This window comes from Dendronephthya gigantea, unplaced genomic scaffold (assembly GCF_004324835.1).
Source record: "Dendronephthya gigantea isolate DGI-Jeju-01 unplaced genomic scaffold, DenGig_1.0 000007F, whole genome shotgun sequence".
Classification (NCBI taxonomy): domain Eukaryota; kingdom Metazoa; phylum Cnidaria; class Anthozoa; order Malacalcyonacea; family Nephtheidae; genus Dendronephthya; species Dendronephthya gigantea.
Window position 1 is genome coordinate 3,453,181 of NW_021163017.1, and position 72,089 is coordinate 3,525,269.

The 72,089-nt window shown below is 36.1% G+C and overlaps 5 protein-coding genes and 1 pseudogene across 7 annotated transcripts; 3 read left to right on the forward strand and 3 right to left on the reverse strand.

Moving 5' to 3' along the window:
* Window positions 1–1,273: 1,273 nt before the first annotated feature.
* On the forward strand, window positions 1,274–9,839 carry LOC114517165. The gene is made up of 5 exons (XM_028536822.1): window positions 1,274–1,362; window positions 5,016–5,074; window positions 6,147–6,368; window positions 9,208–9,366; window positions 9,524–9,839. Exons 2-5 carry the CDS (start codon window positions 5,024–5,026, stop codon window positions 9,641–9,643), a joined length of 552 nt encoding a protein of 183 aa, XP_028392623.1. The 5' UTR covers window positions 1,274–1,362; window positions 5,016–5,023; the 3' UTR covers window positions 9,644–9,839.
* A 542-nt stretch (window positions 9,840–10,381) lies between these two features.
* On the reverse strand, window positions 10,382–24,649 carry LOC114517120 (cytosolic non-specific dipeptidase-like). Its single transcript, XM_028536769.1, has 17 exons — window positions 24,489–24,649; window positions 24,309–24,327; window positions 21,434–21,538; window positions 20,548–20,688; window positions 19,973–20,014; window positions 19,614–19,694; window positions 19,264–19,338; window positions 16,834–16,914; window positions 15,669–15,742; window positions 15,511–15,585; window positions 14,277–14,421; window positions 13,654–13,753; window positions 13,099–13,151; window positions 12,554–12,672; window positions 11,852–11,940; window positions 10,715–10,881; window positions 10,382–10,576 (listed from the first exon to the last, which is right to left on the reverse strand). The coding sequence occupies exons 1-17, from the start codon at window positions 24,518–24,520 to the stop codon at window positions 10,517–10,519; spliced, it is 1,458 nt and encodes a 485-aa protein (XP_028392570.1). The 5' UTR covers window positions 24,521–24,649; the 3' UTR covers window positions 10,382–10,516.
* Window positions 24,650–27,047: 2,398 nt separating this feature from the next.
* Window positions 27,048–30,564, reverse strand: LOC114517122. Its single transcript, XM_028536770.1, has 5 exons — window positions 29,474–30,564; window positions 28,899–29,092; window positions 28,516–28,620; window positions 28,154–28,362; window positions 27,048–27,976 (listed from the first exon to the last, which is right to left on the reverse strand). Exons 1-4 carry the CDS (start codon window positions 29,664–29,666, stop codon window positions 28,243–28,245), a joined length of 612 nt encoding a protein of 203 aa, XP_028392571.1. The 5' UTR covers window positions 29,667–30,564; the 3' UTR covers window positions 27,048–27,976; window positions 28,154–28,242.
* Window positions 30,565–35,172: 4,608 nt separating this feature from the next.
* LOC114517123 lies at window positions 35,173–40,521 on the forward strand. Of its 3 annotated transcripts, XM_028536773.1 has the most exons (8): window positions 35,383–35,449; window positions 36,667–36,799; window positions 37,396–37,469; window positions 37,830–37,887; window positions 37,976–38,058; window positions 38,501–38,615; window positions 38,986–39,064; window positions 39,917–40,519. In XM_028536773.1, exons 3-8 carry the CDS (start codon window positions 37,408–37,410, stop codon window positions 40,018–40,020), a joined length of 501 nt encoding a protein of 166 aa, XP_028392574.1. In that variant the 5' UTR covers window positions 35,383–35,449; window positions 36,667–36,799; window positions 37,396–37,407; the 3' UTR covers window positions 40,021–40,519. The 3 variants fall into 3 exon arrangements, with proteins under 3 accessions (XP_028392572.1, XP_028392574.1, XP_028392573.1); XM_028536771.1 differs by lacking the exon at window positions 36,667–36,799 and having other exon boundaries at window positions 35,173–35,449; window positions 39,917–40,517; XM_028536772.1 differs by lacking the exons at window positions 35,383–35,449; window positions 36,667–36,799 and adding an exon at window positions 35,456–36,301 and having other exon boundaries at window positions 39,917–40,521.
* A 9,789-nt stretch (window positions 40,522–50,310) lies between these two features.
* LOC114517397 lies at window positions 50,311–51,835 on the reverse strand. The gene is made up of 2 exons (XM_028537096.1): window positions 51,705–51,835; window positions 50,311–50,688 (listed from the first exon to the last, which is right to left on the reverse strand). Exons 1-2 carry the CDS (start codon window positions 51,769–51,771, stop codon window positions 50,381–50,383), a joined length of 375 nt encoding a protein of 124 aa, XP_028392897.1. The 5' UTR covers window positions 51,772–51,835; the 3' UTR covers window positions 50,311–50,380.
* Window positions 51,836–61,075: 9,240 nt separating this feature from the next.
* On the forward strand, window positions 61,076–61,866 carry LOC114517233 (annotated as a pseudogene).
* Window positions 61,867–72,089: the final 10,223 nt, after the last annotated feature.

The window sequence follows — 72,089 nt, forward strand, 5'->3', positions numbered from 1 at the left end:
CCTAGTTACTTCACTCCTAAGCCGCTAGTAACGTCTTTTTAAGACCCCGGAAAACTGACAACTTGGGACACAACTTAACTTAAGTTGCACGGAGCCAGTCTAGACACCTGAGTCTGTGGTTTATTTTGGCGGGAAAATGCTAAAATTAAAAAGCCTGGTTTTAAGAGCGATTATTTTGAAGTTTTAAATTGTCTTGCTACATTTGGTTTATTTCTATGCTGAAGAGAATTGTGTTCAGGCTCGTAATTGCTGTTTTTAATATTGAATTCGAATTTGAGAGGAAAAAGTAAAAGTTTATACAGTAATAATGCAACCTGAACACAGCACCTAAGCTTACGTAAACAATGACCTTGCTGGCTTGCTCAAGAATATGAGGCAACTAAAAATGGACAAAATGTTTGACTGGACTTCCACCTTTTACATAATATGAACTACTTGTAAAACACTTAGAAAGTGAAGATACTGGTTGTACATGTTCTCACAAAAAACAAGGATACCAAATGTTTAAAAAAAATATGTGCACTATGTTTAAGTTAAAGCAAATATAAGCAAAGGTCAAATTTCTTGCTTTTTGGTAAAAGGCTTTGTAAATGCATGGGCGGCATTGAAAACGAGTCGTATTCAATGCCTATCAACATTTCCATCTCAAATAAGCGAGGTGTCATTTTAGCCATATCTTCATTATATTTGGTTTGTAGTTTTGTTTTCATCTTGAGGATTTGAAATTTTCTTGTTTTATTGTACAACTACTTTCTCATGCTCCAAAATGCCAACTTCGGTTGAAGCAAATATCATTTTCAGTTTGTGCATTTTCCTCAATTTCTATTGTGTTTTGAATTGCAACTTCATTTTGAACAAATGTTCTTAGAGTAGGTGGTTTTCTTGATTTAATATTCTCTTGAGTGGTGTAAATAGTTGGAATGTTATTTCAATATGTCTTTAAATTTAAACATGTCTTTTAATTATGCAAGGAACATACTCTATGCATGGCTAGAACCGAAATCTTTCACACATTTTGTCTTTAATATTCGTAACCACTTGCATTTTAAATCCTGCTTTTTTGGAATCTTATGGAACGACAATTTGGGGTTTCTTCTATTATACTTGCAATTTCTGGCACACAACAGTACCTTTTCCACATTCTAGGTTTTCCTTCAAGTACTTATGTCATTGATTACCCATTCGTTACAAAAGCTCTCTCACGCGAGGGAAACCCGCTGAAGTCTCGCGAGGTCGTTGTAAAGTACAAACCTGGTACAAACCACATGCAAGTGATGCAACGCGTAACTTAATCAGTACCTCTCACAGCAGCATTCTAAGGTGCATTGAAAACAGACAAGCATTGGATATTACGGATCAGAGGTGGGTGAACATCGCGCGCGCTTTCCTTTAAACCTTAAAAACGGCCAGACCGCGACCTCTTGAATTTAACGCAGTGCAGACAGATTACTCGTAAACGGAGGGTTTCAAAAACTCTGCATATCGTAATTTACATCTGTCTAGAACAAAAAAATGTACTGTATTCTATTTCAATTTAAAATATGACCACTTTTGACCATTTTAGCCGCTTTTAAAGGAATTCAAAGCGCTATTTGCATAATTTGTCTTGTTTATAAGCAGCCATGCATGCACCGGGCAGTATATATGTAGTTTTAGCTAATATATATAGTTTTGCAACACTGCAGTATAAAGTCAGTCCAATCCTCTCGCTATGAATTCCGTTCTCAGACTTCGGTGCAAATCATGACAGAAAGTTAACTTGAATACGACGTCCCAAAAACTCTCTAAGATGATAGAAGCAATAAAAAGCCTGTGCTGGTAAACTGTAAACAATAATTTAAACAATACTAAAATGGATTCTCGGCCAACAATTTGTAAAAATGTATAACGGAACTCATTCCTATTCCTGAGATCAATATGTTGCAAAATATAAGATATAGCCTAACTTAAGAGAACAAAAAGAGTTATATTTTGATTGAAAATGATTTCAGAACGTCCCATAATGATTACTGCATAGTTTTATATATTTTTTAATCGTATGAATTTAATCAGGTATAAGACGTTGGAAGCACTGCAACTGCCATTGCCAATGGATTTATGTTTTCAAATTGACAACTCAAATTGGGAACTAACAATTCCGAGGAGACCGATTTGAAGTTGACACTGATACGTCGGTCGATATTGCAAATCAATAAATAAGATTAGGCAAGCGCTTTTACATTCAGTTGAAAAAACATATTCATACGATCGCGTCAGTTTATAGTGGTTTGCAGGTGGTTGTTAGACAATTCAGTTTATATACTAATATATGGCATGGATTTAAAATAAATCTTATGAATATGATATATATTGAAACTTGCCAATTTCATAAACACGGAATGAAAAGAAACAAACCAAATTATGGAATTAACTTTTATTCAAGTTTCGTATTCAAGTTTTGTCGGCTTTTGTTCAAAAAAAGAGAAGAAAAACAAGACTGATGAAAGCCGGCCTGTACGACGACATCTTCAGTTTCCACATGCTCCAATGCGACAGAAACATTTCAAAATTGCATGTCGGCTAAAATAATAGGAAATATGCAACCAGGTTTCAAAATTGTTATATTCAGTTACAATTAGCACGGTTTTTGCGTCGTTTTTTTAAAAAAAAAGGCGTCTGTTCTGGCGTTAACTCCGGCGTGCCGCGCACGTGCCAGTCCTCAATATAGAGAGCTTCTGAACATAAACAAAACAGTTCATACTCATTTAGATGCCCTGCCAACCTAAATGTAATTCGATCGTGAAATCAGAAGCACAGGGTACTTTAAAAAGTATAGAAGTTCAATTGTTCAAAAATGTAAATAAACCGCATAATACGTTCGCTTTGCCTTTGGAATTCGCGCTTAAATAGTTATATTAAATCTTCAATCCTGTGCAAACTGCGACGTGTCACACATCTTGTTAAACGGCGAAATAGCTAGCATGCGATATTATTAAAATAGGACCAGAATCTACATGTATTAAATATATTCCTACCCCAATTCAATCTAAACTTAATCGAACACTATCTAAAGAACGGTTTATTTGTTCCAGTCTGGAACACACTTGAAACACACTTAAAACACACTTGCGACGACGAAAAAAAACAAACAAAAAAAAACCGAGGCGAATTTCAATTCCGTCGCTGACCCGGAGTAACAAAACGCTTGGTTGAGCGTTTAGTCGCTAGGGCTATTTAAGTAAAGCCTATACAGTATGTTTTTTTTAATTATAATTGTATACACAAATAAAATAGGAAAGTCGATAGCCGGCCAGAAAGTCGGTAGCCGGTTTACAGCGATTTATTGCCGTTAAACTTTGTGAAATTAAAAAACCAGGGGCCGGTTGTACGAAAGGTGGATAAGTCGCTATCCAACGGATAAGTCGCTATCCAACGGATAACTTTTATCCAGCGTGAAATTTGCGTTGCACGAAGCTTGGATAAATTTATCCAACGGATAAAAACCCCTATCCGTTGGATAAAGTTATCCAAGGTCCGGAGGTAGTTTAAATCCACTATCCAGTGGATAAACTCGAAGATACAAGATAAAACTGTAAACATTTACGATGAAAAAGGACAAAAAAGCAAGTTTCCTATTACTGTGTTTCAACAAATGTACATGATTGTACTCACTATTAAAACTGTTTTCGAAGTGAAATCCAGCCATTGTTATATTTGTCGCAGCAGCATTTCATTTTGTTTACACATTCCGTTCCGAGCGGCGTTTTTCTGGACATCCTCACAATGATATTAAACAGGCGGTAAATTTATTATATACTTCTAACCAGTTTATAAAAGCGAATATGCAAAGAAAATTAAACCTATTCCATGGAAACTTGCTAATATCTAAGCAATTTCAATCACGTAATAGACAAGTAAAGACAACAAGGCTACGAATTTTGTTCTTCGCTATGATTAGCCAATCAAAACTTTAAAATAGTGTTCCTAAATTTATTATGGAACCGAAGGGCAAAGCCTCGCAAGGTCAAGGAATAAAATTGCAATGTGTTGAATAAAATCGCTAGTATGTGAAGTGCAAATCACTTAATCAGTAACTAATCGACAATTCAGAATGATTCAATGTTATAAATGCTTAGCAACAGCTGACGTTGTGGTACGAAATTTCAGGATAATCCTGTTTTCTCCGGGTAATTTTTAACTTATCCATTGGATAGCTATCCACTCCACTATCCACGCTTCGTGCAACACGATTTTATCCAATGGATAACTATCCACTGGATAGCATATTTATCCGTTGGATAGGACTTATCCGTTGGATAAGTTATCCACCTTTCGTACAACCGGCCCCTGAACTTTTGTCCTTTATTTCAAGCTTTCAGCCTTTCAATTTTACTCGCAATCTCACATAAGATGACTTTCGGTTTATAAAGTCTGGTTCATGGGAAACCTCTTTAAGCTCATCAAAAAAAAAAAAAATTATGTACAAAATCAATGAAATTAACAATAAATACGCTTCTCAGAGTAAGCGGGCATCTGGAATCCAACGACTAATAGTAATGACGTATTTTTTGACAAAAAGATGACGTAGGTCTTTTTTTACTGAAAATTCGCCATGAAGCAAAAACCTACAGTCGCTGGCGACACAGAGTGATATGACTACGACTAATAACGTGTATATATAAGGTGTGCATGTTCTGATTAGTCGAAGACAGTGTGTTTGGTCAAGCCATATGCATCTAACACGGAAATTTTAAAATTCGCTTTTGGAAATCACACTTGGAGCATGCACTACCTTAATTTTAGTTGTTATTTTATTAAAAACAATTACTTAGTGTTTGGCCTGAACCAAACACTTGGGAATGGTGCTTGAGTTAGAAAAAGCTCGCAAAATCGCTCGCCTTCAAATCGTGTTTCGCGCGCTTTTCTGAACTCTTGCAACATTCCCGCGTGCATGGATTAGGCCATCCAAAAACGCAGCAACCTCCGTCGCTGGACACTTAATTATTAAGTAATTGTTTAGTATATGATTTATTTAGGTTCTAAGATGTTTCATTTGAAGCGGATTTCTTTAATGGCATTGGCAATCGCGCAGATGGTAAGCTAACATTTCTATATATATATATATATATATATATATATATATATATATATATATATATATATATATATATATATATATATATATATATATACATATATATATATATATATATATATATCAAAATTTAGAAAAGTTGTTATAGCAAATCAAGAGTGCACAAGCCGAAGCGTGCTTTATTTAAATTTACCGAGATAGTATGAGGAGCTACAAGCAGGACAACATATCACTATTGCTTACCATGATCAATTCCACTTTAGCTACATACAATAATATTCCTTCCCCTCACCAATTTCTCATTCCAGGCTTGGGACTGGACATATGACTGAATTGCTTTTTAAATTTTTTAAATTTGCTCTCACTGTAAGTCTCGCATAAGGGATGGGAAGGATGCCAATCCGGCAAATCCCTATTTGCGGAATTTCTGGGATTTCAACGATAGGGCAACTGTTTCAGTTAAAATTAGTATTTCTGCAACCGGCAAAATATGAAAATACATTACTCAATTTCTTGACAGTGTTCTCCTAAAAGAACTTACAAAGCCGCGTTCAATGGACCGCTTGCATAATACAGAGACCAACTTATGATCCATAGGTAACAAAATGACAGAAAAAAGAACAAACTGAAAAATGTCTCGTATACGGCAAATTATAGTATACGGCAAATATAGCCATGCGAAGTAGGCAACTTTTGTATACTTTTGCATTTCGAGCGAGTGTGTAACTATAATTTAATAACCTATACAAAATATACAAAATTTGCCAACTACACGTACTTCATATATAATTATACAATATATCGCAGGCAAACCCTACAATTTTTCTAAGCAATTTTACCGGCTAAGTCTAGTATGCTCTTGTCAGAAATTCATTTTTTGTTACCAAAGCAAAAATTGGTCTATTATGCAAATGTCTATTATGTGAAAATTTTTCCTAAAAATTTTTAATACAGTCATTAGCAGTTAATGTAGCATTAATAGTTAATATATAGGTTTGTAGAGATATTATAGTTGCCTAATTTTCGAAATATATGCTCAGCAATTTCATTATGTATATAACTCAATATCCAGATCGCACTTTCAATTGCCATTGGATCAGTTGGATATTTCATGGATGAAATGAAAAAGCTTGCTGCTGATGGGTTAACTTCTTATCATCGTTTGGTCGACATGGGAATTTATGGTAGACATGAATTTTTCTTGACTGCAGCGGCAATTGGACTACTATGTAGCACAATATCGTTTATTATTACAATTTTAAACCGTCAGGAAAATCCGAAATTCGCCGCACAGGTAAAGTGCTTTCAATAAATATAAGTTATTTACCAACTGCATGGGTGGTTCGTTCTGAAAAAATATTTTTCAGTAAGGAACGAACTAAACGGTAAGTAACGTGATCGGACTAAACAGAATTTATGCTTGAATTTTGCTTTTATATTCGTTTTACTCGCGTTTGAAATGACCATGTCATGCACGACCAATCTTCCTTATTTGGCGCTACATGCATAAATCCCTCGGGTCCGAGCGAGAATTTACTAGCGAGATGTTACCTGTTTGATATTGCTCGTCGATGAGGGAGAATGCTTCCGCCATTGAGAAGTGATCCGAGGGAATTTAAGTGACGCCAAACTTGAAGAAGATTGCTCATAACATGTTCATTTCATGATTCATTGTCATCACTTAAAATTTCGCATTAAAATTTCGCGCGGTCGGTACGGTCTCATGCGGACCGCTCTCGTAGCCAATCAGATTTCAGAAAAGCGTAAAATCCGATGATTTCCGACCGCTAGAAAAAAACCATTAAGGTATCCATAGAGTGTGAAAAGATCAATTGTTTGAGAGTTGTATGGGGTTGGGTTAAAATGCGGATACGGATGTGGAACGATCGACGGAACGAATGGGGGGGTTATAAAATGCAGAACGGATATAGGGTTAAAATGAGGAAAGGATATGGGATAAAATGCGGAACGGATACGGGGATAAAACGTCTCTTTTTACATTGAACATCTACACACAAACAACAGAATAGTTCTAATGAGTATTGAAATGAGAAGTATAGCATATCTTTCCGCAAATGCACAAAAAGAATTCCCGCTACTCCCGGCGCTAGGGGACTACTGCTTCCGCTCTATATACTTGGCAGAATAGTGATACTCGGGGAATTTGTACTATCGCATTGGGTTATTTTTGCCGAAATTATTCGCCCGACACACAATATTTTTATGCTCGTACGGTTTTGAAAATTTTTGGAAAATCTGCATTTCGAAAATGAAACTAATATATGTAGTTTTTTCTCATTCAATTGTATTATTTTGTACGTCATAAAAACACGTCGTGGCTGCTTTACACGAAGAGCTCGGGCTGTTGAAAATGTTGGCATTTCACAGTATTTGAAGACTTGAATTTACCGCGAGCTTTTCGTTTAGAGATTTTTTAACAAAGATGAGATTGGACGCGGAGGGTTTTACTTCGTTTGGCTTCCGTTTTTACAGCGGAATTGGTGCAAAGTGGAGAAAAGGTGGCTGTGAAAATATTTTTCAGAAGTGATCAAATCGTTGCGAAAATCTTACCAAAAGAGGCAAAACTTTTAAACAGTTTTTGACATCCTAACATCGTAGGATTTAAGGTACATTATTTAAGGATATAATTACGCATTACTTCTAGAGTTTGTCCAGTTGCAAACCTGCAGATTTAGGTAGCCTATTTACACACAATTCCAGAAAATTGTGGAGGAATATGTACTATTAAGAGCACATACCCCCCAGGAAATCATGCAATGCATGACGAAGAACATAGTATAGAAGGTACCTGTCTCCACAAAGCCGCACAACATGAACACAAAAACATTTAAAGACCGATACAGGAATCATATTAAATCTTTTAGACACAAAAAGTACTCAAATGACCCTCAACGTCCGAAAACAACAACCAATATTTCAGCCTAACATAGTGTATTGTAAAACGCGCAGGAACGATCAAAAAGATGTAATTTATATGTTTGGGAGAAAAACTAATCGGAATATGTGTTTACATCTTTCATGCAAAGCCAATCAGAATGCCTAATATTTCATGTAAAATGGTAATATTTTCATACAGTAGCAGTGATTAAATAACCTTATCACTTGTACAGGTCTTGTTGACGCAAAAGATGCAAATTAGGCGAGGTTATCATTATCTCCCACACGGATGTCCATGCACCTGCATGCTTTAAATATAGAGGAAAAGATTCGGAAATCATGATCATATGATTTAATATTATGTCAGGTTTTTGTATGCTTTTTAAGAAAACTTTTACAGAAAATATCATTACTCTATGGCGATTCATTTCTCGGTTATTTTGCAGTCCGATATGATTATTAAGACGACGCTGAAGCTCGTTCGACGACACGCTGGCTTAGGAAATCCACCAGCAGTTTATTATAATAACGTCCCTGAGGGCCTCAATCAGGTTCTCTTTGGACATGTAATCAAATCGAGTTTGTGTTGAATGATTGTTTTGGTTACTTTTAGGTTTCTAGATTTAACTAACTGAAATAATGTTTAACCTTCCAGCGCTCTTTGCAACATCTATTATCTTCAATTTGAAAGCTATATTTTGATTATGTCTTGAATATTTATTTATTCATTTATTTATTTATTTATTAACTTTGCCAAGTAATATGCAACATTTACCAGTATATTTACAACAATATATAATATGGAAAATTGGCAGGGTGCACACTACAGTTTTCACCAATTACAGCGGCCCCATAAACTATACTAATACTATACAACAAACACAAATCTAAAAACAACACGATATTTGACAGGACAGATTACGAGACTTGTTACAAGACAAACATATAGATTTCCATGTCCTTGGGTCATCAACGTCAAAAACGTCTTCTAGTGCTAACTTGTAATATTTAAAAAGTCCGTTTTTGAATGCGCAAATTCGTTATAGAGAGAACGATTAAGATTTGCTTAAAAATGATTCGCTGTGGTTAAACTTGACACTCGATGAGGAATATCAGAATATGATACCACGTTACCTGCAGAGTGGATCTCCTGTACAGGGATCTCCGAAATTAATCAAATAAAAACATAATGCAATTTTTTCAAAAATTTTTTTCTTCTAAATATTTCTGTGTAGATGGTCACACTTCGCGCCCTTTGTTCCATATTAATTTTGATCTCTGCATCACTCCTTACGAAAACAGAGAAAACGTACGCCAAACAAAAAGTAGGTGGATGCAAGTCCCTCAAAGCCAGCCCCAGTGACGCTCGATGTGGTCAGCTGACAGTTGGTGTGGTAAGTATCAAACCGAGAGTGGAATTCACTGAACTCTGCGTTGTTGTTGTATACATAGAGTTCACTGGGTGAAAAATGATATTATGTCAAGTTCGTTTTCCAATCAGTTCAAAATGCGATTATTCAAAAAGAACATTGGTCTTTTTCTTTTTTTTAGGTATTTGCCTTTTTCTCTATGGTGCTGTTTATTCTTGACGCGTTAATTTATATCTCCAATTTGTTAGAGTATCCAAGAATGGGTTTTTCTAACATGGATAACAATAATGCAGAAACTTGAGAACATCAAACCCTCACGGCACAGTAAAAAAACTAAACTTTTGTTTTCTCCTACTTTTAGTAAACATGACAACATGCAATTAAAGTAAATACAACTTATAACTTCAAAATAATTAGTAATCAGTAATAATAATCAGTAATAATTAAAAATCAGAATTCTATACTTTCCATTTATCTCCATCGGAAATACAATTAATAATTACGGGGTTAATTATCCCATGAACAATGTGCTGTTACCTTACGTATCTGTTTTCATTTTGTTCTATAACCAGAGCGGAACTTCGTTTTTGCATTTGGGTGGCAGAGGTGTAGTTAGAATTTTTTTTTTGGGGGGGAGCCTATTCATATATTCGTCTTATGCCCGGACTCGTTTCTTTTGCATGCTATCCTATGATATATGTATATCAATATATAAATACACCCCCTTCCCTATGAATAATAGACCAATTGTGATTAATAGGTAACACGGAGGGAAAAAATCACCAGAGCTAAAAAAACATACTGAAATTAGTATAATTGCCAAGGATTTTTTGGAAATTCCCTATTTGTCGCAAGTGGTCGTCTAATATGGTCCATTATTTAAGTGGTCTAGATGCGACCCCGTTGTAGGCTTGTTTTAAAAAGCTGTAGTGAAGTGAGCTCGCGCTTTTGCGTTTTGCCAATATAAATATTTGTGGCTTCGGCATGAGGGAAAACTTTCCATAAGGTTAACCGTACAAAACAATCCGGAAGACACATGAAATTTGCGAAACCAAATATTATTGTGACAGTTGATTACATGTTTATTGGTACCAAAAACGATGAAACATATTACTAATATTCTAAACTACTGGCCAAGTATATAGAAAAGTTCTCATGCTCGAAATTGTCGTCTTCAACGTGGACGGCTAGTCAGAATCGCCAGCTCCTTCAGGTAAGCGGCAAACAGCTTCATCTGAAATACAAACAAATTAAAATATTATTACAGCAACCGCCATTTTGGATATGCTTATTTTCGATCTAAAGTTTGGGTGTTCTATCTCAATTATGGAATATTATATACAACGTTGGTTGGAATATGTTATTTTGTTACCCCATTTTGGAAATTGGGGATATCCAATTTTTCATTTTGAGAATGAGCGCCGTCGTCGGATCGTCCCATTGGCACCAGGACGCAATCTTTGCCCGTGGTATCAGACAGTGTCAACACAACAGGGATACTGCCACCTTCGCGAGTGAAGTCTGGATCCTCGCCGTAAACTGGGATAAAAATAAGTTAGTTTGTTCTTACTCGTACAGAGTAAATATTCTAAATTGTAAATAGACTAATTGTAACAATTTAACAAGAACCCTTGCGAATCGTTTACATTACACTCAATTTATTGGCACCGCAGGCTTGAAATGGGTACCCGTACTAATTCCAGCAGCGCTTGGCTTCGTAGCACGAACACGAATAAAACTGTGCACGCGGATACCAATGTTAGCCGTGCTGTGCTAAATAAATTGAGTGTTGCGTATACAGGGCTTAAATTAATGGTTTATTGCAGGGTCTTTTTCAAGGCACCCTAAACACCAACCCTAACTTCTATACTCCTTACCTCTGCTACATGCATCCAAGTCTACCCCACCCAATCTAAACCCAACTTCCCCCAACTTTAACCCTAATCCCTAAATGTGGGGAAATCTAGAAATAATCTAATCAACGATGCCATATAGCCTCCTCCGAAGGCATCTCTCATGTATTTATATTAGGCATTTATATTTGGCTAGGGCTAGATGCCATAAGTAAAATAATAATTTGATTTCATCCTGTGCAAAGCGAATTCATGATCATTCAAGCACATTGAAGGAAAATAGCAGGAAACGTTAACAATTCCAGGAAATTTTTTCTACATTTCTCAGAAAGTTATTTGCAAGAATTTGCAATCATATATCTAAGTCGCTTTATTTTAAGATGCCCTATCCAGCTGTGGTGCTGGTTTTGTTCTTCTGAATGAAAATAAAAAAAAATAGACTAGTCTAGAGTTGAGCTGTTAGAGAAATAGAATTTCTGATCACAAATGTAAACGTTATGCCTATAATGGATACAAAAGATATGAATTTTAACACGACCAAGGACGTGTACAAGTGCTCATGTAACATGCAAAATTTGTACGAAAATCTCTTAAATCAAATTTTAAATTTGCATGTAACGGTAGTTAACGGTGGAACAACAGAAGAATTATCATACCATCTTTGGTTGCCTTTTTCCCAGCTTCAAAAACAACATTATCAAAATTACCGCGCCAAGGACGAGCAAAACCTTCAGAATGCCTCGCACTAAAATAATATCAGAATCTTTAAGGCTCGTTTAACTTGCGATTTTTGCCGCGATTTTCCTCTTTTGATAAATGTGAATGAGTAATTAGTTACGAATGCTCTGATGTGCAAGAGGTCTTATTTGAACATCAGTAATTAATTAACTCGTTTACATCTACCAAAAGGAGAAAATCGCGCATTAAACCGCAGCAAAAATTGGAAGTGAAAGAAGTCCAGACCTTTAGAAGTCCAGACCGCATTCGGTTTGTGAGTGCATAAAAACACAATTATTTGTTTTTAGAAAAAAAGTAACGATCTCATACATGCAAATATATATAGGTAAACCTTAACCTACGAATGCGTGCCAAAAATAGCAGTACATTACTAGGGACAAAGAATTTCATATTTTTCCCTAGCGCAAATTATGAAATTTGATGCCCCCTCGTGTTGATCACGCGAAATCATGGAGATAATTAGGGAAAAATATGAAATTTGATGCCCGTTGCTGTGCCTTCCCTAGCAACGCGACTCTGGAAATCACAGGAAAGAAGTAGCAGTGTTTAAGTAAAATAGTTTGCCTAATATGGCGTTACATAAGTTTATCATAATGTTTGGATTAACAATCAAAGCTTACTTAAGTATATTTGGACTTCCTCGTTCACAATGCACCTTCTCAAGATGAGCAATTACATAGTCTCCAATCGTTGACGGATCTTGGTCGGGCACAAGACGTATTGAGAACTTTCCGGTCACCTTGTTGAAATAAAAATATATTATTACATTTATGGTCATTTATCGGAGGCATCAGTTATCTAAGACATCTTTTTCAGCTTACCACACTAATAATATTTGGCACAATAATGTAGCAACCATTTAAGTTTGTGTTCGGATATTGGAGTAATTATATGCATAACAAGGCACAACTAAATCACATTTTATATGCTTACTTATTAACCTACGAGCAGTCTACTTCCTTGACTGTGGAGAAGTGTCATTTTGAAGTATGTAATTTTAGAGGACATATAGTCACATATTCGTGTATAAATATTGATGTGATTTGTGTTTAATCGAAGATAATAAATTAGTTGAGGTTAGAGTTAGTTGAAGAGCGAGTGCTTCATTACACAACCAATATTTCGCTGACATTAACGGTAACGTTTCCAATATCCATTTCATTACCTCCCCTGGAATAACGGTTTTATCACCAGGACCAGAAAAGGCACCTTCAAAACCTAATTTGAAAAGCAAGGAAGTGTTACGGTACGGAGTGGGATGTTTACACATAATATTGTGCAAAGATTCGGTTTAGTTAACACTATGGTTATTAGAGAGGTTTAGATCCATTGATAAACCATTTGGGTTAGATAAAATGTCCATTATCAAGAATATAGAAATCAGCAGGGCGGTTGTACGAAGGCTGGATAGCGCTATCCACCGGATAGTGATTTTCTCAACCGTTCTAAACATGCTTGAAAAGCAACAATTAAAATTTCAGCTTTGGAACGAAATTTATTAAAACGAATCGTCAATTTAGGAATACCACTATTCGGTGGATAGCACCATCCAGCCTTCGTACAACCGGCCCCAGCCACCTACACGATGTTTGATTGGTTCCCCAAAACTACCGGGCCAATTAAAATTTTGTGTGAAATCGGGTTTTCCGCGTTTTACGTCATTATTATTAAAAAGGTCTAATCTTGCCAACTACAACAAAATTAATACTATGAAACGTACCATGAATGGATAACGAGGGGTATCTCCATCTTCTCATTAATGTAGTTTTGTCACTGTCAGTTGTCAAACCATGGGCACCAATCTCTTGTTGATAGGTTGCCTGAATGCATACAATAAACCTATCACGTATTGGACAATTTTTTTAGAAAAAGAATCCTGAACATGTATATTCTAACTTAGTTTGAAAGATCATATCAATTTTAGTAATAAAGGTTTATTAAATGTTCATTAATCCATGGTGTGATGGCAGTTTATGCACATGAGCCCGGTGACACGAGAATTTACGAAGCGTGAAATGATTTTGATGTATTGAAATGAAGAAATAACATGATCTTGGTAATCACACAGTCATCCTAACAATAGCATGTGCTTGTTTGCATGGTTTCATAAAGACGTATTTGAATACCTCAAAATCTCACGCTTCGTCATTTCTCGATTGGAATTTTTCTAGAATACTGCATATCCGATTAGCAAGGGTCTATTATTGCTCTACGCAATTAGTAAACATCGTCATTGAATAGGGCGCTTCTCAAAAGAGAATATCAAAGCATTGGATTCGTTATTCTGAATAGTTCGAAACTTGTTTTCGTCTCGTTTGTATTGACAAAGAATGTGAGACAAACCATATCGAAATCTAAACCCTCGTAAAGAGCTTCTTCTTCGGGTGTCAACTCCGCAACAGAATCGTTCACGCCTGGAATGAGGATATTTCCTTTTTCGTCAATCAAGGTTGAAAACAAAGCAATCAGATCGGACATTGCCTCATATCTATAACGGTCAAAACGTAATGTTTACCGTAAATGAGTTAAAAAATAAAAATCCACCTAACTTTAGGACTGCAAACTATCGACCATTGATATTATAAATATTTTTGCAGAAGTGAATATAACAAATCCTACATTTGACGTATTATGCTGTTATATTACACCTCAAATTCAAATTGTCCAATGAGAAAACTAGATTCTGATTCTAGATCATAAAATTTTTCACCGTATCGCTGTTACGTCATCCGTATTCGTTGCAGCGGCAGATTTTTTGATATTCACCGGTGAATATCTATCACTCATATTCACCGGTAATATCAATTCGCGGGAAAACGCGTGGCTGCCACGCGAGCCTCCGTGTATAAGGAAAATGCCGGGAATAGTGTTGTTGTTTGATTGAAATAAAAAATTAACGATTCTAACGAGAAAATTAATCGTATTCTTGACGAAAGACATACAGAAAGCACAAAAAAGTTGACTAATGTTAAAATACGTTTTACAGTGATTTTTTACGGCTTCTTTGGGTATTTTTACTGATTTATATTATAAAATACTTTTCTGCATGAACCTTTGTACTGTATGCTTGGCTATTCTACAAGCTCAGTTAGCTCACAATGTTTTTTCGGTATAATATATAATTTATAGACCCTTCGCTCGGGGGATTCGGCAAAATATAATTATATGAATGATAAATATAACAAAACCGAAATTGGAAAATGGCAAATATAAATATAAATATAAATGGATAGGCTCGAAAAAGACTGGAAACGTTTTTCGACGTGAATACAACAATATATTTCACAACCACAGAATTTTTTTTTTCAAAATCCATACCATGGAAATATACCCATACTGTTTTCATACTATATTCGTAGTATGGAAATGGCATTTAGAATACAATTATAGCATCCATACTATATATTTCCATATGGTTTTGACCAAAATTTCCAGTGAACTTCGCATGTTCAAACGTTCATATATGAAAATGTTGATCTACTTTTGGCTTTTCTACACAGGTTTCGTACAACCGCCCCCATGTTTATTCAGTTTACTATTTTCGTACTATGACACCAGATTATAAAAGTTGACTTACACAGGTCCCCCGTGTGATCCAGAATGTAAATCTTTGTCAGAACAATTCACAGTGACGTGAAAATATATGATACCCCTAAAACGAAGCGCATGAATATCACATGAATAAAGTATACGTGTTTTACAGCAACAAAGCTAGCACAGTATAGATATCCGCACCTTAGTCCATAAGTAAGACATGGTTTCTTTGTACCAAGCCAATAATTGTCTGAGATAGTGATGAAGTCCACGCTCTTAATGAAATATAAAATGCGAGGTTTAGTATCCTAGTCGTATTTTTTTTAATTTAGCCAATAGTTGCAAATACATTCAAATAAACCTTTCTAGCAATCTTCGGAGATTTGATATATTGTCATCCAGGGGCCGGTTGTATCAAGCCTGTTAAGCTTTAACGGTAGTTAAGTTCAAAATAGAAAGCAAGTCCATCGTTTTATTCAAAAAGCAAACTAAATGTTTTTACCTTAATACAAAGATACTGTTTACAACTACATATTCACTACATAACATTCAAGTTGACTCATTCAAAAGAGACTTATCCACCGTTTAAGGTAAACGGTCTTGATACAACCGGCCCCAGGTACATTCATGTCGTACTAAAATCATTGTTCATGCGTAGAGGTCTTTCTTACGGACAAAAAGAAATAACAAGGCAAAGTTTCTTGACCAGTTATACTACCCTTGAGTATTTTAACAAAAATTTACGTTAGTTGCAAAATTAATTATCAATTCGTCTACCAGATGCCTATGCAATAATGGACCTTTTGCAAAATAGACCAACTTACGATTTAGTTAACAAGAAGGAAATAAATTACCACAGCTAAAAAGCGCATACCGAAATTAGTATAATTGCCAAGTTTGGCCGCAAAATGTCAAGTATTACAGAAAATATAGCCACGCAAAGTAGCTAATTTTGTATACTTTTTTACTACGTCCGGAAGCGTTTAACTAATTTAGTTACATACTTCCGGCCGTAGTATAAAAAAAGCATACAAAACTGCCAACTTCGCAAGGCTATATTTTCCATACTTTACAATATTTTGCAGCCAAACTTGGTAATTTTACTAAATTTAGTTTGCACTTTTCGGAAATTTCCTTTTTGCTGCCTAATTCAAAAGTTGGTCTATTATGCAAAAGGTCCATTACCGAAGCGGATTTTTCAAAATGGCAGCGAGTTGCCTTTGTCAAAGACAAAGTGATCACAGATGAAGAATTTCAGTAATTTCAAAATATTTTCTGCACAGAAAACAATTTTCGAGATATTTGATAGTGTGAAGAATGTGCTGTCTGAATAAAAACATAGAACGACAAGATTTTAAAACCAAACCTTAAAAAATCCATCTTTCTCAGATTCAATAAGATTGTCCAAACCTACGCTTCCACTTTCTTCCATGCCTTCGAAAACAAACTAAAAAAATGAGAAAAATACTAAATGGGTAGAAGCCACCGAGAGGATTATAGAGCAGGTTCCAAGGAAGCATAACACGAATAATAAACATGCAGTGCCTTAAAAAAAGCGAAATCACGACTTTGTCTTTGAACTGCTGTAATTCATTTATTTAACGATTTATTTTTTAGAGCAAGAAAGAGGAGTTATTGAGCTTTCTAACTTTATCTTCATGGAAGAACCATTATGGGCAGCCCAATGGCAAATGGTTTTATTTCGAAGTATGGCTTCATGGCTTCAAACGTGCGACAGAGTAAGCGTTCCAGTCTTATTTTAGTTCACTGCATATTTTCGACCATCTTATCGGCGTTCAGCGGCTCGTTTGACATCCAGCTTCTTGTGCTTAACATCAGCTGCGGGTGAGGACTGTTTTCTGGCATAAGACACGTTACATTAACAAAAAGTGTAATAACAGTGCGTTTTAATATGCGCACCCATGTATTTGTGATGCACACCCAGGTATTTTTTGTTTGCACGCCTTATAAGCGTACTTTCCAAGCGTACTCCATCGAAACTTAACGGCACTGCACAAATATTTTGTTTACGCGATCAAAACTAAACGACTGAAAACATATTCTGTAACCTTGATCAAAGCTAAACGACTGCACGCCTATGCTGCGCGATCAAAATTAAACGTCTGAACGCAAATTCTGTGTCTCGATAAAAACTAAACGACAGCGCGCATCTGCTTTCATTTATAAACTTTCTCCGCTTAAAGCACTACAAAAACATGCACTGAGTCTCCTTTAGCTCGAGTAAACGCTTAGCGAGCGCCTTGTTTGTATAATTTTCTGCTTTGTATGCCGTTTTGCAAAGGCATAAACTAACTGTGAAAGGCTATTATACCTTCGCTTTAACTTCAAAAGGTGTTTTTGAGAGTGTAATTTGAATTTTGATAAGACAAATATCACTACACACGATAAAACGTTTAGGGTTTACTGTAATCCCAGAATAAAATAACGTTTGAGTTTTTTTCTTTGTCTCTGAAGATTTTATACTGTTTTCATCGTTTGAAGCTTCAATTTTAAACCATTATTTAATTGCTGCCATACCATAATGCAGCCAAAATTTAACGGCCAATGCTTAAACTAACTTTATGATTGTTTTTGTACTGAATGATGGAAACATTAGTTATTAGCTAATTACAGACTCGATAAAACATAATATTGACTGATTTGAGTTTCCAGTCATTTCATAATATAAGTTTAGGTCAGGTTAGCATGTATAGTATAGAAAATATTATACTATATAATACCTACAGTACATTGCCTGAATTTTAACAGACACGCAAGTCACCCTTTGTAAGTAACAGGAATTAAGTGCATTAGTATGTAAATAATATGCAATTCCATTAAATATTTTTGCATTTTTACTGCGTCATTGGGCAGCCTAAGAAATAACCGAATAATTGTGTACAAAAAGTTGACAGTCGAAACCCACATTTTCCCGACAATGGGAATTGAACAGACATTGTCAATCTTATTGGCGCAAACACGCATCAAAAGCTCATATTAGGTTCATACACGTCCTAGAAACGTGTCAATGTCAATGTCTCCCTAGAAACGTCATCGCGTAACCGTTAAAATTAACGTGAAAACTATTCACATTTAACGGTCTACCTGATTCCGCAGTATAAAATTCAAATTTGCTTCGTGTTGCCTTCAATTAGACAAGTTTGATTTCGATCACTAATATCGTTTTAAATATACCTGATCATTTCTTGTTGTTATAAACTGAAGAAAGGATGCTAAATAACTGCTCTTTCATACCGCATACGGAATAAAATAAATTCCAAATATCCCTCCTAAAGCTCTGTTTATTTCATTTATATTTTTCAACACCCTGCATGTAGAGCACATTATTCCCTTCGTCTCGCCTTCCTCGAGCAACGAGAAACTGAGCATTGGTTTTCCGCATGAATTCAAAAGCATGGGGCCTTTTCCATACACGCAGTAAACGTGAATATTTATATAATAACGTAAAGAATTCAAGCAATTTCATTGGTCGAGAGCCATGATCTATAAGAGGACAGACGCACGGAATGACGTCACAGCAATTTTCTTTTTACCGGTTTAATTTTGGATTTTTTTCAGTTTTATTATAAAAAACAAATAGATTACAATGAACCGTTGTCTGTTCAGTTATAGATACACGGTATGACGCCATATGTGATTAGAACAAAAGAGTGACCACTCGCCCCGGCGGCTCTTGGCCACTTTTTTTGTTCTTATCACATATGACGTCATACCGTGTATTTATAACTGAACAGACAACGGTTCATTGTAATCTATTTGTTAAATAGAAACTGACCTTCAGATTAAGAGGAATTGTTGTGTTAGTATTCTGAAAGGCCTCAATGGTGTTCAACCACCCTAAGACAGGACCCTAAAAATTAAAAAAATATATCAAAAATGCATGAAAATGTTATATTGGCACATGTAATATGACGTTTTACCAATGTAGTCTTACGTCATGGGCGGAAGGGTGACGATGGGGTGGGTGTACAATTCGGTACGATTCGTACGCGTGATTCGGCTTCGCGAATTCTTTGAAAATTTTTTTGAAGGTATTCTTTGAAGGTAATTTTGTAAGCGAGGGAAGGGGATAATTAAGGGCTGAACTAGTTCAACACATGTCAGACGAGAAGAGATTCACAGTACCTTGTCATCAGTGGTTCCACGACCGTACATAGCATCAGCAACAGTTTTCATTTCGAATGGCCAAGTATCCCAGCCATCAGACTACAAAAACCATAAACAATCATTATCGGTGAGTCTCGTACCAGGTGTGAAGTGAAGAAATGAAATGTTAATGACGTCATGAGGCGCCCGACACAAGTTATCATGCATGGAGTCATTTGTCCCGTTCTTCCTACAACTAGTACAAATGTTATTTTGTCGATAATCTGGTTGATTCTTTTACTCAGATCAGCTGGAATATATAAATATACGGTGCCGTTCTACCGAACGTGATTCGATATTAAATATTTTCATAGTTATCAATGGTGTAAAATACGAACTTTTTCTGCCGGTTGAACATCAAGATGACCATATATGCATAGCTACACAAAGAAAATCATATCAGTGATATTAAACAAGACATATGGCCATTCTGGCGTCATGGCAGACAGCATTACAAGTTTATGCCAGAATAAGAATACATCTGCCGTCAAAACTAAACACAATTCAAACGAACTAAACGTTCTCCCCAAAAATGACACTATATTAGGCTAAAGAAATTATCTCAATGTTCTTAAACTTGCTTCTAATTACAGAAAAAGAAACTCAACAAAATTCATTTCGAAACTGTTACTACTCTTTGCTATGTCAGTTGAAGACAAGACTTTTTACTATTTTACATCTCTTACAGGTAGAAAGTTGAAAAAAAAAAATGCACCGTGTGCTCTTAGTATTTCCAGGATTTTTTAATACGTGTGTTTGTGAGCAAAGTTTAGGTCAAACGTCGGATCCGAAAACATTAAAAACACTAGTTAATGCATCAGGTATTTCGGCTTATTATCTATTGTTTTCGATTAATTCGGCGCAAGAGATATTCGATGTTTGATCAAGGACTAATGCACGTTACATTACTCACAGTTTTTTTGTTGGGATCATTGCCAAGTGAAGCGAGTATTACAGGTGGCAGTTTGACTGCTGGTTCAGGAGGATCAGGAGGATAAAGAGGATCGTCACCAAGGTCTCTCAATTCAACTGTCATGTTCAAATCTCGCATCCTCTGAAAAAGAAATGATAAACGATAACAACCGACCGGATACGGGCTTTACAGCCCTCACGGTGCGTGAATCTCGAACGAACCGAATCTGCAAGCATGCATGTTTAGTTTTAATCTCATGCCATTTCAGGAAAACGTTTTCAGAAACTTACTACCTTTGTGGTACAGTTTCTTGTGCAAAAAACGAATATTTTAGTCGCAAAACATATATTGGCCGGTAAGCTTTTTTTGAGCCCCCCCCCAAAAAAAAAAATCAGGCAAAGTTCAGCCGAAAATTCGGGGAAACTGAAAAAGAGTGACATAGCCAGAATTTTTGAAGCCAAATTTTGTAATAAATATCACATATTTGTACTCTATTTGGTCACTTTTGTTACACTTTCTTGAAAATACATCCGGCGCTTTCCTATGGAATCAGTTTTCTTGCCAAAGGTCACTTACATTCTTTCTGGTAATCGTTGTTAAACCAAATAAAATGAAGTTTATTGTTAAAAATTTGGTAAAAGTTGAAATGCGGGCATAATGTATAAATAAAAAATTCGGGCGATTTTTTTAGCCTGTGGTCACGCATGATAATTAAGAGGCTGGATACACGGTACATTTTGAACTTTCGTCTTGAAAGTAACTAAGCCATTGATTGAAGAATTAAGAAGTCCCCGAAGCCTAAATATCCTGAGACTTGCATTGAAGATGATCAGGGCTTGAGCATTGACTACAGCTACGAAATAACAATATGGTAAACAAATCCTACCGATGCAACAAAGTTGACCATCTCAACAACGAAGGGACGATCGTCCTTGCTTGAAGAGACACTCTTAATGGCCACAGCGGTTCCCAAACCATCTATGAAGGTGCCCTGCAAATTTTACATGAATGATTAAAAGAAGCCGCAGTTCAGAAATACTGATTTAATCACGATAATTAATGTATGCTAATATTTAACTAATTCTCACTGTTTTAATGAAAATTTACAATCGGATAGAAAAACGACCATGGATGGGCATGGTTGGTTTATACAGTTACTGTAGACAAGGGCAATCTATTCTATTCATCTTAGAATAACTAGTTACTAACTGAGCGTGAGGTCTATACGGTAAAATATCATGTATATGATATCAAATATCATGAATTTTACCGTATAGACCGAACAGCCGAAGTTAGTAAGTTATTCATTATATGGCATAATTCATGCATATATTGTAATTAATCATATATTGTAATGATTAATTTTTTCATCACATCCGGGCAAACGCAACAGTATACATTTTTTGCCGTCAGTTTTGCTTTGTTTTTCAAGCCACTTCAGTGGTTGCTTGGCGACTGGCTGGCGAAAGACTGAAAGAGCCGGAAAGAATGCTGCAGCGCAATTGTATAAATAAATAAACCAAATACTGCATGCCATATAATAAACCCCTTATTAACTGAATACGTTCGGTCCGTATTGGAAAATATCAGACCTCGGTCTTTTATGTACGGACCTCGCTATCGCTTGGTCCGTACTGTCAAGACCTCGGTCTGATATTTTTCTAGTACGGACCTCAAATTCGGTTAATAGGTGGTATGAATTGCGTATTGCCCGTGGCCGTGCGCAACCGATACAAGAAAATGCGGACCTGTCAGCAGCCAATCACATTGCAGAATTAGCCACAACAAACGCTTGCCATATAAAAAATTGACAATATCATCGCTGATTTATTAGTATCGCATTATTAATCGCAATGGTCATGTACTCATGTTGCAAGGACAAGGATAACAATAATGAATAAAGACGTTATACATATAAAGAATGAATTACGGCTAAAAGATTGATTAAAGACTGCCCATGCAGTTTATATGAAACTTTTGTCCGAGAAAATTTGCCAAAGATTTGCTCGTGCAGGGTGGGCTCAAACTAAATAACTTCAATGGAAACAAGCACTTGAAAGTCCTGGTTTTAGAAGTTTCACTGTCAAATGTCGTTGGCGTTTTTTACATGTGCGTGTACACACGCGGAAAATCATAGAATCCGTGGATGAAACTTTAAGAGGGTCACATGCATAGGATTATATTTTGCAGTTTCTACGACTACGACCTAACGTTTCGTTTGTTCTAGGATTTGACAATTCATTTGTCAATATTTACACATTAATTCCATTTATTTTCTCACGCGCGAAAACAAGTTTCACCTAGCTGGCTATCATATGATAATTTGTGTGATGCGAAAACTCAACTATAAGTCTATATCGATCTTATTCAATGTTAAAGAACTTCAAACCATCTTCTAAACAGAGCAAACAATAGAGAACAAGGATTGACGTAAACGGAAAACCACATACAAGGAAATTTACATTTGCTAAATTGATGACCATCAATCATCATGTATGCATGATTGAATTGCAATAATATGAGATCACATATTAATATTTTCACATGACTTTAAGCTAATTCTGGAATGGACTCCCCTGCTGTTTGTTTACCAGCAAGGGTAAACCATACCTCTCATATTCCATTTATGTTATTATTGCATGGTGATAATTACACCTAAAAGTTTAAGTTTAGAATGATATATTCAATAATTAATACATCTCACCTTTGCTTATTTTGGACACCAATTACTAAAGCATTAACAAAACTCATGAATGACAAACATGATATGGATATGGATAAGCATGTTAACTTGTTAAACAGGTTCAACTAGTTAGTAAGAATGGGATGTATACTTCAAATTTGATTATACATGAACAGCAATTCATATATTTGTTTTGAGGCATAGCAAATGGAAATGGTAATGTTTGTAGTTTACACACATTCACCATGTTTTAAAATATCTGAACATTTGCTTGCATTTAACTACTTTACATGAAGTGCGTGATTTAACATCAAGTAGTCAAATAAAATGAATTACGACAGCTAACATTTGAATTCATAATTAGCAATTATAAACCGCCTTTAAAGTATAATTAGATTGTTACGTTTGAGTTCTATAATATTCTTTACATATTTATAAAATAAAAAAATTGTGCTGCAGTATTTCCATGTTTGTGCACATCAATATTTTGAATTTGAATTACTTTTCAAAAGAACTGTACATGCAGTCACACCCGACACACAATTAACTATCACATCTGCTAACTTTGATGTGCAGAACAGTCTGTTTCTAGGGATATGAACACCCAAATTTTACCTCAACCAAGTGCAACCCATGTTAACAACCTAATACTTATTTGTCTCATATTTCTGAAATGCAAAGCCAGCAAAATTTGGTATAAACTTGTTATTGTATTACATTATTACTTACAATCAAACCAGTTTAAAACCAGTTGGCAACAGGTTTGCCCTTGACTAGCTTCAGAAATGCATAAACATCATGGGGTTATTTCAATTAAATAACTGGGTGGAGGCAAATTCCATGTATTTCTCTGTGTGCACAACTTTAATTACACGGATTTTTAAGGAAAACGGTTCGTTTAATCGGTGCAGTCTTTATATATAGTCTCAAGAGTAGCTTGCTGGGATTAATTTGTTGGTATAAGTGTAATTGTTATACATATGTGATACTAAATCATATTCCTCTACTTAAACACTAGCTAATAGAATTTATATCTGAACTTCAATCAACAAAACCCAATACTTAGCTCGTTACATACCATGTTGGAATCGATATACCTACAAATTATGGAAAAATGTATAATTGTTACAATAACGCCTGGCAATCAAATAATATCCAGTCTCACATGACTGGATTTTGCATGTTAGTATGAACAGACATATAATACTAAACAGAATCAAATTTGGATGAAGTAGAAACGTTGCAACTTTGCACTTACTGGTTTACGGCCGTAAGCGAAATCCCAGACATTTTCAATCGAATGAATTCAAACCGAAGAGTACTGAATAACGAATTCTTTTTCTCCGAAGTGTGCAAGTTTGTCAGCTCACTTTATCCCAGAATACAGATGGCAGAGTTTATAAAGCTAGCGTGTACAGTGTCGAGTGGTCGAGTATCAAATCAACCAATCAGAACAGCCCTCAATAGTTTCCGGAAGTGCATAAACTGATAAACATGATCAAGTAGCCAGCACTGGTGGCCAATGACGAATTACCTGGAAACGAACAAAAGAGCAACGCTCTGTGGACACGAGAATGACGTAGAGAATGACGCAATGACGCATATAGTGTACACACGCACACGCTGATGCCATCGGAGATACACTGACAAACACTGACACATTTGACTTGTATAAGACGGTGAAGTTTGTGACAGCGGGAACGCGTTGCGTTGCAGCGTGTTGGTGAGTTCTTTTAGATCGTTATTGAGGCCAACTTCGGTGTTATTGATTTTATTGCTTTATGCTATGACATCATATTTATGAATGACGTTGTCTGAAACATAAACAAACCACAGTTCCGGTGTCACGGTCTCAGAGCTCCCCCAGTCTGAGTGCTCCCCTTGTAACAAGTGCGCATGTGCAGTGTAGGGGGACAACTGAGCACGTAGCAGAGCGGGCTCAGTTCTCCCCCAGTCTCAACGATCCTCCGAGGACATTTGCGTAAAATATTAAACTTTGGGTACATGGGACGAAAAGCAAAGAAAAAATGCTTTTGACAAGGTAGTCCTGTTAAAATGTGATCTCTGTAAGTGATTTCATGTAACTGTTGGACAATATTCTGTATTGTATGATGGAATCAGCACAAAATGTCGCTAGAATATAGATTTGAATGTCATGATGATGATCGGAATCGGACGGGCTACAAGCGTACATCACATTTATATCATCATAATCATTCATACATTTTAGCTGCAATTTATTCAGTTTGCCATTTTGATTAACAATTACAATGTCATAATATTAGTAAGCACTAGATATAATCTCAATTATGATATAAATACAACCATAAGACCTATTATACTGGTCTCAGTCATCCCCTTTATACACTACCAGTCTATAAGTCATCCCATTTACATTATCGGTCTTAGTCATCGATTTACATCATCAGTCTCAGTTATCCTCTTTACACTATCAGTCTCAGTCATCCCCTTTACACTATCAGTCTCAGTCATCCCCTTTACACTATCAGTCTCAGTCATCCCCTTTACACTATCAGTCTCAGTCATCCCATTTACACTATCAGTCTCAGTCATCCCCTTCAATCATCAGTCTCAGTTATCCCCTTTACACTATCAGTCTCAGTCATCCCCTTTACACTATCAGTCTCAGTCATCCCCTTTACACTATCAGTCTCAGTCATCCCATTTACACTATCAGTCTCAGTCATCCCCTTCAATCATCAGTCTCAGTTATCCCCTTTACACTATCAGTCTCAGTCATCCCCTTCAATCATCAGTCTCAGTTATCCCCTTTACACTATCAGTCTCAGTCATCCCCTTCAATCATCAGTCTCAGTTATCCCCTTTACACTATCAGTCTCAGTCATCTCCTTTACACTATCAGTCTCAGTTATCCCCCTTTACATTATCAGTCTAAGTCATCCCCTTTACACTATCAGTCTCAGTCATCCCATTTACATTATCAGTCTCAGTTATCCCCCTTTACACTATCAGTCTCAGTCATCCCCTTTACATATCAGTCTAAGTCATCCCCTTCAATCATCAGTCTCAGTCATCCCCTTTACACTATCAGTCTCAGTTATCCCCCTTTACACTATCAGTCTCAGTCATCCCCTTCACATCATCAGTCTCAGTTATCCCCCTTTACATTATTAAGGGGGATAACACTCAGATTGGGGAGTACTGCATCTGGTCTGAATGCTCCCCAGTCTGGGGTATCTGCAATTACTATTTTTTCAAATCACTTCAGAACTATATTGCATTTCCATCAATGATCATTAAAATAATTTAATTTTACATCAATTTACTTAAATTTACAAATATATAATATTTACAAATATATGTTATTTACAAATATATAATATTTACAAATATATGTTATTTACAAATATATAATATTTACAAATATATATAATATTCACAAACTTGCACTTTACTAAACTATTTACAGTTCATGCAATGAAAACAGGTATTTTCATGAACAGTTTTTGGGACATTGTCACATGATCGGTGGAACCATCCCAAACATTTTGAACATTCAATCATAAATTGACCTTCTGCATATGGCATCCTGCAATGGCAGAATAGTTCTTCGGACTCTTCAAATCTCTCGTTAAACAAAATGTTTGACCATGTTGATGGAAACAAAGCCAATTCATCACACATGATGCACATGGCTAAGTGTTCTCTCATAACACTTTGATCATAGCTTTGCTCACTTGGATTCTGATCATTGCACAAAGTTACTGCAACTGCAGTAGCAAAAAAAAACCACAATCTGATGTGCCGTCTTGTTTCTGCATTCTCGGCCATTCAATGACCATTTCAGGGAAGGTAGTGCTGAGCAGGGCTGCCAATTTCATTTTGTCATTTGCTGACATTTCTCGATAAAGTGAGTCGTAAACTTTAATTTTGTTCTCTTCACACCCAATGTTGGTGACGGTCACCCAATGTGTTCCTCCTGAATTAAAAATCTGAATAAATCCTTTCAGTCCTTTCTCAACTTTAGGGGATTTGCTTTCAAATGCCAATACTGAGTGAAGTCCTGTTACTGCTGGGAACTGCCTGGATATTAACCATTGTATGTGGTCGATATGTTCATCAGTCAGCCAGTAATTTTGCTGCATTATTGCTAAAGCCAGCTTTCTAGGATTAGCATTTGCAGCACATTGCAAAACGTCGCAATTTCGACCTTTTTTAGATTTGGTGTTGCGAACTTTTTTTGATTTGGTGCTTTTACCATTTGACACTTTGTTGGTCAGCGGCATGTTGTCCTCTTTTGGTGGCATGGGGTTACCAGTTGGTGGAGTGGTGTCATCAGTCAATGGTGTGGTGTTATCGGTTGGTGGTGTGGGGCCATCAGTCAGTGGTGTGGTGTTATCGGTTGGTGGTGTGGGGCCATCAGTCTGTGGTGTGGTGTTATCGGCTGGTGGTGTGGGGCCATCAGTCTGTGGTGTGGTGTTATCGGCTGGTGATGTGGGGCCATCAGTCAATGGTGTGGTGTTATCGGTTGGTGATGTGGGGCCATCAGTCAGTGATGTGGTGTTATCGGCTGGTGGTGTGGGGTCATCAGTCAGTGGTATGGTGTCATCAGCTGGTGGAATGGTGTCATCTGTGTTTATGTCATGAAGTTCACTGGTCATGTAAGGTCGTAGTTGGTCATACGGTACTTTCTTTTTTAAAGGCACAGCACCATCTTTCAAGGAACTTAGCGTTGCTCTTTGAAATTGATCAATTTCTGTTACCCTGTAAACAGTAATATGAATAAGGTTTTGATAAGTGTACATGTATATAATCAACAAAGAAAGTTTTCGGTAAATTTAGGAATGCAACCGTTATTGGAGATATTAAAACAAGTTACAATGACATTTTGTTCACTATTTTTCTTGGCTGTATTTTTGCAGTATTGAAAACTATATTTACCTGTATGGACCCATCCAAGTAGGTTCCATCTTTCCACCTTTTCTTGACACGTTCTTCATTTGCTTTTTAAAGACGGTGTCTCCAACTAATCAAGGGGCATAAAAAAGAAGTACTTTGAAAACGTTAAAAAATCTTTCTCTCCCCTTTGCCTTCCTTTTTTCATATTGCTTTTTTTGTTTTTCCTGAGCAACTTCTACATTGCTAAGAACCTACAACAGAAAAAAAAAATAAAAAAAAATTCTGCCACTTATGATTAAACAAAATTCAATGCATGCATTTGTTTCTAATGTAAACAAATGTGTACATTGAAAATTGTGGTTGAATTCCAGCTTATTGAAAATTGTACCATATACAATACATACTTGCTTTTTTGTGGCTTCTGATGAAGCAATCCTTTCACATACTTGCTTGTCCAGCTGGTCTTCATCTTGATCAGGTGCAGAAGAACTGTCATTAACAACAGTCATCTATAAATACAAACCCATTAAATGACTATACATCCATGTACTTAAGTGACTAATGCCATGTGGAAGCAAAAATAACATCAAACAAAAATAAATTATATGAAATAACAGTAAAATCTTCATTTCAACATTTTGATAATAGAGTCTAATATATTGTTACTATATACCAGATATTTTGCTGACATACTAGCAAATTTTTATCTAGCTACCTAAGAAATGAATTGATAAAAATTTTTTAGAATGCTCGAATTGCAACAACTGTTACACTCATCTAAACTTACATATTCTTGGACATCCTCTTTCATTCCATTCCAACAATAAAAATTTGAAATTTTGTTCAATGTAGCATTGACACCACTATGTCCTCCCATAGCATTGCTATGGTGATGATGCAATATTTCCGAAATTTCTTCCAAGCTAAGGACAACCTTCTTTCGGATCCCAACTTTCCCACCAGTGTAATGTAGCTCATTATCTGAAATGAATTGTAATATAGCCTATTAATCTCTTACAACTATCTATAAAAGCCAGCCATTTTAACTCAAGAGAGAGTCATAAACAATGCAATGTAAACAAAATGAGCAAGTATATTTATAAGCTGAAACTCCAAGTCTATTTTCAATCATTCAACCCAGGCTTAGCCCCCATAAAACATTCACCCATATTCGATATTTTATAATAATCTATCAGGAAAATTGACTGATTAACCCCCTAAGGTTATTGAGCTTGATACTACGCCAGTACGAGCGTGAGTGAATCAGAATGGCGATATCATTTGACTGTTTTAGTTACACTAATAACTCATAACCAATAACTCATAACTTAACTTTAGATTCAATACTACATGAATACTTACTTGTCTCATCCAGAACATAGTTCTTAGCTTGACCACGAACAACACGCTGCTGGTTCTTCGACAAACCAGCTTGATGCTTTCCATGGCGCAGGTAGTGCACAATGCGCTCACATTTCTCGCTTTGCTCAGCGAGACGATCTTTTCTAGTCAACTTTTGAGGTTCAACACTTCTAGGTTCCTCATGTGGCGCCATTTTTTAACATTAAACGCAAAATTGCAAGTGTTTCAAACGACTTTCGATAGAAGTTGTAGCGCAGACGAGCAGCGAAGTAGAAGGGGAGATCTCAGACCGCGAGGAATGTCTGTTACGCAACACCTCTGCCGTGCGCATGCGCATTGTAATAGAGGAATGTTGAGACCGGGGGAGTATTGAGACTGCTACACCCGCAACATCTGATCGAACGCACAATTAGCTCTTACAATAACAGACAAAACTCACAAACTACAAATACTCTGAACAGCAATTTGCATGATCAACAACAACCCAACGTTCATTACCTCAAACTCCCATACATAGGACACTACTCTCAAATCACAGAACAGAAACTTCTCAACATTGCCAAACGATTCTGCAGTGACATAAACCTAAAACTGGTGTTCACTTCTTATAAAATCAAAAATCATTTTCAAATTTAAGGACGCAATCCCCAGTGATCTAAAATCCCTTGTGGTATACAAATATACTTGCCAGGATGTAATTCCTGTTATATTGGTGAAACGACCAGACATCTCGCCACAAGGATCAAAGAACACACCTCCACTGACAAAAACTCACACGTCTATAAACACCTACAAAACCCCAACTGCAATTCTAAATACACCCGGTCCTGCTTTTCTATCCTAGACTTGTTTTACATTATTAATTTCGTTTCAAATTGATTGTTTTAACGGTCTGTAAACATGAATATATGAATGTGTTCACCCCACTTATCGATGCTGGCGACGCCACTGGAAAAAATATTGCCCGAAATGTAGTGTCACCAGCCAAACATGATGTGAGCTTTTGATGATATTTTAGCGTTTTTAAAATATACTTCAATAAAACGACAAACACACAACGAAATTCTTTCAATGCTTCCGCTACAAGCAATTACATTTTCTAAAGTTTCACCATAGGAAGCCCAGACAAATGAGTTGAAGTTAATAAAAATCCGTAAAACACTTGAGATATGTGTTAAAATTAATTAAAGTATGTAATATGCTACAAAACTACTGTTAGAACCATGTATGTAGCGTGCTCCAGAGGCGCTGCCATTTGACTATGCAACTAGTGACGTAACTTACTATATTATTAGGAAGGATGGAAACTCTCGCCTCAATTTTCAACATGTTCACAAATTAAAACACAAATCACTATAGTAAAACGGCACGTCGACTGCTAAATGCCTACCCTAGGTTTAAGTTGAATAATCAAACTATACTTTCATCACAAAAATAATGCTGAATTCAAAAGAAAGCGCTGGAAAAACGTGCACAAACTTTGTAAATTTGCCGAAATTTTCGTGAATTCATGCGGGATGTAAGTACCTACCCAAAATGGGGCGGCAGAAAATCTGATTGGTCGAGAAAGGTAAACAAAGTATGATAAACCAATCTGATTGGTCGAGAAAGGTAAACAAAGAATGATCGACCAATCAGATTCTTTTGGCCGCCGCCATTTTGGGTAGGTACTTACATCCCGCATGAATTCACGTAAATTTCGGCAAATTTACAAAGTTTGTGTACGTTTTTCCAGCGCTTTCTTTTGAATTCAGTATTATTTTTGTGATGAAAGTATAGTTTGATTATTCAACTTAAACCTAGGGTAGGCATTTAGCAGTCGACGTGCCGTTTTACAATAATAATTTGTGTTTTAATTTGTGAACATGTTGAAAATTGAGGCGAGAGTTTCCATCCTTCCTAATAATATAGTAAGTTACGTCACTAGTTGCATAGTCAAATGGCAGCGCCACTGGAGCACGCTACATACATGGTTCTAACAGTAGTTTTGTAGCATATAACATACTTTAATTAATTTTAACACATATCTCAAGTGTTTTACGGACTTTTATTAACTTCAACTCATTTGTCTGGGCTTCCTATGGTTTCACGAGTGAAAAATGGAACAACCAGACACAGTACTAAAATGCGGTGCCCGCAATGCTTGCCTAGAAATAAAACGTCCGCTCATTTCTAACGACATCACCAACTTACATTCTCCTGTCGGCCGCAGCCTGCCTGGTTGGTTGGTACATTAAGGTCAAAATTGCGCCGTTTTAAAATCTTCAGAGATAAAATATTTAGGCTAAAAATACTATCTAAAAATACTATCAAAATGAAGAGAAACGTGAGACGAATAAACTGGTGTAGAGCCGGAAACGAGAAAAGCAACGATACAGAAGTCAAGGATTAAGCGTACTGCATTTTTAATTTGTTTAATAATTTTGAGCGATTTGTCATAAAGTTCGCTTATTGAAACTATACTTTAAAACCTTCGAAATAGAATATATTTGGCTCAAAGTACTATAAAATAAATCGTAATGTAAGACCGATCCACTTATTTAAGGACGAAAATTAAAAGAGAAAACCAACGATATGAAAGATATCAAAGACCAAACTTACTATTACTAGTAAAGTATAGCATAGTAATTTGAGCGATTTGTCAACAATTCAATTCGTTTGTCTTTCAAACGTCATAAATCGCTGCGAATACTCTTGTTTAGTAATATATTTAAGATCTGTAAGTATAATTTCTTACGCTGAATCGAATGGTGGTATTTTTGTCCTTCTTGGGTGCATAAAAGCAGAGATACACGCAATTATCAGAGTTTGAGATTGAAATTGAAAAAAGAACGTTCCTTTAAAAAAGGAATTTGGCAAACGTACAACAAGATTAATAGTAATAATTAGGAAAAAATTCCAAGCATTCCAAGTATGTGCAAGGAATTTTTACTTGGCGATTAAGGAAACGTATTGATGCGAACAAACAAACTCACAGGCAGAATATAATGCGGTGCCAAACTTGGCGCGGGCACCGCAATATATTTCTATATTTGCCTTATTAAATGGAAATTATGGTTAGAACTATAAAGATATTCTCATAAGCTTTCTCTCGAATGGCCATCTTTTAGTTTTTAAAAAAAACTCGTCGTAAAGCTAGTAAGTCGAACTTTTATAAAGCCCGGCGGTCGCTCGTGCCGCTGACTAGTCAACTTTGCGAAAAAAATCGCCAACTTTACGGAGCTATTGCGGGCAAACTAAATGAAATAAAACTCTCATTTTCAGCCACGTTCTTAACAATATAACAACAATTGAAAAACTGACCTTTTTAAATTTTTCGATTTCCATTAACCACATTGGTTTGTATGAAAACTAGCCACTCCAGATTCGCGAACCCGGAGCCAGGAAGTCAGGAACCCGGAGCTGAATATCAATCACCCCCATGACAAGATATTCATCTCATCCCCTTTTATACACTACCAGTCTATAAGTCATCCCATTTACATTATCAGTCTCAGTTATCCCCTTTACACTATCAGTCTCAGTTATCCCATTTAAATCATCAGTCTCAGTTATCCCCCTTTACATTATCAGTCTCAGTTATCCCCATTTACATTATCAGTTTCAGTCATATCCCCTTCACATCATCAGTCTCAGTTATCCCCACACACTCAGTCATCCCATTTACATTATCAGTCTCAGTCTCGGGTTAGTCAGGTAGTAGACGTTTTTAACCGCGTGCTTTTGCGTTTAATAATTTTTAAATTTGATTTTAAACATCAAAAAAATCCGATTTATTTGTATTGGTCAGATTCATTCTAATACGATCATACCAGTGCTTCTATCTAAACATAAAAACTTGGAACGCTTGCCCGTTATGAGCATGAAAACAGCAATCACAGAGAGAAAACCGCGTTCAAGAAAGGTTAGTGATAATCAGTTTAAAGGTCTAAGCTTAAGTGGTAAAGTAAAAACGTCTACTACCCGAGTACAGAATTAAATAATCACCCGATCTTCCTGATGGGTTTTCCCTGAGATCAAAACAATGACAATGTTAATTATCATCGCCCGAGAGTTTGTTGTCAACAAAATTTGTATTCTCGTGAGTTTTTGGCGCTGAATATGAATCCCGAAGCCCTATAAAACTTTCATGGTGTAGTATGAATATAAATCTCAAATGGCCATCTTTTAGAATTTTATATGAAGTCAAAACAGCGACGAAATTTGCGAAACAGTCCGAGTGATGTTCAGCTTACTTGACATATTTCTGGCGTTTGAGAACTTGAGCCGTTTTTAAGACCATCGTTTAGCGACGCTGTTTGCGCCGTGTAGTACAAGAAGTAAAGATATTTTTAGCGTAAAGCATTCGAATAATGGCTAACAATAATAATATGGGGTTTATGGTTTACCAGCGTTGTCCGCTAAAGCGCGAATTTGCTTTAAACACGGCGGTTGTGTCCACCGGGTTGTAATGTTAATGATGTCGGGTCGTGACAGAATTCTGACGGTTTGCACTCTCAGGAGTTGTGCTCACTGGATACGAATCCTAGAACCTCAAATCTTTGTGGTGGAAGAGTATGAATGTAAATCTCAAATGGCCATTCTTTAGAATTTTATTCAAAGTCAAATCAGCGAAGAAATCAGCGAAAAAATCTCGGCGATGAAAAGCGTACTTAACATGCAATGGCCGTTTGTGTACACTTGTTTGACAGTGTTGTTTCCGTAGCATATTACAGTTAGAAGAGATATTTTTTGCTTAGAGTACTCGAATAATTGTTAGCATTGATGATATGACATTTACAGTTCAATAAACCAATGTGGAAAAACGAAAATTTGCAGAAACCGGGTTAGTTGCCTTCGCGAAGGGATTAAATTTATGCCACGGGTGCGTGCATGAAATCAGACGGCTAGACTTTGCAGAAGTTGCCTGTCGTGGTTTCGCAATCTAGAAGAAGGTTAGAACTATAAGGATATTCTCATAAGCTTTCTCTCGAATGGCCATCTTTTAGTTTTTACAAAAACTCGTCGTAAAGCTAGTAAATCGAACTTGTATAAAGCCTGGCGGTCGCCCGTGCCGCTGACCAGTCAACTTTACAAAAAAAATAGCCAACTTTACGGAGCTATTGCGAGCAAAGTAAATGAAATAAAACTCTCATTTTAGGCCATGTTCTTGATAATATAACAAAGAAAAATGGCCTTTTTAAATTTTTCGATTCCCATTAAAAGCGAAGCGGCCACATCGGTTTGTATGAAAACTAGCCACTCCAGCTCCGGGTTCGCTCGAATCCGGAGCCAGCTCCGGGTTCGCGAACCCGGAGCCACGAACCCGGAGCTGAATATCTTGTCATATCACCCCCGACTCCTCCCCCTTATGGATCGCGGGCTCTGGTTTCGAGATTGATGTTCACAGTTTTGTCAACGATCTGGCTTGCCGCTGTGATTGGTTAATTTTTATACTCAGGTCAGCTAGTTTCGTTTTACGACTGACTTACGTTTATAGTACCTGTTTGCAGCTGCCGGTGTTGAGTACGACGATTGCATAATTTTTGCCAAAATATCCAGAATATTTTCCAGGATAATTGATAGATTTTAGCCCCAACTCCATCCTCGTTCATAGGTTTTCCCAGAGAAGTGAGACTGTGAGATATAAAGTAGAAATTATGGTTTATATGATTTATGCCTCATGGGATTTATGAAGTCCTTTTCATTCGAACTAAACGAAGTACCGGCAACATTGTCTCATATGTGATGACGTGATGACATTCATAATAACATTGCAACATCATTCAGAAATGTTTACAACTCTTTCTATAATTAGCCTTCAAAAACTAGGGTATAAAAGTCGAAATGACTTGGAAAATTGAAAATGACGCGTCTGGCGTGAAAATGATGGCGAACTACGAACATTTGACGGCTGTACCATTAGTCTTACCAAGAAACGAAACTTCCAACAAAGATAAGTTGGCATTTATTGTGGATGGCGTTTTCTCCGATAAGGTAAGATTTTTGCCTGTATAAACTAATAAATGGCTTTGTAATGGGTAATTCGATCTCGCAATTGCCGTTTTGGTACATTTTAATCGTTCAGAAGACAGAACTCTGCGCCATTTTTTTGTCACATTTTCAGTTGTAGAATAATATACATACAGTAGTCCCTCGCTAACTCGAACTCCCAAGGGGAAAGAAAAATTGTTCGAGTTACCGGGGGTTCGAGTTAACCGGAGTTGGTGTCAGATTACGTTTATTATATAAGTAATACAATAAGATATAAAATCCAATCGAATCATTCTTCAAGGGATACCAGGCCTCCCAATATGAATGGTCAGCGAGAGTGGACGACGTTTTAAAATTAAAAAGATCGAAAGAATACAAAAGGAACTAAAAAAGTTAGATCAATAACGACCGTAGCACCACACAAAATCTTTTAAAATTTATAGGCATTTATATACAATTATACACTGATTAACTTGTTGTTATTTTGATAGTTTCCAGTTGTCAAAATTCTATCTTCTCACATTTCAAAGTTTGCTGATCTATGATTCGAAAGTCGAAACCAAAGTTCGAGTTAACCGGATATATTTGACCAAGGGGAAACAAAATTTGTTCGAATTAGCGAGGAGTTCGAGTTAAGCGAGTTCGAGTTAAGCGGAGTAAATTACTATGAAAAACACTATCAAATTCAAGGGGAATTGGATTTAGTTCGAGTTAGCGAGGAGTTCGAGTTAAGCGAGTTCGAGTTAGCGGGGGACTACTCACTACTGTATACTCAACATAGGGGGCCCATCAATGTTTTGCACGTATGTTAAAGTAAATGTGGTCACTTTACAAGCAGTTGTGCCAGTCAGTCAAGTAAGTAAACCTCATGAGCATATAGCTAATCAAAATCAATAGCTTTTGCAAAATCAATTGTATACATAATTGCTTGAATTTTATATGAATTATATAGGCATGCAGCTGCATGGCAGCCCAACAATTAAGGTTTCATGAAATATGACGGAAAAAAAACTCTCTCTCACCCATTAATGTCACATTGTGTAGTTATAGTGTACAAATAATGGAAACTGCTGAAAGTTTTTTTTATCAGTTGACCACATTTCATCAAAATTTAAACACCTGACGGTTGGACTGCCTAGATATGGTTGCTATAATTACAACAGCTTCTGGTTAGCTGAAGTTTTATCTTTGTGCGAATATAGTAGTTGCTGTATTTTTAGATGACAGCTATGGAAAACTTTAATATTGTTATTTCTGAGGATTCGCTCAATTGTGTATGAAGATTGACCGTTGAAAGGGATGCAAACTGTGTTGATTGGTTCATTTTCAATATCTGGACTCTAGTCGTTTTAGGTCGGGTAAAATCCAGGTTACTTTGTTTATTGGGAAAGCCATTATGAGAAAGTACTTGAGATGGTGTAATTCATTGTTGATGCTGTCATTATCAGAAATAGAATGGGAATGGTATATTAGTTGAGGTAGCAATCAGTATGTGTGGGTTTTCGGTGGACATAGTGGTTAAGGAAGCCACTAAGGATTTCAGGTGAAAAGGATATATCTAGGAATGGTAAAGAATGTTGCTGCATGGTTTTCATCAATTTCCATAGTGAAATTCATAGATGGGTGAAGATGGTTATAGATGAAGCTACTGGAATAGCTAGTCGTACATTACAATTAGTATTATTGATGTGGACATACAATGAATTCTTCAGATATTTGAATAATTCTGAATTCTTCAGATATTTGAATAATATCTGAACAATGAATTCTTCAGATATATGAATTCTTCATATATTCAGAATTCTTCAGATAATTTAATCTACATATAAATACAGCAAAAAGCATTGCTCACCTTACATTCGGAATCTACAAAAATTTAATGGTCCCAAAAGTCCCAAGAGATAAGCCAGAAATAATAAATATAATAAAATGGATATTCTTTATTCCAGGAATGCAAAGAAATGATAAAAATGACTGAAAAACAAGGATATGTTAAAGCCTTGGTTAATATTGGTGGGGGAAGGTATAGTGTTTAGGTTGTATAAGGAGGGTATTAATTTTTTAAGCTAGATCTTATGCTACAGGTTGTGAAACAGATGGCAAACTTTAGCAATGAATTGCTATAACCAGGCATTTCCCAAAGTGGGTGGTATTTGTATTATATTCACAGTTTGTTCCCAGTTTGATAAAAGCGGGACTGGACAATGTAGTACTGCAATTACCCACATGTAATTCTTCATATCAAGCTGTGGTAACTTGTCTACGCTACAGCTATGAACATACTGCAACTAATAATTATCAACCATGTTTGCTGGGTGCAGCACATGATTGTGGCACTCCTTTTTTAAGTCAGGATCAACCTGATAAATTTTTCTATGTTTAGACAAAAGCTCATGCCTGAGGTGAGAAATAACTACAGATGCATTGTAGACTCATTTGAGGTAATTTTGAAACATAACAAGATATTGGTAACAAGTAATTGGTAAGACCTACAGCTTAGTGTAAACAGGGATAATGCCTTTGGTTTAGAAAGCTGCTGAAATATGGGACAGAATCAAACATTTGATTCCAGAGAAATGGCGAGGACGGAAAGCGCTCGGTTTGAATGAACGGTAAGCCTCTCATGAAACGTTTGAATATCATTGTCGTGGTGTGTATGGTAGCTTGCTTTCTACGAGGTTCTAAGACTAAGTAGAAGTAAAATGAGTTTTATATCATAACGTTAAGAATTCAAGAAATTTCATTGGTCAAGATCGAGCCACAATGACAGGACAGACACACAGAATGCCGTCGCAGAACATTTTAACGAATTTGATCAGTCATGCTTATTTTGACAGCCACTCAGATTTTATCACGTGTCTTAAGCTAGCCAATAGCATTTCTTCAATCCTATAAAACATGTACGCGTGATTGTGCAAAAGCCCGGCGGCTCGATGGCACTTTTTTGTTCTTATCACAAATGATGTCATACTGTGTATCTACATGTAGCTATAACTACAGTTATAACTGAACAGACAACGGTTACATGTTATACATTTGTTAATTATTTTCCAGATTACGTTTTCTTCGATATGATCCAGGACAAGAGTTTAAACCACATTTTGACGGGTCGTATGTGAGAGATAATGGTGAAGCAAGTTACTTGACTATTCAACTTTACCTTAACGAGGTAATCAACAACTGTAAACTTATCTTTCAACTTTGTCCTCATATTAAGTACAAAAGTAGAATTATATCAATACTGTATGGAAAATATGCATGGTCATAACCTTGACTTAACCCTCTGAGAACAGCCATTGGTACGGCCAAGAAACTTCGTTTGTTACAGTTCTCTCCATATAAACCCTCGAGGCCGAAGCCAAATTAGCCAATATGGAGACTTTGCAGAGATTATACGTACAATGTTTGTTGTCTATACGAAATGAAAGAAGTTTGCTGGAACATTAAGTTGTGCTTTTCGTTCACTGTTTCGTAAATATTTTATCGTTTATGTGATCTGTGTAATGAATTCATTCATTCATTTGCAATATGTCATCCAGGGTTTCACTGGAGGAGCCACTACTTTTCTCGAAAATTTCGAATTTGGTAGAAATGATGTGGATTGTGTTCCCAAAATTGGTATGTTTTACGTTTTAACATTTAACTACATACAGTATGCTTCAAAGTTCAACACTACGTGCAGACATAATATCATTCTCATTTGTTTGTCGGTACAATAATGGGTATATATAGGTTTATCGGTACAAAAATTGATATATAGGTTTATCGGTACAATAATGGATGTATAGGTTTATCAGTACAATAATGGATATATCGGTTTAGCGGTACAATAATGGTGTTTATAATATAACATTTATAGTGCGTGCGTGCTCATTGGTCAAGAAGCGTGTATCTATAACTGTATAGAAACACGGGAATTTTCCCGCCGAACTTGACAAGCGAAGCGATGTAATGAGAATTTGCAATTGAATGGAATTATAATATTTGTACAAAATATTTTTATCGACTTATATTATTACATTGATAGAAATATTATACAGTTGATAGAAACACTTGTGGGAGTTTGGGAGAACTCGGAATAACGTGAAAAACTCGCCCTACGGGCTCGTTTTCCTGTTTCTCGTTCTCCCAAACTCCCACGCGTATTTCTATAACTGTATAGAAACACGAAAAATGTTTTCTATTTCTTAACTCATTAAATGTTACACGGTGCAATTTTTCTTGCCACCTTCAATGTGATACTTCTTTTGAGAGATGTACATTTTGGAAACTTCTGTCTTATTCACGCTCCACAGATGCTTTCAATAGGTCTATATGCATACAATTTCGAAACTCTACTAATTTACATCGCTCAAAAGTAGAATTGCATGCATACTCGTGTTGTGATTACTTTGCGAAATCATTCGTGTTAGCAAATTATGACCCGACGTGCATCAAAGAACGTTATCAAGACCTTTTTATCTCGTTTAGGTCGTGTTCTTGTTTTTCAACATGATATTCTTCACAGTGGGTCAAAATTGATGAAGGGAAGAAAATACTGTCTTCGCACTGATGTGATGTTCAGTAGAGATTGATGCATCATCATTTAACCTCAAGTTAATGCTGTAATTTTTGGACGACGATTGATTCAACTCATGAGTCCTGTTTTTACGGCTAAGACGTTTTAAAAAACATTGAACAAATGAAGGACTATGTGGAGATTGGTGTAAAACTATTGTAACGGATATCGAATAATCTTTAAATATAGACTAACCTAATGGAATAAGGAAAAGCAAGTTGCCGCGGATGCACCATTGTAAGTGCTTCCGAGATTAATAATTTTATATAAATATAGCAGTTAATAATAGAAAATATATTATAGATAATTAAAGGAAGCTAATACGCCCTATAGAACGAGAGTATAAATAACAAATGTAAAATATGAATAAGAGAGTTGGATTTAGACCGGTTGTGTGTTTGTGTGTGAAGTAAGCTCGGCTCGTTACACTATGACGATACGTTACACTTTTTAAAGCTTGGATATATTCATCCAAGGTCTCACCTACTTGTTGCCGTCTCGTAGCTAGAACATGCCGGGCAAAAATCTCATTCTTGGGTTTAATAAAAAGAGATTCTAATATTTGCATAACAGCATCATAATCTGTACTATCTTCAATGTGTTGGAAGATTGTAGGTGATATAAAGTTAGCTAAGATTGTTAGTTTGTCGAGGCCTTCTTAAGGTAAATCCAGAGCCACATGCGCCTTGTCTAGTGAGAATTCACTCTACAAGCTTCACGAGTCCCTTTGTCATCCAGGAGTAACCCGACTTTACCACTTCGTCCGAACTAAGAACCTGCCTTATGCATTGGACGAGATCAAGAAAGTCACAAGCGAATGTCGTGTATGTTGTGAATGTGATCCTCAGTTCCACCAGTCTCAAAAAGTCCCTTGCATCAAAGCCACCAGACCCTTTGAGAGAATAAACATGGATTTTAAAGGCCCATTACCAAGCATTAATGGGAACAAATATTTCCTTAATATTATTGATGAATACTCTAGATTCCCGCTTGTTTTCCCCTTTCTTGATTTCTCGACGAATACGGTAATCAGATGCCTGGTTACACTCTTCTCTCTTTTCTCTTTTCGGAATGCCTGCGTATGTCCATTCAGGCCGTGGAGCCTCCTTTATGAGCTACGAGTTACAAGCTTTCCTCGCAAGAAAAAGGCGTCGCCATGAGCCGAACGACCAGTTATCACCCTGAAGGTAACGGTCAAGTTGAGAAATACAACGGTGTTGTACGGCAAGTTATTACCAAGTCACTGAAATCCAAGGATCTACCAATAAAGAACTGGCAAGACGTCCTTCCTGATGTTTCACATTCCATGCATTCTCTCTTATGCACAGTAACTAATGAGACACCCCATGAACGATTCTTTGGTTCCCCGAGAAGATCATCTTCAGGCTTCTCTATTCCCACTTGGCTAGCCACTCCTGGAACAGCCGTGTCCGTACCAGCAAGATAGATCCCCTTGTTGATGAGGTAGAGCTGCTTCAGGCGAATCCTCAATATGCTTATATACGCTACCCGGACGGTAGAGAGACTACTGTAGCCCAAAGCATCTTGCACCTGCAGGTCAGCCAAGGACTGTCTTGTCAGAGCCCACCTGTCTCAATGTTAAGAGATCCTGAAGTAGTCCCATCGTCAGAAGAAGTAGCCCCAGTGTAAACGGGGGAAAATTTTAATGTGGAATCCCAATTGCTGATTCCCGCAGTAGAGACACAACCAAGTTTGCGACGCTCTGAGCAAATGCGTCGCCCACCGGATAGACTAAACTTTTAAAGCATGGGTGAATGTTGTAATATTTACCTAAACATAATGACGTATATTTGTATAATATCAAGTAACGATAGTCAGGCTCCTGAGCCTACAGTTACAATGTACATTTGTTCTTTTTGAACTTCTTTGGCCGCCATGCATGTTTCTTTCTTTGTATTATATGTTAGATTTTTGTTGATTAAAGCCTAACTTTACTAGGCAAGTTTATTAAGTATATATTTCACAACACCGTCTATGACATAGAATTTGGATTTGGACAACTTTGGATTCCGGAATGTTCTGTCAAAATACCCGGGTGTATTTAATCTCCTAGCGGAATTAATACCCTCGGGGATTAGACTTTCTTATATCTTGTAACTGTAAAATATTGATGCACCTAATAGCGAAGTTTATTAAAAAGATAGATGCAAGAAAAGGTATTAAAAAGATTTATTAAAAATAATTTTAGTGCAATTAAAAAACGCTCAAAATTAATTAAATATGCAATAACCAGTTGAGAGACTGATCACCTGCATAAAATTATTAATACTATTTTTAATTAAACTGAGACGATGTACACAATTGCAACAGCAAGAAAATCTAATGTGCAATAACAACTTTTATCCCTATGCCATTTTAATTTGATGATAATTTGATGAAATATCGGTTCATTTGTTCAGGGAGAATTGATGGTTTTACGGCTTTGAAGCTTAATCCTTTCTATACTGTTTCTATGCTTTGCGTTGCTGGCTTACTGAAAATCCACTTTAGATTGTCAACACAATCCTCGTCATATTTTCGACGAGAAATATAGCTCCACAAAACAATTCAACAGAAAGTCGTGCTCAAAATATAAGTGTCGTTAGAGATAAAAATCCCGAAAACAATTATTTTAATGGCTTGCATCGCTTTTGTTTGCGTTGTACCTACCATGGTGTATTTCTACATCAATCGTCTCTTTGTTAAAACATGGACGCTTTTCCTGTCAAGACACTGGCACTGGGGGATTACGTTTTTTCGAGTCAGACAGACATTTGCCGAGTCCGTGATAAATGGGGGGAGGGGGATATTACCTCCCTGACATCCCCTCGAGCTACGTCCCTGTCAGTCCAGGCTGAAATCACTCCATATAATCAGGCCATCAGAGTAATATGTAAGAAATGAATACAAAAAGTCAATTTTGCCAATATAAATTATTGTAAATTTTGACTTTTTTATTTTATCAATGAAAATGTTTTGTAAAATTGTACTTCAAGCCATGTCATTAACAGAGAAGGAAGTATTTGCCGGGGAAATGATGCAAAGGCTGAACAAAGAACTTCGAAAGTCAAAAAATATTCAAGTCTAATGAAAATGTGATTGCAAATATAATAACAAAAGACATGTCCTTATATTAAAGTTCGCACTCACGTTTATTCATAAGAACTGCAAATTATAATATTTATTACTTGCAAGATAATTTAGGGAATAGGATAGGACGCTAGACATTCGACATTAAATACAATAATACGAAAAACATACTTTCAGCGATTGAAAAAGTGAATTGCGTAAACAGCAAACGGAAAAATTAAAGAACGTCAATCTCAAGTAAAGGATATTAAGATTCGCGGCGCGGAGCCACCGTCCGCTTAAAACTCTCCATTTTGGCGCATACAACAACTTCCCTAGTGCGTGATGACCATTCCTACAAAGCTATGAACTATCACTTTGAAATAGGTGGTAAAATAATATATTAAAACAAATCTTAGTATAATTAATTAAAAACGCCCAACATTCATTGAATATGAATTGCAGACATTTGACATATTCACCTCAAAGTATAAAATTCATAAAAATGAATAATATATTAAGTCGAATTTAAACGATGCATGTACACAATAAATCCTTTCTCAAAATGATGACCGCTCGGAGATATAGAACCTGGTGTTACACGAACTTTGATTGACTCGTAGTTTTGAGGAGTGGTCAGTCATGTCGCAGTGCTCGGAAGCTTTCGTCAAATTGGATAATGCTTTTCTATGCTTTATAAAGAACGAAGCTATACTATTGGTTGATACAGAAATGTATTGTAAAGTTCAGCCAATGAAAATCATTCTTGCGAGGAACTGCGACCCTACCCTTGAGGAACCAATTAAAGTTTGTGTAACAGCAGGCTTTCTGTCCTTGGCGAATAAGAAAGGTCTGTTGCAAGAGCGTAGACGTAGTAGAATTAAGATAAAATAACGACTGCATGCCAGCAAGAAAATCTTATGTGCAATAACAACTTTCCTGCTGTTCCTGAAGGTTTCCCGCGTTAACTGAAGGTCTAGTTGATAAGATATCTAGCAGTCCAGTTGACGACACACCATTGGCTATTGCATTAACAAAGTATTTATGGCACAGAACCAAACGACGGAGAGAAGTGGGACAGTCAGCATCGTATTGACATACAGTTATTTACCTGTCGTTTTTGTCTTCGTCTTGGGAATAATTTCAAATATATTACTTCTTGTCGCGCTCTTTAAAAACCCTTTAAAGTGCTTCAGAAACTCAGCGACGTATCTCGTTATGACCCTTTCTATTTCTGATTGCCTGACTTGTCTTTTCGGAGTGTGGATTTTAGTCATTGAACTATCGCTGTCGTATGCGAAACCAATTTTTGTCTTTTTCCATCTCTGGTTTGGGTTTACGTCAATTCTATCGATAACATCAATATCTATTGATCGTTTCCTACTTGTGGCCTACCCATTAAAACATCGCTCTTTAGTTCAGGGAAAATTCATCGTCATATGGATGACAACTGTTTGGCTTGCAAGTCTAATTCTTTCAATGCTATCTCTACGATTTCCCTTCGTTACCGACAAACCACTCTACATTTTGAACGCGTTTTTCATCATATTTTCCACTGTTATGCACGCTACCACATACTACAAGTTGAAGCAACAGTCTAGAAATATAGCTCTACAAAACAATTCAACAGGAAGTCGTGCTCAAGAAATAAGAATCTTGAAAGAAAAAGAGTTTTTGAAGACAATTATTTTGATAGCATGCATCGCGTTTGTGTGTATTGTACCGCCCATGGCATTTTTTGACAGCGTTAATGATAAAAGTACAGAAAAGTACTCTCTGACAATTGAGATTTTCAAGCATCTATTTCTTACCATGTTTTACTCAAACTTTGCTATAAATCCGTTGATTTACATCATACGTTTGCCAAACTATCGGAAAACATTTCATAGCTTTATTCGTGCAGGAAAAGATAGTTAACTAAATAATTTAACATGGCTAATGGCTCACACTGGTTGCATTGTTTAAAAACTGCGGTCATAAGCGAAGAAGCGCAGAAAATTTTACACTCATTCTAAAAAATGATGTGTTTAAAAATACACCCTTTCGCATTGAACAGAATGTTGGACCCTGATATTAATAAAATTATTTATGACCTTGAGCAATGTTATATGCACCTCATCTTCCCAGCCTGAAATAACTTTGAGCTCGGCTGAGTAATAGCTGCAACTCATTCAATATTGAATATCATCATTTTGTGAATCATTGCATTTTGTTACATTAAATAAACGCTTTGCAGCTGTTTACATATACAGTTTTATTTTGAAACGAAAGATATATCAAGTGTGTGAAGTGACAAGTGTCAAGCCCATTCAAGCAAAGAAAGGAGTTATAAATATCCGAGGAAATAGATGAAATAGTATTTTCAGAATGATGATCTTTTCTCTGGTTTCAACGTGCTATCGTATGAATACAATGTTTGTCACCATGGCTTTTATTAAAGACAGTATACAGCGGCTTCTGCGCATCGGTTTTGCACATAACATTGGGGGACTCAATGATCCGCCGCTGTGGGCCAGACGTGGGCATTTTCGCAAATTTGAAGACACGATATAAAACAATCTGTAGTTACACTTCTAGTGTTATATGAACAAGGCTCTGCTGGGGTTCACTGGTTTGAATATTTGGCGCGGGTATTTTTAAGCTGTATGCATGTAGCGAGGATTATTGGGTATTTAGATTGAACTTTGAATTTTAAAAATATTTCAATCAACATGATCTCCGCAATTAATGATAGTTAACATAACCACAATTGGTGATATGCACGGCCCTATTAAGATCTCTGTTTTAATACTTCGTTTCAATAAATAAACGCTTTGCAGGTGTTTAATTTAGACCTAGAATATATTATTAATAAACGGAAGATGTGAAATGTTAGGCAGTCGGAGCGCTTACGAACTTCCCAGGGAATAGATGAAAATAATGGAATTTTCGGGTGATTCTTTCATTGCCTTTCAATTGGGTTACATCAGCGCACTGCCTTATGCTGTTTGTGCTTTTTGTGTAAATTCCCACGTGTTTCTCGTCATTGCTTTTATTAAAGACCCACTGAAATTATTCAGGAACTCTGGGTCATATCTCGTTGCAAATTTGGCTCTTTCCAACATTTCGATTTATTCCATCGGGCTATTTTCCAGTTGTATTGCCTAGGATTTGTACTGGGCTAAATCACTATGTCGTCTCTGCATATTTTCTATCATTGGAATATCCTTTTTAAATACAGCCCCCATTTCACTTGATCGCTTCCTGATGGTTGTATATCCCATACAACATCGCATTTATATAAAAGGAAAGCCTACAGCCCTATGGTTGGCCTGCATCTGGGTTATTGGTTTTGCATACCCTGTAAAAGTAACTATCTTTTCCGCAGGTGGATTCGGTAATTATTAGTGTCTTTGGAAGAATACTGGTTGCTTTTACAAGTGTCTTGTACGGATTAACATATTACATATGCGCCAAGTTAAGGAAACAGGCGAAAAATTTGTATCTTAAAAACATTTCAAATCGCCCGAAGTAAGCACGACTGATGAGAGAAAAACAGTCTTTGAGAACAATAATTCTTACCGCGTGTATGATTCTTGCTTGTGTCTTGCCTATCGCGATATTTTTTCACTAGGCTACGCCGCTTCTCAAAACCTGCTTTTCAGCGATACCCTTGTAGTTCGGACGTTAATGGGATGTTTAGTGCACTATTCTATGCTAACTATGCCGTGAACCGACTCGTCTATGTGTTACGTTTACCAAATTATTGAAAAACCTTTTGTCTACTATATTGTTGCAAGGATGCAAAGGTAACTTTGAAAATCATATCCTCATCACAGGCAAGCAGAAAAGTAGAAGAGAGATGAAATGTTAAAGGACCGAAGAAAATTGCATTCTTACTGTTGATTTACTCAAGAGGCCGGGGATAGAGATACTTAAAAGAACAGACGGATCGCCACTCATGCATAACCTTAAAACGCTCCAGTGAGTTTGGGTGGCAAGAGGCAAGCTGTATTGAATTTAAAGTTATCTGTAACATCGCGCTTTGTATTTCGTTTTTTAACATGTACATATATTCTGGAAGCATTCAATATGCTAATTTATTAAGATTTAAGTGAGGTCTTTGTTTGTTTTTCTGATTTTTTAAAATAAAAGAACTTTTTAGACAGCTTGATTATATCAAGATCTCATATATCGTACATGTATATAGCTATAGAAAAATGTCGAAATCGATTGGGGTCATAAAAAAGAGCAAGTTTCTATGTCTCTAAATCATCGTTAGTTATTCTTTAAAATTCCCTTATTCATCCATATATTCATGGCTTCACTTATCCGTCAAATTTAAATCGCATTGTGTTATTAAAAAAGCGTGTTATTAGAATAATAAATCACGAGGTATATACAGAACCTATTTTTAAACAACTCGAGTTGTTGACTTTCCGTCAAGTGTATTTGTTTCACCTAGGTAAATTTATTTTTATATATCATAAACAAAGATTACCATCTAATTTCAATTCATTTTTCCATCGAGTAAATGAAATTCATTGCTATAATACGCGGAATTCGAATTTATACTCCATACGGCATACCATTTTGCAGAACAAATATCAAGCAATTTTCTGTTACCTACCAAGGTGTGAAATTATTAAACTCACTTAGTCATGATATTCGCGATGAATCATCTGATTCTGGTATGTTGGACATGATTTATAACATTTTACAACTTTCTAGATTTCATGACGAAAAGCGGCAAATGAACATCGTTGTCCTCTTCCAAGGTAGGGTAAAGTTGCATGGTTGAGGCAATTGTTTCCAGATAAAAGATTTGCTATATTTTTTGCAATTATTAAAAGCGTGCATTTCCGCTAGACTAAAGAGGTACGGATTGTGATCCTTTCATCTGCGGATTAAAAAATTGCACCTGATGTCATAAATCCAGGCGCAGGAGAATCAATTTTTAATCACAAATTTCTTGCACTATGTATTAAATAGCTACCTCGGAAATTTTCTTTCAAAATTTTTCAGTTGTATTGTGCCGGTTAGGGAATAAAGTCGTATGTGCTCATAAACCAGAGACCTCGTTCCAATGTTTCGCCTCAGAACATACAGCAATATTTTCACAGTTCACAAATTATTCTGTTGATACGGTCCCCTCTTTATTTAGGTTTTTATGTATAATTTATGACATTTTATAACCTAGATTTCTGCAAATAGATCATCGTTTTCGTCTTCCAAGGTAAGTAAAGTTGGTCTAAGTAACTGTTTGCAGATAAAAGATTTGCTGTATTCATTGCAATGCCTAATGAGGATGACGGTAAGACGCCGATGTTACTTTCAAATAAAAAGGCTGTCGCATGAACGTTCGATTTTGTTTTGCAGAAGAAACAGCAGGATTTTGAAAACAATTTGAAGGGTGAATACCTTTTTGTACGGAAAATTACGAGGATATATTTTGGCACCTCTGCTCGTAGAGAAAATTCATGCGAATGAAATCAGCGCCTTAAAATTAGGATTTTTTTTCGAGAAGACAACAAGTTGTCAACACTTTACACTAATTATTACTACCGATTTCTTTAGAAATTAGTTGTATTTACAGTAAGTGAACGCCAAAATATTGTTAACGGGACAGACGCCGGAACATAAAGATAATTTGGCATACCAGTCACTCATTTTGCACATTGAAATTGGGCTAATTGGAAATATACCAGTAATATAGAATAAGATGATAAGCAAGACACCGTAGTTCAGAAAAAACAACTTGTAAATATGTACTGATATAATTATTAAAGATAAAAAACCGATTCCCATCTAATCACAGAAGTTGAGCCAAATCTGGCGAATTTAGTTTGGATGGGTTACTATAGCTTGGAATAATTCGTGTCGGAGGCTTCTGTCTTTCCCAGATAGATTATACTTACCTTCTTTTCCGCATGGTAGGGCATTGCAGCGATAATTGTTAAGAACGATCATTGGTGTTAGATTGCATGCAAACAAAAGGGATCTGAGGATTTCTTTAATAAACTAGACTACATATTCTAGTGTGCATCATCATTCGTGAAAAATTCGTTCGCATTTGGAACATAGCTAGCATCGAATATTGAACTAAAACCTGTGCAAGAGGAAAGCTACAATTTCAATAAGATTATTGCGATATTATTGTACCAAGCTCATGGATCCAAGAACACCAAGCCTTATCCACGCAAGGTGCGTTTGATGAAACGTAACAAACTTATCTCTCTTGGGGTTAAGCTAGACCAAGAGAATTGGAACACTGTTTTTAATCTACAGGAAATCCATGCGAAAGTTGATCGATTCACGACTGTAGTAACTCAGCTAATTAATACGATGTTGCCAGAAATTACAATAGGTACTCATGTTTCCGACAAACCTTGGATGACGCCCGGTATAAAAAGAGAGATTAAAGCAAGGCAAAAAGCATTTAGTAGCAGAAACGTTGTTAGATACAAAGAACTATGTGATAAAATAGCAAGGCTTATTAAGAATGCGAAAGAAGTATATTATAATTCTAAGGTCAGTGATCGCCGGAAAACCAACCCTGCTAGATAGTACAGAAACATATTTAAATTGTCTGGTTTTGACACAGACACAGGTAATAACATCACTACGGAACAAGCAATCAACACTGCAGAGTTATATACAAGATATTTTTACAAAACCTTTGCAAGATCTTCCTGCTGTCTCATTCCCGAGTCTCGCTGAAGTAGCGCCACTGTTAAAGGATAATCCCGCGCGTCTAAACTACCGCAAGAAGTTGGCCTGACTTGTTACCTGACGAAAATAAGACCTATTTTAGAGTATAGTGTGTCAATTTGGGGTGGATTGCCGCAATTCCTCGCGGACGAAATCGAGATCACTCAAAATAGATGTTTAAAAATACTCGATAATTTGAAAGATAATTTGAAATCCTTGCAGGAAAGAAGAGACGATATCGCTATGGAAGAACTGAGGCGGATCATAACTGATGCCACCCATCCCTGTCATAGGTATATCCCTCTGCCATTATCTCATAATCCTGATTTGAGAAGAAATGTCGGTATCCCACCACCTACTTCGCATACCAAAAGACATGAACAATCTTTCATTCCAAGAGCTATTGCACTTTATAATAAGTCTGAACTAGATTAGACGAGTGAGTATTCCATTTAATAGATACTCTAAAATCTAAGTTTTAGCAGATTAATGATTTAGCGGTATTTTACATATCTTAATGGTATTAACTACTTTCTTTGTTGTAAATCCATTGTATTTTTTAAGTAAAGATGGATATTAAAGATTATATATAAGATTATATATGTTCTTTCAGATTTTTAGCCATGAGTTTCGCGTACATTCTTTGGGAGTAGAGGCCTTTCCTTTACTTTTCGTTGACCTTTACGCTTTTTGTTCCCGTCTCTTTTTACGTGTTGATTTTTATGCCAAGAATCTCCCTCATTTGCACCATCGTCGTGAATATTCTCATTGATGATATTTTTTCCACTTTCGAAACTTTTACTTGAATCCTGCATAACTGGTTTTTCGTAAAATCTTTTAACTTTTCGTGCTTCAACGCTGGCAGCTCGACCATCGCCCTGGATATTTTCATTGACGCGAATTTTCATTGGTTTTGTTGACAAACCTTTCACAATAAACATGATATAACACTCTGATAAATTTCAGGAATTTTCATTAAACAGATCCAGCCATTGTGTGCCGCTAAGTGTGTTGGAGCTAAGGCTGAAGTTATCGAGCTAGAGAATTATCCAGACATATACACATATTTTAAAGGACTGCTTCCATGGTCTATATAGAGTGCCACAATTAAAAACAAGTAAAATATTATGAAAGCGAATTAGGAAAATTCGAGTAGAAAAAACGATGGTAAGAAAGAGAAAAAAATTGATAATCGCATAAAATTAAAAGATATAAACGAATAGGGCATGGTTTGAAAAAAGGCTGAAAGGGAACGGCATAGTTCTTAAAGACAAACAAACCATTATAAGTAAACCATATAGAAAAAATATTTATATATAGGCTAAAGCTTTTCATTTCTCATGGGTATCTCTAATTTGTTTATATCAGTTTGCCACGTTCTCCGGCAACAGGTGACCAACACCAGTCTACGCCTTGTCATATAAATTAGGCTTTAGTTTTTAGTTTTAACAAGGGGTGTATGTTCAGTTCAACTGAATTACATTTAGAAATTGTAGTTACATTCGGCTTTGGAGATAGTTTTGTTTGAAATTTGTGTTGGGATTCTGAATGAATGTATTTCGTGTCACGAGATGCATATGAGTTCCTACATAACTGGTGCGTTATAAATGTAAACAAATCGCTTTATAAGTTCATTTTCATCATCGCCAGTTGACATTTTCAATATAATCGTTAACCGGTTCCCTGTAAAACTTTTAAACCTCTTGTGATCCTAACTAAACCTATTTACAAAAAACGTGTGCAAAGTAGTATTCTTTTCTTAAAGTATTCATATTAACTATGTAAATGCTGGTTGAAGGATGTTTTGTAGGATTTTCTCTGTAGCAATGTCGTGATTGTTACTCAAACACAATTGCCTAAATAAAGTTCAAATTATGTTTTCTATTATTTAGGTAAACTGTTGACAACTAGACATAATAATATGGTACACCTTTGGCCTACCTTTAGCAATTGAAACCGCACTGTTTACTACTAGAAGCAGCATAACAATGTGAAGACCAATCGCCATTATTAGTTATTTTTCAGGTTTAACACACCAATATTTCAATCTTTGTTATTTCCTTCCTACTTGATGCGATGACTTTTCACGATTGAATTAAAGTTGATAGCCCCACCTGTAAAAATATTACGACTTTTAGGACCATAAATTAAAAATGAACAAATGTGAAAATACTAAAATGAAACTGGTCTACCGTGCAATTAACACCTGTGGCATATAATAGCAGTGCCTAATGAGGATGACCGTAGGAGGCGGTATGTTACTTTCGAATAAAAAGGCTGTCGCATCACTCGCATGAGCCGGCGATTTTGTTTTGCAGTAGAAACAGCACCACTTTGAAAACAATTTGAAGGACTAAAACCTTTTTGTACGGAAAATTACGAGTCATAAAATAATTAATATCATTCAGAATTTGAGGAGCAAACCCAATACGAACGGACGATTAATATAGAAACAGAGAACGCCTTGGAGCCCGCCAACCTAACGGTGTTTTCACCAGAAAAAGAGCTTCAAATTAATGCACCGGGACGCGTCGATCCTAAAGAGGGCCTCCCTGGTCGAAATGGGTTGCCAACTTCTGGATTTCTAGTGGTGAATAGGCCAAAAATAAAGAGTAAAGCCATAACACCCTGCCCCTTTTTAAAAAGAAGAGGTTATTGCCTCAAGGGTGATAGATATGATTTCCTACACAAACTTACTACATCGAAGGTGTATAGTCAGAAACATCAGTATCTTCCCTTCCGTTTTGGCCACAGACCAGACCATATTCCTTCTTTTCCTCCTGTATCGACGAATGCTCCCATTACGTCACCATTAACTACACCGGCCGGATAATAATGCTTACCTTCCTAACCTTTTAATTTCTAACGTTCGATCTCTAACCCCGAAAATCGACGAATTACAGCTGGTTGCTAAATTAAATAATGTTGATATTATTTCTATTACCAAGACGTGGTTAAATGAGTCTATCCAGGACTATGTTCTTTCGCTTGATAATTTTATTTTATTTCGTAATGACGGTGCAACAGGTACTGGTGGCGGAGTTTGTATTTTCGAATTTGAAGCTTCCGATATTGAGTCGTTATGGGTATTTGTTCGACCATGGTACCTTCCACGATCGATCTCTGTGTTACTAATTGCAGCTATTTACCATTCAACTGCAGCTAATAGTATGGACAATAAAGATCTTTACGATCATATCCAAGTTAACGTTGATACTTTTCTTCGAGTACACCCAGATGCCTTAGTGATGATTTCAGGCGATTTTAATCCATGTAGTACTGGTTTCGACAAAAATCGTTGAAAACGGTTAACTGGCTTAAATCAAATAGTTAACGTTCCCACGAGAAATAACGCTATATTGGATTGCCGGTGTCTGGTGAATGCAAAACATCTTGTCTTCCAACCAATTCAGCTGCCTCCGATAGGTTCAAGTGATCATAGTGCCATCGTTATTAAATCTTACCTTCATCGTTCTAAAAAACCAGATAATAAGAAAGTTTTTAAAAGAGATTTAAGGGATAGTTCTTTAAGGCCGTTCGGCCGCTGGATTTGTTCCTATGATTGGAAAGCAATTTATGAAACATCTGACAGCGAGATGAAGTTGAATAAATTTGACGAAATTCTTTCTTCCATGATGATCACTTTCTCCCCTTGAGAGCAACTACAGTCCGCTCGTCTGATAAACCATGGATGTCGTTACTAATTAAGCGCTGCATTTAGAAACGTCAGGTGGCCTTCTACCGTCATGGAAAATCTTCTGAGTCATATAAATACTGGCGTCAAAAAGTTCAATGCTCTGTTAAACTAGCTAGATCAAACCATTACGCTCACTCTGTTGAAAAACTAAAGAGTACTAATCCGTCACGTTGGTGCCGGAAAGAAATAAAATCATTGGGTGGCTTGAAATCACAAGTTAACTGGTGTTACCAATTGCTGTCACAGTCGATCTCTACGTGTGATGATCTTGCCGAATATTACAATAATTTTCTTGTTGATCTCTCTTCTCATTTTACTCCGATCCAGGATGATAATGGAATGCTTAACCTTATAGTTCCGGATCATCTTTTGGTTACGCCCGGATCCGTCTTGTCAGCTCTTCGGCATGTTAAAATTACAAAGGCCTGTGGTCCCGACTCAGTTCGTAATAAAGTTTTGAAGACATTCGCCATCGAACTTGCTCCTGTTTTGTGTGACATTTATAATACCTCTATGAGACAGGGTATTTTCCCTCAGCAACTTAAACGATCTGTTGTGATACCGATCCTGAAATCAACGCCACCTACTTCAATTGAAGATGATTTAAGACCAATAAGTCTTACCTCTCACAGATAGCTAAGCTGATGGAAAGTTTTTCATTCAAGTCCCTGCTTTCAGAAATTAGTGACCAACTCGACGTTAAACAATTTGCTGTGTCTGGGAAGTCGACTACCCAGGCCTTGGTGTATCTTCTCCACCTGATTCATGCTGAACTGGACGTCGGCCATTGCTCTGCTAAACTGTTTTTGCCGACTTTCGTAAAGCGTTTGATTTGGTTGATCATAACGTGATCATCCGTGAACTTTCCAACTTAAATGTTCACCCAGTGCTCATTCGCTGGGTTAAATCTTTTCTTACTAATAGAGAACAGTCAGTGTGTGAGGATTAATAAGTTATGTCCTCCTGGAGATCAGTTAATGGCGGCCTCCCCCAAGGCACCAAGCTTGGACCAATACTCTTTGCTGTTCTAGTAAACCCGTTGATGAAAAATTGGCAAGGACGAATCAAGTTTGTGGATGATGCTACTGCTGTTGAAATCGTCCTCCGTTAATTGTTCGCCAAGCCTTCTGCCTTTGGTTGTTGATGAGATTGGTACCTTTGCGCCAAGTCGCGGAATGGTATTGAATCCTAAGAAGTGTAAAGAAATGTTGATATCTTTCCTAAAATATAACATTGCAACTATTAACCCGATTTTTGTCTTTGGGTCTTCAGTCGAGACCGTCTCTTCCTTTAAACTACTTGGCCTCTTTCTATCGAGCGATTTGTCCTGGAATGTTCATGTTGACAACGTAATTAAGAAAGCCAATTCTAGGCTGTACGCCTTACGCCTACATAAGAGAGCTGGTCTTCGTCAATTGGACATGGTGGAAATGTATTGCACCTTCATAAGATCATCCATTGAATACGCCGCCCCTGTTTGGTCAAATTTGACGGAGAACATGTCTGCATTGATCGAAAATATTCAGAAACGTGCTCTAAGAATAATTTATCCATGGCTGTCTTATAATCAGGCTCTGTCACACTCCGGCTTAGTACTTCTGGCTTGTCGAAACTCAGTCAGTCATTTATTGCGAAGATGAAGTCAATTCCAAGTGCACAAAATCGTCCTTTGTCATTGGTCATAAACAATCAAACTTTAGCTATTGATAAAAAGTATAATATGCAACATATACTAACCTACCTTCTGCGAACACCGATAGATTTAGGAATTTTATTACATTATATAAACGTTGACTATGACTAATTCTGTATATAATAATTATTTTAAATTTCTCTTTTAGTGACTCGATTGTTTCGATTACTTTGCATGCTGATTATTTTGAATATAGGCTATTGTAATAATTATTGTAAATAACTTGTAATTTTATAGGTAATTATTACTCATACCGTGTAATTCAGATTTTCTGCAAAGCAGTTTATTAAACAGATTATTATTATTATTATTGATCACACGCAATAAAAAAACAGTTTGGACTAGAACTTCAGACAGAACTTGGACAGAACTTGGGATAATTATCGGTTATTATTAATGATCGTTGTGGCCATTGAAAAAACACTTTAATTTCTACGATTGAAAGAGCTATCATCTACACCATAAATGTGTGAGCGAGTGGTAAAATAATTACTACGGGTTGTTTATAAGTTATTCTCTTCGGATCAGATTTTTCTGAAGAAAAATTCTCGAAAAGTATACTTTTTTGATACCCTGCCAATTTGGTTAATTTGGGGGAGGGGGGAAGTTAGAAAACATTACCAAGTTAGAATACATTACCAAGTCAGATCCTCCAATAGCGATGTTTGTAACATCCGTAATTTTTAGCCCACTGAACCCTTAAATGAATGGAAAGATGTATGAACAAGACACAAGATTAGACTTGAAACATTCTTTACAAATTCATTCGTTGTAGAGTTTATAACACATTGCATGTTTTCGTATGTATACAGCATTTGTCAGAAAAAGCAGACAGTTTTCAAATGACTCTGAAATTATTAAATTTGTCATTTAGAAGCTCTTTTTAAAAAGAGTAATTTGAATAATCTCCAATCGTGTAACATAAAATAAAACAAAATGAGACAATCACATTGACGATTTCCGACTTTCCGTTGATGTCGGATAACATATCGCATTCATCAACAGTGGAAATTTCAAAAAGCTTCATCAAACCGACACCGCGGAAATTGGTAGACTTAGCCGTAATTCTCAATACTTAGACTTTAAATTCGGCAAGCTAAAAGATTTATAAATATTCAACAAAATATCTCTTGCACAAAAGATTTGAAGCTTGCACACGGCAAAAACAAATCATCTGAAAATGTCTCAAAATGTCTCAAAATGGCCATTTTACGGTGGCAGATGCATACGAAGAGCCTTCAAAAGTTTCCAAAACCGATATTGGAAGAAAAATTGAACTTGTTTTCAACTTATTTGATAGTATATTCTTTGACAGCAGTTTCTGAATACTAGGATTCAAATGTGAGCAACTGATGAGATATTTGACTTCCAACACCAATTTCTGCGGTGTCCATCAAACCTCATCTTTCCAACCCCCACTACGAACAGCGTGACAAAACTTTCCCATTTGTTCCAAAACCAGGGGCGTAGCTACCGGTGGGGTACGGAGGGGTGCTGTGCCTCCCCAAGGCAACTGTCGGCACAGAAATAAAATGAATTTAACACATGTGTAATTTCGTACGCCTGCAAGTAATTTGAATGCATCGGGAAAGACTTAAAAGTAGAAATGAGTTGTTTGTTCAGACTGGAGTTCTGAAGATTCAGGCTTGCGCCATTGCGCGCCAGTTGCGGGCACAGTCGACACTTTGCAGCGCCACCTACGGTCGGTACGCTGCAATAAAATATATCATATTACGTACGTGCGAGTTGTGGCTATGAAACATGATATCATAGCATACAAAACACAACACTCATCTGCTCTTTATTTGCTTTGGGAAAGTTAATACTTTATCATATACACGAATTTGCAAAATTAAAAAGGTAAACGAATAAAATGATTTGAATAAATGGAGAGCAGCAGAGGTAAACGCAAACGGAAGCGAGAGGAAAGGCAGGAAAATCAGTATCCTATAAAGTGGCTCCCGCAAACCCGTTTGTCTTGGCGGCCTAGATACATAAAGAAAAGGTAAGGCTGTTTCTTAAATACCATATTTCTAGCTCCCCACGACAAACACCTCAAAAGAACATTCGCTTTAAAACCTGCAATGTATAGGTATCACAGACAAATAATGATCCTGAAAGCTCAGGTGCCCCGTTGGAGACGTTGACTCTTTCCGGAAGTGCTGCCGAGAAAGACTCCCAACCCTCAAAATCCCATAATGTTAACAAAGCAGTACTTTCTTCAAAGTCAGCAAAACAAAGTGTATGGGCACATATCTCAACACAGCAAACTTTAGCACTTACAATCGCAAGCATATAGGAAGCCCAGACAAATGAGTTGAAGTTAATAAAAATCCGTAAACCACTTGAGATATGTGTTAAAATGATATACTTCCATAGTAAAAATAATGCTGAATTCAAAAGAAAGCGCTGGAAAAACGTACACAAAATTTGTATATTGGCCGAAATTTTCATTTACATGCGGGATGTATGTACCTACCCAAAATGGCGGCCAGCAGAAGAATCTGATTGGTCGACCATTCTTTGTTTACCTTTCTCGTCTAATCTGATTGGTCGATCATACTTTGTTTACTTTTCCAGACCAATCAGATTCTTCTGCTGCCGCCATTTTGGGTAGGTATTTACATCCCGCATGTATTCACGAGAATTTCGGCCAATTTACAAATTTTGTGTACGTTTTTTCAGCGCTTTCTTTAGAATTCCGCATTATTTCTATTATGACCGGAAGTAAAGATTTTGTTTTTCACCAATCACAACCTTGACCCAGGCTTTTCACGTGACTCATGCCGTTTGTGTTGTCAAAAACGTCATTTGCTTAAGCTCACTAATGACCGGCAAGGAATCGCGGAATGCAATAAGGTGTGCTTTTTCGCGATCTCGATCTACTGATAATCGCCAGCTGGCACCTGCTTAAAATTTAAAAGAACGTGCATCCGCAAATTCCAGAGGCGGTGGTGTTTGCCAAATCAACCCATTCATCATGATCATTGAAAGATGAAGAAAGGTCGATCCCAAGTTTGAATATTTGCTAGGCTTTAATTTCCAGTCTTTATTGCTTTCCTAGTGTTTCTATCTCCCTGTTTTAAAATATGAGCAAACTATATCAACCGATTCCTGAACAATATCCTGCTTTTTTCTCTAAAAAAGGTTTAAACAAAATTTGATAAATTAAGTTTAAGTTATAGAAACGAGTTAAAAGATTGTGAAGATTCCTCCTCGACATATGTGTCCCACCACGGGAAAACATACATTATGGCTTTTTCCGTTTAGGTGGAGAAAAAAACGGATTAGAAACGGTTAATACATGCCGTAAAACATTTTCACGCTTCGTTAAAACGTTTAAACGCGGTTCGATAAAATTATTTAACGCTTGAAGCAAGGGTTTTTACGCTTCAGAGAAACCGTTTTCACGGATGCGAATAACCGTTTAAACGCACACAAAACTAACAGTATATTGCAAAATCTATAGATTACTGATCGTATGATTATATTTGAAGAATTTATTTACGCAAATGACAGATTTGGGAAATGTGTATATGTTTTTTTCGCGAAAAAATCAAATGTCTAAAAATCGATTTTGCGCAAATAAAACTTTGGCTTTGAGGAAAAATGTTTGAACGCGATAGAACTCAATGGCATAATCATATATACTATCTCCAATGGCAAAGTCGCCGGGATACTTCAGCCATAAACAACAAAGCAGGTTGGTTCATACGAGGTGCAAATCGCATAAATTCACATTCACAACTTTAAGATTGTTACTGCATGCTCTGTGTCATAATTAGCATTGGCGACAAGGTCGCATAAGTATTTATGAAGTATAAAGGAAGCGTGATTAGTCCTATAAAGCTGTTGGACTGCACGTACCATATTTTTGTAGTGTTTTGCTATATACTGCCCGCCAAATGTGGTACACTTGCAATACCACATTTGATGTCAATACTTCACGTCCTTCTTACGCACGAAAAAAATTTCATTCATTGAAGGCCTATACTCCTGGATGTTATTTGTATATATCTATATAGTACAGTATATTGTTACGTCATGAGCTGTATAGAGTAATATATGTTGCCCAAAAATATACTTATAAGTTAGTATCATGTTTCTATGATCAATAATTTCCAATTCTTCACCTCGGTGTCGTAATCTACATGAATGTAATTGCAATCATGATTTTCGCAACACGAAATACTGTATAAAACATGCATTATTATTTGAAATATTAAACTGGGAGCAATACTATTAAAGTATATAACGCTACTATAATTATATATAATATTAATTTTACGGTATCATGTAACAATTCGTAACAAAACTAATTTTGTTTTACTCGGTATTATAAACAGTGTCCGAAAATGCATAAAAGCCAACAGCTATGGGAAAACAAGATGCATAGCAATAATTTCCGTTTTGCAAAGGTGAAACTATAAACAAGTAAAAGCTGCGTTTTTCATCCAAATAATATACAATGTTAAACTTACATAGTGGCGTAGCCAGCATGCATAATAAGTGGAGTGGTTATATTCATGCATGTAGTGTTTTACATTATTTATTTCTTTTCAAATTGATCGTTTTTACGGTCTGTGAACATGAATGTATGAATATATCCACCCTGCACTTATCGATGCTGGCGACGCCACTGAACATACATGACATAAGAAGAATGCTCAGAGTTAGTTTTATTGTTTAAATAATTGACTCGATCATGGTGGCCCATTAACGCCATAGTACTTTTTCTGAATTGTTACAAATAAATATATTTGTTTGAACTAATTTTAAACTATTTTTAAAAAATTATCTATTTTTTTTTATTTTTTTTCTATATTTTTAAATTTTTTTAATAATTTTCTTTTCTTTTTTTTTCTATTACTTTGTAATTTTTATTTTCTTTATTACATGTTTTTATTTCATTTACCTTAATTACATTTAATTTAAAAAAAAATGGCCATGGCCCATTCACGCCATAGCAATATGCCTATATTTAAAAAAATATCATCTCTTTGGCCCATTGACGCCATAGCAACTTCGTGGCCCAGGGACGCCATAGACCATGAAGCCTTTCGGGCATGCATCATATTCCATCATGGCGTCTTGGGTAAGGAATACTGATTGGGAAGGCAATATGGACTTAAAAGATGACCTTAAAGCGTATGTAGCGCAGAATTTACGTCAAAAAGAAATTGTAAATTTTTGTAAAGTGAAGTATCCTATGTATGCGTGGAGTTTAAGGACTCTCTCACGTCGCTTGCGTTATTTTAATGTAAAATACATTGATTACGATACAAATATTGACGATGTCACACGTGCTTTGGAGAAAGAGTTAAATGGGCCTGGAAAATATCTAGGCTATCGTGCTTTGCATAAGAAAATTCGCGAAGTACACGAATTAAATGTTCCAAGAAACGTTGTGTACGACGTGATGGCTGATGTCAACCCTCAAGGTTTAGGCATGACAGAGGTGGTGTGGGCCAACCAAAACGCAGACGAATAAAGGGAGCATTCGCATCGGTTGTAAGTGTACAAATGTTTCATATTTTTTTACACTAACATTTTGAAAGTCAAAGGCATATTAATATGTGTGGCAATTTTTACATCTAGGGAGCTGATAAGCTGGGCATGATAAGCTTTGCGGTTTTCAGAAGTCTACGTTCCCACTCTGCATCTATGGTGCACAAGATACTTTTAGCAGCAGAATAAACTTTCTGAGAGTATGGAATTCCAATAATAATCCAAGCGTTGTTGGAAGATTCTACTTCGACTATTTATTTGAAAGAAGAGGTTTTTATAATATTTGCCTATATCTAAATAAGTATTTCATGTGAGATTTTTGCTACTTTTTGTGATCCATTGGATAGCATTCTCCTTTCTTTATAAGGGATATTTTCAAAAAAATTATTCTCTTACAAAACATTTTCTGTTTTTTTTATAGTGTTACCCTCAAGAATACGTGTGGATAGAGGGACAGAAACTGGTATAATGTGTGCTATTCACAGTTATTTACGCGGGCAACATGGCGATGTTGAAAAGGGAGATAACTGTGTTCTGTATGGACCTTCCACAGAAAATAAGATTGAGAGATGGTGGAAAGAGCTGTCACACAGAATGGAAGGATATTTTAAAGATCAATTAAAATCTTTACTCGAAGAGGGGCATTATGATCCAAGCAATGAAACTGACAGGTGGGTATACTTTCCAGACAATAGTGCATTTGCTTTATTAGTTAATGCAGCTATTCATGAAAGTGTTTTTGCACGAAATTTTCAGTTCCGAATTTTGTTGCTGGGAAGGCTTTGTCAAGACCTGCTTTGGACAACCAACCAACTAAAATCCTATCAATTATAATTTACAGAAACATGCTAGCGTTTGTTTATATTCCTGTTGTACAAAAGGAACTTGATGTGTTCAGGGTATCAGTTTGGAATAATCATAGAATAAGGAAACAAAAGGACAAGGTGCTACCCACTGGTGTGCCAGAGCATGTATATACACATGTCCAGAGCAACATGGTGGGGAAAAGTGTGGTATCCCAGTAAATGAGGAGCAACTACGGGAAGTGGCTGAGTTTTCACATGTACTTGATGCTAATGATGACTTTTTAGATGAAGATTTTCGACAAGAATGCGAACGGCACAACGGCCCAAATACAGAAGATATTGAGCCAGCCCAAGCCTCCAAATGCATATTTATATTTAAAAGATCATATTTGGACATAAGCAATTTTGATATAATGAAATTATTATACAAGGATTCAGGGAAGCTTGGAAGATATATATATATATATATATATATATATATATATATATATATATATATATATTTATATATATATATATATATATATATATATATATATATATATATATATATATATATATATATATACACCCATTTGCAAAAACGTTGGCCGCAGATAGATATATAGATAGATACTCGAGATCTAATTAGAATTGCATATGTTGTGTAATATTATAGAAATTCCCTGCAAATATAATCATATGCAATTCTAATTAGACTTCAAGTATCTATCTATCTATCTATCTGCGGCCAACGTTTTTGCAAATGGGTGTATATATATATATATATATATATATATATATATATATTGTATATATCATAAAATGTCAATGCATTTTTTCATTTGTTTTCAATCAATGTTCTTCCATATAACAAAACACAACAAAATATGTTACAAAATATACTACCTAAGCATGAATTAAGTAACATCTAAAGGTATATTTATGCATGTAATGTCAGTTCATTGCAATTTGCAAAAATGCACGATTCATTGTTGCCTTGATAGTTTCAGCATCTCGCAGTATCTGTTGCATTTATGACATTGGAAGAATGTTTTAATTGCTGCATCTGACAAATTACCAGAGCAGAAACGAATTGCCTTGTCTTCAGGGTCCTCCAACACAGCCGTTGCAATCTCTGGGTCACATAGGGAGAAATTGACCCCTTGAATGTCAGTGACAATAAGCTGTTGGTCAGACTTCTGGAATGTATAGTGAACAAATGTCTCAGCTTTAAGACTTAGTTCATTTGCATCTGCATATTCCACACACAACTCACCAGTATTGTATATAAACTTTTCGAAAACACCCGCGAGGTGAGTTTCTAATGTTACAGGTTCATGCTATGGCGTCAATGGGCCATAGAGATGATATTTTTTTAAATATAGGCATATTGCTATGACGTGAATGGGCCATGGCCATTTTTTTTTTAAATTAAATGTAATTAAAGTAAAATGAAAATAAAAACATGTAATAAAAGAAAATAAAAATTACAAAGTAATAGAAAAAAAAAGAAAAGAAAATTATTAAAAAATTTAAAAATATAGAAAAAAAATAAAAAAAAATAGATAATTTTTTAAAAATAGTTTAAAATTAGTTCAAACAAATATATTTATTTGTAAAAATTCAGAAAAAGTACTATGGCGTTAATGGGCCACCATACTCGATTCATTGTCGCCGAGCAGCTGTAATTTCACAGAGGTTCCGAAAAATGAACCATTAAAATTAAGAATCAAAATCATAATCTTGTTCCCTTCGAGAGTACATTTTATTCATGCGAGAAATTGTAAAATTGAAGTCAACTGCGTCTTGTTACACAAGAAAATAGTCGTTGTTAAGTTATAAGTTCGCAGCAAATTTGAATGTTTGAAGGCATCAGAGTTTTTTTACTCACTCTGTACAGCTGATCCAATTAAGATTGTCAATTATATTCAACAAAGAAGAATTTTCAACCCACGCATTTGGTGACAGTTTCGGTCAACAAATCATTCATATTAACTAAATATTCGTACACGATGAAGTATGTGTGTAGTAGGTGGAGTCGATTAAATACTATCTATACAAGCGAATATTGGCAATTGAACGAAAAAATTGATGTGTATATATACCACTTCCTCGTACAGATATGTCACAGCGAAAATAAGTATAGGCTTTAAGTTTCGACTCTTTCAAAAAGGCCAAAAATACTCAGATGAATTTGTCTGTAGCAGGTGGCGCAGGTGTTCGCAGGTGACGGATGATCCGCGTGTTTGCTTGTATTAATTCACAAAATACACAAGTCGTCTTGAAAAAAATTGTCTTAAAAAAAAATTTCTTGAAAAACCTCCCATTTGGTCACCTTTTCTCAGTTACCGCAACATTTAACTAAAAAATGACTAACAACACAATTCTCGTCCAAGTTCCCAGCAGTGTTCTCATCTTTTCAGTTGCCTTCAAATTTATCGCGATGATTATTGGAGTATTGGGAAATGTCACAGTTTTAATATACACAATTCTGTTGTGTAAAGAAAAGACAGCGACATCTTACTTGATAGCAAACTTGGCATTAGCGGATCTTCTCGTGTGTTTAACATTTTATCCACTCTGGATCATCGAGTTTATTCAGTCTATATTAAACATCGAGAGTGATGAGGACTTATTTTGTAAGTTAAGTCGTGCTACCAACAGGTCCTTGCTGTTTGCTTCAGTGGCCACAATTCTCGCAATTACTGTTGATCGTTATTTATATATCGTGAAACCTCTGAAATATCTTCTGATTGTGACACCTCGACGAGTATTCCTGGCTATTTATGGTATCTGGCTAACTGCTTGTTGTGTTTACGCTGTATTTTATGTTCGCTATCGGAGTTTCGACAATGCAATCAGAAGTGTTTGCTACATAGACAGCATCTATTACCCCCCACAACTTCTTTTCTACATTCTCCTTTCTCTTATATTTATCCTGAATTTCCAAATAATAAATGTTTCTCGAAAACAACGCAAACGAATCGCTGACGAATCCGTGGTCGCAGGCGTCAGCAACCACAACGATCATTCAGGCGGTATGAGAGTTGTACTTCGTCTATTTCAGGCGTTTAAAGAAGCGAAAACATTTGGTATTGTTATTACAGTGTTGGTGATTTGCTGCGGTGTACCAACAGTTATTGAGAACGCCTTATACAAAAATTGCAGTGATGCATGCTGGCAGGTTTGGTTCGTAGTTGTCAACTTCGAGCTTTATGGAATAAACTCGATCGTGAATTCTTTCATCTACGGAATGAGGCATATCAAATACAGAAAAGCTTGTGGCCAAATTCTTTTTAAAATTTTAGACTGTAATTACTGTTGCTAGTGTGTCGCTAGAAAATTTTCTTTGATTCGGTGTCCTAATTCCGTTTCATCGTGCATGACAGGTCGACTAATTTGTCTTGTAATTTTGGAACTTATTTAACAATTTTATTGGTATACGATAAACATGTATTGAACATGTGAATGTGCCAAAAAAATAACGTAGTTAAGGTGGCACTTTGCACAATATTTAAAACAAGCGAATTAGAGAAAGAAAATTATGAAAATATGTAAATATATATAGCGAATTTGCACAATGAGATGACCTGTTTTAGGATTTTTTTCGAGAATGTATAAGAATTATGATTTTTTATAAATTACTAATACTTACGAAAAAGATAACTAATAAAGGTTATATCATGGTGCAAATTCGCTATATATTTACATATGTAACCCATTTTTGTGAATAAGTTTCCTCTAAAGATAGCAACAGCGTTGTATCATAGCAACTGCTTCATGAATAATGGCGATCAAAAATCAGTATGCTAAATTGCTGAACTTAATCGCGTTGGAGATTGGAGAATATATTTACGCGTCTTTTTAAGCTTCTAAAAAGCGATGTAAACAAACCTATAGAGCCTTTATGAGCCAGCTCTGACGTGGACATTTGCCGATTCCTGCCAACAATTAACGAGCAGAAATTGGATTAGTAAGGTACCTAATATGCTGAATGTATACTTTCTTATACAATTTAAATCGTTAAAATAGGGAACATACTTAGGCGTCTCGACTTGTCCTCAAATTTTCAGTGTGTAAGAATCTTCAATCAACATTGTTACCCAGACCATCACACCCAATGGTGGAAAATAGAAGATTTTTGTAAACACGATAAAAAACTAGGTTTTAACCCTAGAAGGACGGAATTGGATTTATTTAGTTCTAAATATCTTTGCCTTGGAACTGAACTAGAATAATTAAATAAATTAAACGTTTTGAAAGCTATAAATATAAATCAATCTGAAATAACCAGTCGCTATTTTATTTAGACTGAACGAAATACAAAACTTTTAGTTCACCTCCGTGCCAATTGTCTTTAAACGGTTAACCATGAAAATTTTATCAAGTTTGCTGTAGCTATTACTTTTTGAGTTATCGTGCACTAAAGTAAGGGGGAAGAGAATTTTAGTTTGATTCTCGCCTTCGTGATAAATTTGTTTTAGAAAAAATATTCAGGAAGGAATAGGGAGACGATTAAGTTTACATCCTTTGAAATTTTAAAAACAGAATAAATCATGATTTTTTTATTAGACCAACTTCAAAGATCGATAAAATTGATGATGTTTTTGACATGGTAAATATGACTTCTAAATCATGGGTTACATAGAAATTCATTTCCTATACGTATTCATTTCTTATACGCGACGCCATATTGGATTTTTAAATTAGCGCACCATTCATATTGGCCATGATAAGACGAAACCAATGCAGCGTAATTTACTATTAGTGAACCACTCAGAGCTAGTTTTTTAATCAAAATATGGTGATGTACACAATTAAATGCTTTCCCCAGACACAAAAGTATCTCGCTAGGTGCCCTTCCTACATAGTTATATCATAATATACATATAAATATAGTTGTCAAAATAGATATCGATAGAGATATCATCTGCCATGTGTGGATGAATAATTGATTATTGCCACAAAATGCATGAGTAAATAATTATAAATTTTGGCTATTTGCAAATATCAATCATTTTTCCTTCCAAGCTTGACAGTTTGGGTGAATAATTAATGCAGTATTAATTTTAGTGTCAATCATTTTGACAAATCAGTCGTTCTTAGGTAAACAGTGAGTTTAGGAAACATGTAAAGCTTACGTATCTTAAAGGCCCAAACGAAGCTGAATTTAACCTTAAATATTATATTTATATAATGTATATTATATGAATTGCTTATATGTGTGTATATATATGTATATTATAATATATATATATATATATATATATATATATATATATATATATATATATATATATACACCCATTTGCAAAAACGTTGGCCGCAGATAGATAGATAGATAGATACTCGAAGTCTAATTAGAAATGCATATGACTAGATTTGCATGGGATTTCAATCATACTACACAACATATGCAATTCTAATTAGATTTCGAGTATCTATCTATCTATCTATCTGCGGCCAACGTAAATAAACTTTGATTCGTAGTAGAATTTGTGTTTGATATATATATATATATATATATATATATATATATATATATATATATATATATATATATATATATATATATATATATATATATATATATATATACACCCGTTTGCAAAAACGTTGGCCGCAGATAGATATATAGATAGATACCCGAAATCTAATTAGAATTGCATATGTTGTGTAATATGATTGAAATCCCATGCAAATGTATTCATATGCAATTCTAATTCCACTCGCAATTTCCCGTTATGTTGACAAACAAAATCAGAGCGGCTGGTTAGACAACACCTTCTTCTGTCAAAACAATGCATAAAATGTTACTGTGGACGCAATTCATCAGCAGAATATTGTAGATAGTGCTTAATCGTTGTCCTTTCTCACTCTGTAGGTAATATATTACCAGGCATGAACGAGGCTGTTGACGCATTTGTTGTCTTCCATGCTTCGGTATCTGGGCGACTTCTGCCAGAACACATCAACTTCACGTTTGGCAAGGTCCCAAACTTTATTTGTGTCAATTCGGCAAACACAGAATTTTAGACATGTTTGCGGCTGGTAGAAATGTTCAGTCGCTCGGGTGACTGGATATTAGATATCAATTTACCCGAAGGTATATGTCATTAACCTCATAAATATAAAATATTAAACGCCTTTTTTGTTCGAATGCTCGGTATATATAATACCCTTCCCGCCCGGTACAGTATTGGACTTTTATATCATGCCAAATCTTTGTGAAATCGTTTTCTTGCAGCTGGCGGTGTTGCAGCAGTCACGATAGAGCGCAATTGCCTCATTCTGGTAAAAATAGGTACGCAATGCGTACATGTTGGTAGCCTGTAATGCGATAAAGCTGCTATAATCGCGAGTAAATATCAACTGATGCAATAAAATATTATTTTCTAGTCTTATGTTCTAATGCCATAGACAACGGAATAAACGCCATATAGTTAGCTTGTTGAATACAGTTATAACGAAGTCGATTTATTCAGGGCCGTAACTACAACGATAATTGGGGGGGGGGTGTTTATTCATATATTCAGTTTTGCCCGACGGATTTCTATTGTAAGCTATTGCACTTACAAAAGAAACCCGTCGGGCAGAACTGAATATATGAATAAACACCCCCCCCAATTATCGTTCTAGTTACGGCCCTGGATTTATTATGCAATCTTTATGCAATCTATATATTATAATATTTTATTGTATTAAATACATTTTAAGACAGGTCAAAACATATATAAAAGCATTTTTACAAGAGATAGGAAATGAAATTTTTTAAGCAGAATAGGTGAACAGAACAAAAAGGAGAGTAAGTTTCCGGGATGGTGGCACAGATTGTCTGATAACATAAAGCTTAGTTTAGAAGGAGAAAGATCTTAACAAAGATTTCATTGAGGATAAACTACTTGATTTGCCAGATCATTTTACAGTCACATAACAAAGAGTCCAAAATTGTTTCAAATGTTTCGCATTAACATTTTTTAAGGACTTATCTATGTATCTGAACAATATTTTAAAGATTTTTGATCAGTTGAAATGCACTTTTGTTAACAGTTTTGTTTTTTGAACTCCAAAGCATTTGGTTTAATAGCCGCATGTCCACAAGCAAGAAATTGACAAGTGAAATATTGTATTATAATTTATAAAACAGGGCAACTTGTTACTACCATTTGCATTAAGGTAATGTATTTGGTTTAATAGCTGCATGTCCACAAGCAAGAAATTGACAGGTGAAATATTGCATTATAATTTATAAAACAGGGCAACTTGTTACTACCATTTGCTGAATTATAATTTATAAAACAGGGCAACTTGTTACTACCATTTGCATTAATTAAGGTAATGTATTTGGTTTAATAGCTGCATGTCTACCAGCAAGAAATTGGCAGGTGAAATATTGCATAATAATTTTTAATTCATAAAACAGGGCAACTTGTTACTACCATTTGCAATAAGGTAATGTATTTGGTTTAATAGCTGCATGTCCACAAGCAAGAAATTGACAAGTGAAATATTGCATTATAAGTTATAAAACAGGGCAACTTGTTACTATTTATTTCCTATTATTGTAACTTTGTAGTTGTAGATTCAACGCTCACCGATCACCGCTTTTTCGTCTTTAATTATAAAAGTACTCAACATCGCTTTAAAATTTGACAAACGTATTAACGTAACTTCGGTTGCTTCCGTCCTTCGAAAACAACGAAATTTTCCGGAAGTAAAACGTACCGTTCGTCATATATCCGACGTTTGCCGAAGATTATCCGACGATTGCCACACACACACACACACAGATCCGGACACTTTTCGACTACATAGTGGTTAGCCGCGCATGCGCAGGCTACCCACAAAAACAGAAGAGGAGGAACGAGAGGCCAGGCGAAAGTTGAAAGAACTTTAGAACCTATAAATCTATCTATATATTATATATCTTCATTTTGTGCTGGGTATTCCCGGCTCTACGTGGGAAAACATACAATAATGAAAATTTGATTAAGACAACTTACTTTTTAAATTGTCAGAATGTTCCTTTGCAATTTACAAAATATACTTCTAAATTGGTTTCACTTGAACATCATGCACCCATTCGACTCGCGTAGTGAATATAATTGTAGATACAGTGCATTGCGTAACTTGGACACCCCTATATGTCTCTCACATTGAGATATATGGGTTTTCGAAATTCGGACACCCTTATATGTCTCTCACATTGAGATATAGGGGTTTCCGAAATTCGGACACCCTTATATGTCTCTCACATTGAGATATAAAGGGGTTTCCGAAATTCGGACACCCTCATAGGTCTCTCACATTGAGATATATTGGTTTCCGAAATTCGGACACCCTTATAATTATGTCTCTCACATTGATATATAGGGGTTTCCGAAATTCGGACACCCTTATATGTCTCTCACATTCAATAGGGGTTTCCGAAATTCGGACACCCCTATATGTCTCTCATATTGAGATATATGGGTTTCCAAAATTCGGACACCCTTATATGTCTCTCACATTAAGATATAGGGGTTTCCGAAATTCGGACATCCTTATATGTCTCTCACATTGAGATATAGGGGTTTCCAAAATTCGGACACCCTTATATGTCTCTCACATTGAGATATAGGGGTTTCCGAAATTCGGACACCCTTATATGTCTCTCACATTCAATAGGGGTTTCCGAAATTTGGACACCCCTATATGTCTCTCACATTGAGATATAGGGTTTCCAAAATTAGGACACCCCTATAATAATAACAAGACGCCGTTCTGGCGTTAACTCCGGCGCACGTGCCAGTCTTCAATATAGAGCTTCTGAACATAAACAATACAGTTCGCGTATTGTTTCGCATACATATTCCCATTTAGATGCCTTGCGAACCTAAATGTTCGATCGCGAAATTCAGAAGCACATCGCAGTATAGAAGTTCAATTGTTCAAAAATGTATATAAACCGCATGATACATTCGCTTCGTCTTACACTTTGCCTTTGGAATTCGCGCTTATATAGTTGTATTAAATCTTCGATCCTGTGCAAACTACGCGACGTGTCAACGCGCCCATACACGACCACATCATCTTGTTAAACGGCGAAATAGCAGCGATATTATTAAAATAGGACCGGGTCTACATGTATTAAATATATTCTTACCCCAATTCAATCTAAACTTAATCGAACAGCATGAAAAGAACGGTTTATTTGTTCCTCTTGGAGGAATTGCCGTATCATGCGAGCGAAATCGAATCGCGCATTGGAAAATTAGCCAAAGCTGTGCACCACAACCTTTGGAAGATAAGACTGGGACGTAGATAAATACGGTCACATACACACTTAAATTACTAGTATATTTCGCGCCATTACAGACTTGCAACGACGAAAAATGAAAAAAAAAAAAAAAAAACAAAACAAAACCGGGGCGAAATTTCAACTCCGTCGCTGACGCCGGAGTAACAAGAAGACGCCTGTTCTGCCGTTAACTCCGGCATGACGCGCACGTGCCAGTCTTCAATATAAAGCTTCTGAAATCTGAACATAAACAATACAGTTCCTATTCATTTAGATGCCTTGCGAACCTAAATGTTGTTCGATCGCGAAATTAAGAAGCACATCGTACTTTAAAAAGTATAGAAGTTCAATTGTTCAAAAATGTATATAACGGCATGATACATTCGCTTTGTCTTACATTTTGCCTTTGGAATTCGCGCTTATATAGTTATATTAAATCTTCAATCCTATGCAAACTATGACGAGTCAAAGGCGCCCATACACGACCACATCATCTTGTTAAACGGCGAAATAGCAGCGACAGCTGACGCCGGAGTAATTAATAGCGAAACCTAGACTCGGCTACCACAGTAGCCCGAGTAATAAACCGCGGTGCATAATTAGGGCCTGTTTACATGGAGCCGAGTTACCCGGCTAACCGAGTTACTCGGCAGGACCGAGTTCTCGCCTGTTCTATATATTGTATGGATATCTCATATCTCGGTTGACTGTTTATATGGCGCATCCGAGTAACTCGGCGTGCCGAGTTCTCGGCAAACTGTGCCGGGTTCTCGGCAAGGCGAGTTACTCGGTTATACCATGTAAACACTTTGCAACGGGAAACTCGGCTAGGCGAGTAAAATATTCGCCAAACACGCATGTGCGTTTACGTTTAATTTACCACCATTGTAAAAACCTTTTTGAAATTTCGCGCCCTACATAGTTAGTACGTCATGTAATTAAAATGTACCGTAACAAATGCCGAGTTACCCGGTTCCATATAAACACAGTACCGTTTTGTCCCGGCAAGGCGAGTAACTCGGTTACCCGGGTAACTCGGCTCCATGTAAACAGGCCCTTAAAGTGGAAGTCAAGTCCGTGTGTAAACAAACGGTTTGTTCACATTTTGAACTTCCCTATTTTTTAAAATACGATGTGCTGTCTGAATATCTAACACTATTTAGGTTCGTTGTGCTTGTAAATTAATATGAACTAGAGTTTAGGTTAAGAAAAAATAAGAAACATGCGAAATTTAGGGAATTTTCTCATCACACTTGGGGGGCCACACTTGTTATGAGCAGAACCTATGCGCAGAACGGACTTTACTTCCACTTTAATTTATTATGTCTATGATGTGGATACTTTTTGTGCATACATTATT

Bases quoted from the DNA above. Each gene is read 5' to 3' on its own strand.
- LOC114517165 (XM_028536822.1), top strand. From the start codon at position 5,024: ATGTTTCATTTGAAGCGGATTTCTTTAATGGCATTGGCAATCGCGCAG. The intron at 6,369-9,207 runs GTAAAGTGCTTT...ATTTCTGTGTAG, and splicing joins ATCCGAAATTCGCCGCACAG to ATGGTCACACTTCGCGCCCT. The intron at 9,367-9,523 runs GTAAGTATCAAA...TCTTTTTTTTAG, and splicing joins GTCAGCTGACAGTTGGTGTG to GTATTTGCCTTTTTCTCTAT.
- LOC114517120 (XM_028536769.1), bottom strand. From the start codon at position 24,520: ATGTCTGGGATTTCGCTTACGGCCGTAAACCA. The intron at 20,689-21,433 runs GTAGGATTTGTT...TTTCTTTTTCAG, and splicing joins TGGTCAACTTTGTTGCATCG to AGGATGCGAGATTTGAACAT. The intron at 10,577-10,714 runs GTAACAAAATAA...TTTGTATTTCAG, and splicing joins TCCCCAATTTCCAAAATGGG to ATGAAGCTGTTTGCCGCTTA.
- LOC114517122 (XM_028536770.1), bottom strand. From the start codon at position 29,666: ATGGCGCCACATGAGGAACCTAGAAGTGTTGAACCTCAAAAGTTGACT. The intron at 29,093-29,473 runs GTAAGTATTCAT...AATTCATTTCAG, and splicing joins CTATGTTCTGGATGAGACAA to ATAATGAGCTACATTACACT. The intron at 28,363-28,515 runs GTATGTATTGTA...TTTCTGTTGTAG, and splicing joins CAGAAGCCACAAAAAAGCAA to GTTCTTAGCAATGTAGAAGT.
- LOC114517123 (XM_028536771.1), top strand. From the start codon at position 35,300: ATGACTTGGAAAATTGAAAATGACGCGTCTGGCGTGAAAATGATGGCG. The intron at 35,450-37,395 runs GTAAGATTTTTG...TCTTTATTCCAG, and splicing joins ATGGCGTTTTCTCCGATAAG to GAATGCAAAGAAATGATAAA. The intron at 37,470-37,829 runs GTATAGTGTTTA...TTCTATGTTTAG, and splicing joins GTTAATATTGGTGGGGGAAG to ACAAAAGCTCATGCCTGAGG.
- LOC114517397 (XM_028537096.1), bottom strand. From the start codon at position 51,771: ATGGCGATTGGTCTTCACATTGTTATGCTGCTTCTAGTAGTAAACAGT. The intron at 50,689-51,704 runs GTAGGCCAAAGG...TTATTGTGAAAG, and splicing joins TGCGGTTTCAATTGCTAAAG to GTTTGTCAACAAAACCAATG.